Here is a 72,089-nt window from a genome sequence, read left to right on the forward strand (position 1 = left end):
ATACTCTAATCTAATTCTCATTCTAGCAATTTCAAAACCAAATCCGATTTAACGATTTTCCTTATTATAAATCTTAAAAGTATATTTAACCTATTCAAAATAAGTTTTTGTTAAAAAACGTTCCTTGTGGGATCGATATCTTTTATTACTACAAGCGTATACCGTGCACTTACGGAAATCGTTCAACATGCCCTACCACTGGTACGGGCATGTGGCTATCACGCCTGCACCACTGGTCGGGCGTGATACTCATACGCCCGAACCGCAGATCGGGCGTGATGTTCATACGCCCGACTGCGATTCCGGCGAATTTTTTCAAATAACCAACAGATTCAATTCGAGCTACAAATCAACGAAATAAAGCGGTATCTTACCATTTTATCTTTTCCTTTACGGTTTCTGTCACCATCCATGATTCGGTTCAGTAATTTGTCCGGATTTGAGCAAAAATCGTATAGGGTTCTTGAGAGGTTTTGAGTTTTTTGAAATTTAGTGCAAATGGTAGTTCGGTCTCTTCCAGAGGCTAGAAGTATAAATTAGTGGCTGAGTTTAGTAACCCACTAATTTATTGAGATCTTTTAAAAAAACAAAAAAATACAAAAATTTATTGAGATTTGACTTGGGAAATGCCAGCACAGACCGGGAAGGTAGGGTCTAAAAGGTCAAAGTCAAAATTAAGAATTCAAATTTATTTAAAAATAATAATAAAAATGAAGGATTATTATCTGGTGTGAAAATGAAATGTCCAAAGTTAGGATTCAAATGAAGTTTTGGAAATTTGACTGCTCCTCATATCATATTATATCCCATCTCAAAATCCATATTTTTTATTGAAATTACCTCATTATCTCAATATCATATATTACGTTCATCAAAAAAAAAAAAAAAAAAATCATATATTACGATTTTTTCACATAAAATAAGAAAATATTTAGAGATGAAATAAACGTTGCAATACATAATACTCTTTTCATTAATAAATAAAAAAATACAAATGTTAGTGAATAGTGTTTTTTCTAGAATTTTCGATTTTCATTTTTTAAATTCAACAACTAAATGAAAGTTTTGTAGAATTTATGTTCTATATTGTACCATTTGACATATGAGATTAAGACGCTCAATTTATATTTAGTAATCCTTTTTTCAAAGAAAAAAAAAAGAAAAAAAAAGTCATAAAAAATAATTAGAATCTTATTCATTTTGAATTTCATCTTCAAACAATCCTTAGGGCTTCAACTTTTCTTAATCAACCCATTAAACTTCATCCATTTGTAACTCTAAATTCCGGCTAAAATGAGAGTTTTAAAGTTTGAATTCATGTTTATTTATTTTTCTAAGTTAAACATTTAAAGTTTAATTTTCATATATTGAGTTTCTCACTACTCGTGAAAATTAAAAATGATGAGCTTAATAAAGAAAAGATGGGCTTATAAGTAGCTAGTATAAAAAAGATGATGTAGATTAAATCGATGTGAACGGTTTTAATCGTAAACCGATAAAGAACACGATCTTCTCAAGCAAAACTTCAAGGTTGAGTAAATCCAATGATGAAAATCCAAGCTCTAATGGAGGCTATAATTTTGATTCTATAAAGTTGTTATTTAATTCAAAATAAGAAGTATTTATACCCTCTCTAAATAAGGGAGTAAAGACAAGTAAACCCTCTCTAGGGTTATAATTAAAGAAGTATTTTTAAGGGTAAATTAGGAGTAAAAACAAGTAATGCCAGTAGTGTAAATATTGGACAGTGGCAAGACAGTAATTAAGTGAAGATCAGCCCTTGTCTCCTTCATCAAATACTTGAGGAAGAAGTTGGATCGCGACATCCATGCTCCGCGTGGATGACCTCCTGAGTTTGGTCCCCTTTGCGCAGGTCTCCTTCTCTCCCTCGAACTAGACATCCACGCTCCGCGTATTTTAGCTCACGCTCCACGTGAGTGGGGTCCTAGACTCGGTTCTTCTTGGCTTGGTTTTTCCCTCCTTCACGAGCATTGAGCCCATGCTCCGCGTGACTTGGTTCCTGATCCCTCGAACAAGATATGCCATCATTATTCTCTCATTCTTTGAAAGAGTTGGGCTCCATCTCGCCCCCCATGGTAGGCAACGTTCCCTCTAGCTTCCACAAGCTTAGATCATGCACATTAAAAGAGGATGAAATCTTTCCAAGCCAATTAGGAAGGGCTATGTGGTGTGCATTGGAGTTGATTTTCTTGACCACTTTATATGGCCCGTACTTTCTCGGTCTCAACTTGCTACTCAGGGCGTGCACAAGTCTCTCCTTCTCCAAATACACCATCACCTCATCACTAACCTCAAACTGATTATCTTTCCGGTGCTCATCAATTTTGGCCTTGATCTTACTATTTTTCTCCTCAATTCGATGCTTCACTTCTTGATGCATTTGGTGGTATTTATTAGACAAGTGTTGGGCCGCCACACTCTTCTTCTCCCCCTTTGGAACATCTCCCAAGTCGAGTGGGTGGTTAGGGGCTTTTGTGTATACGATCTCAAATGGGGTCTTCCCGGTAGTGGAGCTCACGGCTGAATTGTAAGCAAACTCGGCTTGCGCTATCACATAATCTCACATCTTCGGCTTGTCCCGAAACTTGCTTCTTAAGAGATCGCCCAAGGTCTGATTGACCGCTTCAGTTTGCCCATCCGTTTGGGGGTGAGCCGTGGTGCTAAATTTCAGTGTGGTGCCAAGAATAGCCCAAAGAGTTCACAAAAAATTACTAACGAACTTCGTGTCTCTATCTGACACAATGCTCTTCTGGACCCCATGTAACCTTACCACTTCCAGGAAGAATAGTTTGGCGATCGTGGTGCCATCATTGGTCTTACAACACGGTATGAAGTGTGCCATTTTTGAGAATCGGTCCACCGCCATTAAGATAGAGTCCATACCATGCTGAGTCCTTAGTAGCTCCAACACGAAGTCAATGGAGAGATCTTCCCAAATAGTTTTCGAAATCGGGAGGTGCATACACAAGTCGGCATTAATGGCGTGTCCCTTGGACGTTTGGCAACTTTCACATCTCTCCATAATATAAGCCATATCTCTCCTCAACTTAGGCCAATAGTAGCGGGAACTCACCGCCTCAAACATCTTGTCTCTACCAAAATCACCTCCCAACACTCCTCCATGTAACTCTCGGATCACTCTTTCTCATATTGACGTGCCCGGAAGGCATAATTGGATGCCTTGCATGAGGAACCCATCGGACCTGAGATATCATTACTAATAACAGTAATATTTTCCCAAAGGAGCTTACCTTGGTGGCCCTTTCTTTAGTGGTCGGGTTTCTAAAGATACCTTTCATAAAACTATCGATTTTGTGAGCAATAAGTTATCTGCTTGGAAGGTTTCTACTCTATCACTTGCGGGTCGTATGACTCTTGTCCAATCGGTCATTAGTTCTAATTCTACTCATGTTATGCAGTCCTCTTTTCTTCCTAATCCCGTCATGAAGGAGCTTGACAAACTTAATCGTCGTTTTTTATGAGGTGGTACTAATAGTAATCGAAAGATTCATCATATTCCTTGGAGTGATGTCTGTCGGCCTAAAGATGAAGGCGGAGCTGGTCTCAGAAAAGCTAAAGATAATAATAAGGCTCTTCTTATTAAGCTTGTTTGGCGTATGTGGAAAGAGCCTGATGCTTTGTGGGTATGGGTCCTTCTTGGTAAATATATGAAAGACGAGGTGTTTGGAGGGACTGGTCGTGTTAAAAATTGTTCCTTCCTTTAGAAGAGCTTCCACTCTGTATTCCAAGAATTTTGTAGTGGAGTTAAATGGAATGTTGGAAATGGGACTGATGTGAGGTTCTGGAGTAATGTTTGGGTGAACAATGTTAAACTGATTAATGTAGCTAATCCAAACCCTCATGCTTCTGCTTTTGGTTTGAGGGTGGCGGACTATGTCAATAGTAATGGAGATTGGGACTGGGATAGGATTGAACTGTTTCTTAACATGGATTGGCTTTTAAGGATTCGTAATGTTAAACTTAGCTGGAAGGGGGTGATTCTGATGTTCGCATCTGGGGTGGTTCCAATTCTTGGTGATTTACTTGCAAATCAGCATATAACCTTGTTCGCGAAGCTTTGGTAGGTATTGTTTCGGGCCATTGGAAAAAAAATCTGGGCCTTAAGAATTCCATAAAGATTGCACAGTTTCGCTTGGCTCACTGCTCGCCATAGGCTTTTAACGAACAAAGAGAGATTTCGCAGATACCGGCCACGCACCCCGACTTGAAAAACCGAAAGCCAGGGTGCGACACCTGGTTTCTACGGATCTTTGGTCTCGTTGTGTGCTTAGTTGTGAGAATATAACTCACACACTCCGTGACTGTCAGCAGAATGAGGATGTATAGCGATACCTTGTTTCGACTCGCCTAATGTATGTCTTCTTTGCAAAACCGGATCTAGACTGGTTTTTATGGCGCCTCTAGGATAAGGAGCTAAACTCAATTAATAATTGGCAAATTACTTTTATCCCTTGCTGCCGGCTATTGTGGCGGTGGCAGTGGCGTAATTATTTTGTGTTTAATAGAAAAGAGAAAATCCCCTCTAACTTTTTGTTGGTAATCCATTCGACTGTTAATGATTTTCATACGGCATGGAATAACTCGGGGAAGGCAGTTGTGGGCCTTCTCGTGTTGAGACTAATGTTCAATGGGTGAGACCTCCTATGGAGTGGCTCAAACTTAATACCGATGGCTCGAGGATGAGTGATGGATCCATTTCGGCCGGCGGAGTCATTCGTGACTATCATGGGGATTGGGTGGCTGGATTCGGTCAGAAGATTGGTAAAGGGTCCTCCCATGATGCGGAGCTTTGGGGGTTCTTCTCTGGTATCTCTCTTGCTTCAAATAAGGGCTACCGTTTGATTGAGATTGGATCGGATAATTCCGAGATTGTGGATGCTCTCAATGGAGATGGCGTTGCTGGTTGTATTTGTCGGAATCTCTTTAAAGGTATTAAGCATCTTATCAGGAATTTTGAGTGTGTTCAGTTCGTCATGTTTTCCGGAAGCAGAATCGGGTTGCTGATTTTTTGGCTGGTATGGCCCATGATTTTGACTTTGGAGTCTCTGTTCTTTCTTTCCCGCCACAGGAAGTCCGAAAGCTGCTGTTAGATGACCTTTTGAGTGTTAGCTTTCCGATGATGATTCTGCCATAGTCTTTTTTGTGTGTTTCATGTAAAAAAAAAAGTAAAATGACATGCGTTAACCTTAAATTTACCCTGAAAAAAAATAAAAAATAAAGTTTTTTTTGGAAGGAAAAAAAAATTCAACTTTTATCTCTGAAATAGATAGCTTTACCAAACATGTAATGTCCATTTCATCTTTTATGACTACGGCAACTACCTTCCTCTTTATCTCTCACCTCAACCGAAACGCGTAAAAAGACTTTCTCTTTCTACAAAAAGAAAAAGGCGCAGAATTTTCTCAGCCTATTCCTGCAATATGATTTCACTGAAGAGACATAATTTTGTGGTATCTAATACTAATACATGAATTCTCACATTCCATATTTTCAATTAAGTTAAGGGTAGACGACCTTAGTACGTGTTTACATTACATTCTTCTTTTCTAGTTTTAGGAAGAAAGTTGCCATTTTTTAATTTGTTTTCAGCCCAATTGTCCACGTGTATCCTTCCTTTTGACATTCTTAACTTCCCATTGGCAGAAAATTAAACTAAAATTAATTAATGGGTTTGAGTTGCCTATAAAAGGTTGGCTACCTTCTGTTATTCCCTTCACCAAATACAAACTTCCTGTCTTGTGTCTGTGTTGTTTGCAGAGAGATCTTCTGAGTAGAGGAGGAGGGAACAAGTTTTGGGCTTTAATGGAGACTACAATGATCGTCAACGGTGGTGATTCAATTGTTACCAATGGTGGTGGAGGTGTTGATGATGTGTATGGTGAGGATACTGCCACCGAGGATCAGCTTATCACCCCATGGACTGTCTCTGTAGCCAGGTCAGTAAAATAATGACTCTTAGCTTCTTCATCATTTTCATTTCTTAGACTGCATTATCTTTCCTGTCAGTAAAAAGTTATCATCTTTTTTAGATGTTCCCATTTCCCCCCATTTCTTTTGAATCTTTATTTCCTTTCAGGCCTCAATTTTGGTCATATTTTCTGTTAAATACACATATTTTACTGTATGGCATACATAAAATGCTTGATTTGTTTCATATTTTGGGTGCAGTGGTTATAGTTTGATGCGAGATCCACACCACAACAAAGGGCTTGCTTTCAGTGAGAAAGAAAGGGATGCTCATTACTTGCGTGGTCTTCTGCCCCCAGCAATTTCATCTCAGGAGCTCCAAGTGAGCTTCTCAATCACTCTTATTATATAAGTATATACTGTTTGTTTCTTGCTTGCTTACATCTAAATGTTTGTATTGTATTAGGAGAAAAAATTGATGCACAATCTTCGGCAGTACAAAGTTCCGCTACAACGATATGTTGCCATGATGGATCTTCAGGAGAGGAATGAAAGGCTATTCTATAAGCTTCTGATTGATAATGTTGAGGAGTTGCTTCCTGTTGTTTACACTCCCACAGTTGGTGAAGCTTGCCAAAAATATGGGAGTATCTTCAGGCGCCCTCAGGGCCTCTATATAAGCTTGAAAGAGAAGTAATGATATATACCATCTTCTACATTTCATTATAAATTGCCAAGGTACTGACTAGTTGGATATATTTTCAGGGGCAAGATTCTTGAAGTATTGAAGAACTGGCCAGAGAGAAATATACAGGTTATTGTTGTTACTGATGGTGAGCGCATTTTGGGACTTGGGGACCTTGGCTGCCAGGTAATATTCAGGACACCAATGCAGGAAACTTTTACCAGTCCTTTTGTAGCTGAGTTTACTAATTCATGTTCACTTGTTTTTCAGGGGATGGGAATTCCTGTAGGAAAGCTCTCTTTGTATACTGCACTAGGCGGAATTCGTCCCTCAGCTGTAAGCTTCCTAATACTCAATTACCATTGTTATATTCTAATTTTTCTTTATTGGAACTTGCTTTAAAATCATCTGGACTAGAATATATATATATTTACTGAGATATTCCTCTTCTTATTCAATATTGTCAGTGTTTGCCAGTCACAATTGATGTAGGCACAAATAACGACAAGTTGTTGAATGATGAGTTCTACATTGGTCTTAAACAGAAGAGGGAAACTGGACAGGTTTACCAATATTACATTGAGTTATTCTGATATTTCTTCCTAGTTCTTAGTGTTCATTTCTGAGATGTTCTCGGTTCTCTGCTGTGCATTAGGAATATTCTGAACTTCTAGAGGAGTTCATGACAGCCGTTAAGCGGAACTATGGGGAGAAAGTCCTTATTCAGGTAACTTCTTCTTAACAATATTATCTACTTTTTCTTCTGGGGTGTTTCAATCCGTTTTTTAAGTAATAAATATATTCTTTTCAGTTTGAAGATTTTGCAAATCACAATGCCTTCGAACTTCTGGAAAAGTACAGAAATTCTCATCTCGTTTTCAATGATGATATACAGGTAAGAAAATGTTACAGCTTCTTACTTTGTTAAGAATCCATTTTTATCATGATGGACTCTCTCTTATTGCAAAGTTTCTTATCTACTGCAGGGTACAGCATCTGTGGTGCTAGCAGGACTTCTTTCAGCACTGAAATTAGTTGGTGGAACCTTGGCGGACCATAGATTCTTATTCCTTGGTGCTGGAGAGGTAGACTTGACTATGCATATCTAGGTTCTTGTTCATCTATGCATATCTAGTTCTCTTGTTTCACACTTTGGTCACTTGGGAATTGCAGGCTGGAACTGGAATAGCTGAGCTTATTGCTCTTGAGATATCAAAACAGGTATGTAGTTACTATTTTATCTATTTAGTATCTTTTCATTCAATTTCATCTACCAATATCTATGATTAATCCCTTACTATTCCTTCAGACCCAAGTTGCAATTGAAGAAACCCGCAAGAAGATATGGCTTGTGGACTCGAAGGTGCTTATCATAGATATTCGTTCTCTAAAGTCGTTATGTTTTGAGAAATCATCCTGTTTTCCATATATTGACAAGTGTTGTATGGTGCAGGGACTGATTGTTAGGTCTCGTGTGGAGTCACTTCAACACTTCAAGAAGCCCTGGGCTCACGAGCATGAACCTGTCAAGGGGCTTTTGGATGCTGTTAAGGTGTGAAAACTGTCTTTTATTACTGAGTTACTCTTGCGTGACAATTCCTTCCTTCTGGCTAACCTTATATTGTGATTCTGCAGGCGATCAAACCAACAGTATTGATTGGATCGTCTGGAGTTGGAAGAACATTTACAAAGGAGGTCGTTGAGGCCATGACATCCTTTAACGAGGTTCATTTTCTCTTGCCCACCTTCACACACACACACACACACACTTGCAGCCACAATCCATAGACTCAGAATGTTATCTGGCATTTTGAATGCAGAAACCACTAATTCTTGCTCTCTCGAATCCTACTTCACAATCAGAGTGTACTGCTGAAGAAGCTTATACATGGAGTGAGGTAACATATATTTTTATCCTCTCAAATGTTGCTTTAGGTATCTCGGATCATACATAACGAAATAGCACACTTGATTGCAGGGGCGTGCTATTTATGCTAGTGGAAGCCCGTTTGATCCTGTTGAATACGATGGGAAAGTGTTCGTGCCTGGCCAGGTTTGACCTTCTCCTGAAATAAATTTGCTCCGCGAATTCAGTGTACCAGTGGCTTATTCATTCTTATATAAACACTTTTTCAGGCTAACAATGCTTACATATTCCCTGGATTTGGTTTGGGTTTGATAATGTCGGGTGCAATTCGAGTGCATGATGACATGCTTTTGGCAGCATGTAAGTAGACAGACAGACTTAACTGTCCATTAATAAGAAACATTAGAGTTTGATTTTGAGTGGTCTGATATGTTGTTGTTGCATCAGCTGAAGCTTTGGCAGCGCAATTAAAAGAAGAGAACTTCGAAAAGGGGCTGATATACCCTCCATTTTCGAACATCAGGAAGATATCAGCCAATATTGCTGCTGATGTTGCTGCTAAAGCATATGAACTTGGTGAGCTTGCTTCTTCTTTGTTTTGTTTATCAAGTTTCTTCCTTTCCTTTCTATATAAAATCATTTTATATATATATATATATAGGTCTGGCATCTAGTCTTCCACGTCCTAAGGATCTTGTGAAGTTTGCAGAGAGCTGCATGTACTCCCCAATCTACCAAAGCTATCGCTAAATCAGATGCCCATTTTGTTATGGCTTTATCTCAGTTCTCAGAAATTCATATTGTAGCTTAGCTTGTAATTTCCCTTCATTCAATACTATTCTTGTTATTCATTCCATAAATAAATTGCTATTTTTCTTAATTCTTTCTCTTGTGCCAATTTTAAGTTTTCTGCTCCAATTTCAATTTTATAATTTATAATATAATATATATTGATGTTTTATGGAAAATACGTATATTTAAGTTTTCTAAATGTTCAAACACGACAGAGCAGGAAATTGTAGAAGATAGAAGGCACATGGAATGGAATTGGAAACATCAATACATCAATTTTGCTTACTTCTCATCAAAAATAACACCTTATAATCATACATCATCATAATACCTTATTACTTCACATTTTGGTAGACATCACTTGACATAAAACACTTTATATTTAGTCAATTAACATACAATTAATAAGTTTTTACCTAACAACATAATTAATTCAATACTAATTATTACTACCATAAAAAATATTTATCCAGTACAATAATTAATTTAATACTTATTATTATTCCAATAAAATTAAATAAATAAATTAATATTATTAAATAAATTAAAATTATTTTGTGATTAATTATTTATCAATTGAAAAAAAAAACACTCTTAGAATAAATCTTATTAATTGATTAAAATACAGGTTACATACGACAAAATAACATAATATTTTGCAAGAACCGTGTATTAAGGTCGGTGACTCTGAAATGTTGCCATATATGTTCAACTTGTTTGAGATTCATATCCTTCTAGAGGACAGTTTCTATAATAGAGATGTTGCTCATCTTTGACAATCATGTTATGCAACATATACAAGCTTCCATAATATCATTAAATTTACTTTGGTCCCAACCTAGCTAGTCCACGAACAATTGCAAAACAGGCTTGTAGTACCTCAAATGCTCGTTCAACATCCTTCCTTGCATTCTCGTGCTTCTATTTGAAAGTGAATTTCTTAGGTTCAACCACATGTAGAAAGTTTTTCACAAATGCAGTTCAGTCGGGATATATACCATCTGTCAAGTAGTATCTCATCTTGTACACCGTGTTGTTGACAATGTATTGCTCTTCTGGGCTAGTTCTTGTAATTTGTCTTGAAACAAATGTCATAAGTTCAGCATATTGAGGTCATTGTTCAACACAGCAACACCAAAGAACGCATGTCAAATCCATAGATCATGTGTGATTGTAGAAACCCTATAATCTCTTCTAGTGTATTGTCCTTTCAACCCAAAAAGACAATTTTTCTAAACCCAACAAGACAATTCATTAACTATAATCATTTTAATATTTCATTTCTCCTTTAATGATTGAATATCAAACATACTGTTAGCGATATTTTGCGAGTAACGCTAATTTTCAACCTTGTCACGTGTGGTTAGGGTGCAGGCGTGCCAGAGAAGATTATTTCTCAATTAAAATGGTTAAGTTTATGGAGTTTGCGCGTCAAAACTCGAAATCTAAACAAGGCGATTGGCGAGGGACGCAAGGATTGAAAAAGTCCATCTTGGATCTCTAGCGCCGTTATAGAAACTTTGCTAGATAAATCGATTTTATTTAAGCTACCACGAATGAATTAAAGACAGAAGAATAAAGGAAATTAAAGTGCGAAATTGACACGAGATTTTGGAAAATTTGATATTTTATTGATATGATTAAGTGTTTGAATACATATGTTCAAAGTAAAATAAATAAAATAAAATTTTTTACAATCTATACTAAACATATAGATTAGTCAATTGAATTGGAAAACAAATCAATACATAATTGAAATGTAATAACAAATAAAATTGAAATTCAACGACAAACTCGGAGCCAGAATAGCTATCTCAGCTAGATGCTGAATTTTGGTGTCGGCGTGAAGTCCTCAGAGCACCGCGGTCGGTTGGCACGAGCGAAATTGATCTAGAAAATTTCTGACTTGTAGTATGCAAGAATGGGGCAGATTTGACCTTCAGTTTCGAGGGAACCGTATGACTGCTGACGAACACGGAATCAAAAGGCTAAATTTAATTTCAGGAAGTCAGGAACAAATTTGTTGAAGGGATTAAAGGTAAAAACGGACTCTAAATAGATGAAATTGGGCTTGAAAAATAATTGGACAAATCTGGAAAAATTAATTTAGAAAGCTAATGAATTGAAAACTTGAGACTTGGGAATCCTAAATTGATTTGAAAAACTTGAAAAGAGACTATTCGAACTTGAATTAAAGCTAAAGCAAGCTAAAAGAAGGAATTAAAACTAGAAAAAATGAAGAACAAAAGGAAGAACTTAAGAACTAAGTGTTAGAGCTTTGAGATGGGGTTTTGTGTGTTGAATGAGTGAATTGGAATGAAGACTTTGAGGGCTATTTATAGTATTTCTTAGTGGCATTTCAGGTAAATAATTCACCCACTAACCCATAAATTTCTCTTAGCCACTACCTTGCCACCTCACTAACTTCCTCCACTTCCATTAACCACCACTAACTTACTCCTAACTTTCCTCAACTTCCATGGTACATCAGCCCAATACCTTGTGGTTAGAGAGACTTTTAAGGCTTAGGCATAGGTGTGAGGATGGGCTAGGCATTGTAGGTTAGCTCGTGGTTGTGTTCGGGTGCATTTGGAGAAGTCGGATGGATCGAAACGGGTTCCGGTCGAGGACTGACCTCTAGCTCGCCGAGCTGGAGGTTGGTTTATATATATATATATTATTTATTTTTCATTTTTCTTATTTCTTTTATTTATAAAAATTGAAACTATACCCTAAAAATAAATATAAGCTTTTTATATAGATGAAAATAAAATTTATTTTATTTTGTACCATCACAGACCTACAAATTCAAAAAACAAACATGAATGCTCGATCTATCCCCATTTCACCATAAAAAAATACTCCATTGTCGTTGAACAATCCTCAGTGGATTTTTTTGCTCCAACATTTTCTCTTTGAAGGTACTAATTGTTGCTTAGGCTGTCATTTGTGAGTATGAATCTTTTATTTTTAACTTTATTCTATGTTTTGATTTACTGTCAAGCATAGAAGTACTTTAGTATGTCCAATGCCTTCCATATCTATCAACCATACTGACAGAAACAGAAAAGAGAGAAAAGCTGAACGATTTCATTAAATGTATGAGTATAATTTTCAATACTTTACACAAACATATGATTGTGTATTTATAACCGTAAAATAGCACTGTGACTAACGTGTGCCAGTTTTAACTAACTCAATCCAATCCTAACTGAATACTAACTAACCTTTAACTAACTTAATACACATAATCTAATATCCCCCCCCCCCCCCCTCAAGCTAGAATGACTAACCTTTAAGTAACTGAATACACATGTCAGTCAGCTTGCATTGTAGAACATAAATCAATATCTTTGTACAATATAATTGAAAACTGAAGTATGCAGAGGTTTTGTAAAAATATCTGCAGGTTGCTGTGAAGTATGAACTGAAAGAAGATGTATCATCCCTTTTTATAATCTTTCTCGAATGAAATGACGATCCAACTCTATGTGTTTTGTCCTTTCATGATAGATGGGATTTTGTGCTATGTAGATTGCTGACTTGTTATCACAAAAAATTGTTGTTGGACTCTTTTGTATAAAACCCAGGTATTCTAACAAGAAACGAGACCATTGAACTTCAACAGAAACATTTGCTAAAGCTCTATATTCAGCTTCACTAGAACTCCTTGAAACAGTATGTTGTTTCTTGCTTTTCCAGGAGACAAGAGATTTGCCCAAATAAATTGCCATTCCAGTGACCGATCTTCTTGAATATGGACAACTGGCCCAGTCTGAATCATTATAGGCTGTCAACTTTAACTCTGAATTGGATGGAAAGAATAGCCCCTTTGTTGGAGCTCCTTTTACATCTAACAATCCTTGTTGTTGCTTGCATATGAACGTCAGTGGGCTGTGCTAGAAAGTGACTGAGATTATTTACTGCATAGGAAATGTCTGGTCTAGTTGTTGTTAGGTATAACAATCTGGCTATTAGTCTTCTGTAAGCCTGTTTGTCCTCTAAAGGCTTCCCATGTTCTTTAGACATTCTTACTGTACTATCCATTGGAGTGACAACAGATTTACAAGCCAACAATCCAGTGTCTTGTATTAACTCTAGAGCATATTTCCGTTGAGAAACAGAAATACCCTTTGCTGATCTTGATACTTCCAATCCTAATAAAAAAATTAATGCTCCAAGATCTTTTATCTTAAATGAATCGTCTAGGAAATGTTTTACTTTCTTGACTTCCTCATCATCATTACCTGTTAAAATTATATCATCTACATACACTAGCAAACAGGTTATAGCAGTAGGAGTATTTTTAATGAATAAAGAAAAATCAAATGGACATTGTTGATATCCAAAACTAAGAAGAGATTCAGTAAGCTTATGATTCCATTGTCTACTTGCCTGCTTAAGGCCATACAAAGATTTTTTTAATTTACAAACCATGTTTAGATTCAAAACCTTTAGGCAATTCCATATATACATCTTCATACAAGTCTCCATGTAAAAAAAAGCATTATTTACATCTAATTGACTAATATTCCAATTTTTCATAGACGCTATAGCTAGTAACAATTTTACAGTAGTCATCTTAATTACAAGGCTAAAGGTTTCCAAATAGTCTAGACCTTCTGTTTGTGTATAGCCTTTGGCTACAAGCCTAGCTTTGTACCTTTCTAAGATACCATCAACTTTTAATTTTGTTTTGCAGATCCATCTCGAACCTACTTTTACCTTTCCTTCAGGTAGTTCGACTAACTCCCATGTCCCATTATCCTGTAAGGCTTTAATTTCTGCCTCCATAGCTATTCTCCAACATTCATATTGTTTAGCTTCTTCATAGGACTTAGGCTCTTCCATTATTTCTATGGCTAAAATATAAGCCTTTTGCTTTTCAGAAAACTTCTTATATGTTACTACAGAATCTAAAGGATACTTTTCTATATAATCTTTAACCTCAGTAGGTTGAGTTATAAGATTATTACAATGAAATTCTTTTAGATAAGATGGAGTTTTCTTAACCCTATCAGATTTTCTAATCGGAACAGTTTCTGACTGTCTTTGGTTTTGAGACTGACCTGGTGATTCTAAAGGCCCTACTTGAGTATCCTGAATAACAAGATTATCTTGCACAACTTGTGAGGAATCTGAAATAATATTTCTAGGTACAATTTCTATCCCCTGAAGAACATTATTTTATTATATCTCTAGCTGAGGTGCTTCGTACAAGCTACATAGACTATGATCATTGTTTGCGATTTCCCTTTGAATTGAAGCATGGAAATCTATAGTAGGTAAAGTCATAGAGTAATTATTTTCATTATCTGTCTGAGTGGCATATGGAAAAGTTAACTCATGAAAAATAACATCTCTACTTATTATGAATTTCCTATGCTTTAAATGAAATAATTTGTACCCTTTTGTGTTTGTTGAAAATCCAACAAAAATACACACATCAGCTTTGCTATCAAACTTAGACTATCTAGGTCATAGCTTAGCTGCAAAAGCAAGACAACCAAAAATTCTCAACCTAGATAAATCTGGTTGTTGTTCTTATAACATTTGGTAAGGATTTTGATTATTTAACAATGGTGTAGGATGCAAATTTATAAGATAAACTGCGTGTATAATACACTCATGCCAGAATTACATAGGTAACTTTGCTTGATGCTTCAAAGATCTAGCAACATTCAATATATGTTGATGGTTCCGCTCAACTATACTATTCTGTTGTGCTGTATAGGGAAAAGAAGTTTGGTGTACTATACCTTTTTCCCTATAGAAATCTACTAACTTCAACCCAGGTGCATTATCAATCCTTAATTTCTTAATCTTAGAACTAAACTGAACCTCAACATAATTATAAAATTGCACAATGACGTCTTTCATTTGAGATTTATTTTTCAACATATACACCCAAGTATACCTAGTATAATCATCCACAATCGTTGCAAAATACTTAAAACCAGAAATTGAAGCAACCGAAACTGGCCCCCATACATCAATATGAATCAATTCAAAACAATGTGATGTTTTAGAAACACTAATAGGAAATCTATTTCTCTTTTGTTTAGCTAAAGGACAGATAGAACATTGAAATTCTGGAAGTTTATCTTTAGACATTAATTGAAGTCTTACATGTGACAAATGACCTAGTCTAAAATGCCAAAGAGGAAATTTTGTGGATACATTTGAAACTAAGACATGAGATTTGCTTCTAGGAAATATTGTATCAAACTGATATAATCCTTCTTTCATTTTAACTGTACCAATCATCTTCTGAGTGATAGGTTCCTGAAAAATGCACACATTTCTAGCAAAAAGTAAAGAACATGCATTATCTGCTATTAATTTTCTTACAGATATGAGATTATGCTGACAACTAGGCATATATAAGACATTTTTAAGCACTAGCCTATCTGTCAAATGTACTTCTCCTAACTGTGAAACTAAAATAGTAGTTCCATTAGGTAAAAACACAGTAATAAGTCTAATTTTCTTAATAGAACTAGAAACAGCAAGTGAGTAAGATACATGGTCTGTAGCTCCAAATCAACAATCCAAAAGTAAGAACTAGAATTTGCAGAAAAAGAAGAGGTTGAGAGAATGAAAGATTTACCATCAAAGTTACTATAAAGAGTTTGTTGATCCTGCATTCCTTTAGCACTAGGACGAGTTGCAGAAATAGCATTAACTGAAGACATGTGGTTAGTACTATTATTTGTAATCTCAGAATGGTCTAATAGCCTAACCAATTTGTTGTATTGTTCTGTAGTAAAAGTCATATTAGGAGCAATTTGTGCAGAAGTTGGCATTGTATTTTCTTCCTCAGGAAAAGACTCTTCAAGATAACCTTATGATTGAACATTTGCTGCCATCTTCTTCTTTGTAAACTTGAAATTCTGAGGAAAACCATGTTTTCTGTAACACTCATCTACAGTATGGTTTTCTTTGTTACAAAAACTTCAAACCTTCTTAGATTTGTTGTTATATGTCCTCTTAGACCCTCCTCCTGCTGAAGTTCTAGACAGATTAACATTTGACTCTAAAGATACATTATTAAACCCAATAGCATGCTTTCCTTACAATTGTCTTTCATGCTATAACACAATACTAAAAACCTTAGTTATAAAGGGCAACAGATCCATCATAAGAATTTGTGACTTTATCCTAGAATAATTCCCATTCAAACCTCTCAAGAACTTGATAATGTAGTTTTGATCTTGATACTTCTTCATTTGCTTTACAGCTAGACAATTCTCATTGCTGTTTTGATCAAGATTACATTTACATACAGGGATGACCCTGAAATTTACAAATTCTTCCCAAAGAACTTGTAATTTGGTGAAATAATCTGTAATTGACAAATCACCTTGAACAGTTGTTGCAATTTCATCTTGTAACTCTCTAATTTTTAATGTATCTCCTTGAGAAAACGGTCCTTCAAGTTTTTCCACACTTCTGATGCATTCTCAAACCATAAAATACTCTGAGCAATAGAAGGTGAAATAGACTGAGATATCCATGAAAGTACCATTTCATTACAGCGCTTCCAGGCAAGAAGATTTGTTGCTTCTGCCTGTGAGTATGGAAGAGTTCCATCCACAAAAGAAAACTTATTCTTAACCACCAAAACTCTCTTCATAGAATGAGACCAAGAATGATAATTCTGAGCATTGAGAACAGGAGAAACCAAGCACAAGCCTAGATTTTCTCCAGGATGAATGTAATAGGGACTCATTACATCGGTAAAAGCACTTGGAGTTATAGATGAACTCTGATTTGGAACTGGAGGATTTTGAGATGTTGGCATGATCTAATCGCAAAGAAGAAAAATTGACCTAATCTGCAGGAAAAGAAAAGAAAAATTTGATTCCAAATTGATTTGGAAGAAAAAATTCCAGAAATCTGGAAGAAGAATGAAGAATTCCACAATCAGAATGAAAGATTGACTGAAAACTAAAAGAAAATAATTGATCTAAAAAAACTAAAGAACGATTCTTCTCTGTAATGCGGAACTATGAAGAATTCTCTGATACCATGATAGGATCACAAAAGAGAGAAAAGCTGAACGATTTCATTAAATGTATGAGTATAATTTTCAGTACTTTACACAAACATACGATTGTGTATTTATAACCATAAAATAGCACTGTGACTAACGTGTGCTAGTTTTAACTAACTCAATCCAATCCTAACTGAATACTAACTAACCTTTAACTAACTTAATGCATATAATCTAATACATATTGCCTTTTAGATAAGATATTCTTCACCGCAAAAGGCCCTTCCTACAAGATCCCCTTATTTTAATGGTCTTTTTTTGGGGCCTCACTTGCTTGTTATATGTATCCTCCAGCCTCTATTAGTACATCTGAAGGTGATCTATCCTCTTCTCACTAAGCAAAGCCAAGTTTTCATATATATCATGTACCCATTGAGCTTCTTTGATCTCTAATTCTAATGCCACTCTCAAAGATTGCCTCTCTATCTCTATCTCTATCTCGATCCGCCTCCATCCCATAGACTAAGGAATTAATAAGAAGTAGCTTTTGTCAATCGTTAGATATCTCTGCCTAGTTTGCGGCTTCGGTTGTTGCTTACATAACCTATTTGGGATTCCTTTGATTGACTGCTCTCTAGCCTCCCGCTTTTACTCAAAAAAATCGTTTGATATCTCCACAAATCATACGTAGCTTATTGTCCCATTACATGTATTATGTTAACAATTTGGTTAATGTTTGTTTCACTGTCTTCTTTTCTGCCCCCACTCCTATTAGCATGTGGTCTATGGGCTGAAGATATACGATGCTCCATCTTGTACCTAGCGAATAAATCATTCATTGCCCCTTAGAACTGTACCCCTATTTTCTATGATATAGCCGTGTGTAATATCTGGCGATGAGAATGACTTGACAATTCTAATTAGATTAGAATTTTAAAGTCAAGAACTACTTTCGGGACAAACCATTATGTTAGAGACACAAAAGAGCTTGAAGATTAATACTAAAAGACTTTAATGAAGATACTGAAACATAATTGTATAAGTTTCGATACACTTGGAAGTTATTCGATGATGTTAATTAAGATACTGAAACATAATTATATAAGTTTCCCAACTCATGCTATAGTTTATGCATATGGATTATCTCGCAAAATGCCCCATCTTATTTGGGAAGTCTTAATTCAAACCCTAAGTTCTGGCACTTGTTTTACAAGTTGTTACAAAGATATAGATATAGTTTTTTTAATAAAAGAATGGTTTTTATTAACTTAAATCAGAAGATAAAACATCAATAACAAATGGTGGTGGACAGGCCCACTCACCACGAACAGAACTGGAAGTAACAGCTTTAGCTAGGATATGAGCCGCTAAATTCACTGATTGTTTTATAAAAGAGATCGAACAGGAATTCAAATCTCGTAACAAATAACAACACTCGCGTATCACATCAGATAAGTAAGATAATTGGCAGTTTTGAAGTTGGATAGCCCGTACCACCACCAGACAGTCAGATTGAAATTCTACGTGGCTTAGATTGTAGTTCTTGGCCCATGATAACGCTTCACGGATTGTCAATGCCTCAGCCAAAGGAGGATCAGTTATCTCAGCAAGATGACCCATACTTGCCGCAAAGCATCGCCCCTGGCAGTCTCGTAAAAGAAAACCAAAATAGTAGAAATTGTTTAGCCCATCCACACCTGCATCAACATTACAGATGTAGCATCCGGCCTCAGGCTTCTTCCATTTACACAATGCACCTGTGTAAAGATTATGTTGAGCTGGATGATGTCTTTGTGCTGCCTCCCAAGCCGCTAGTTCCGATGTGGCTGTATAATATATTTCCTCAAGAGTTCGAATATTATCATTCCAAACTTTATCGTTTCGTGCCCTCCATAATTGCCAACAAATCATCGCAATAAGATTAAAATCCATCTTCACATCACCAAGGAGATTGGTAAACCAATGAATAAAATCCGTGATCAGATCCATCTGATTGTCTTTGAAAAATAATTTCCATACCTGAGCTGCTCGAGGACACCCGATGAACACGTGAAACTCGTTCTCCCCAAAAGCGTTGCAAACCGGACATCAGTTAGGCAGAGAGCTATGACGGATTGCAAGATTATTCAAGGTTGGCAGACAATTGGTAAAAATTCGCTATAGACAATTCTTAACTTTCGGAGCTACCTTCAAGTTCCAGATCAATTTCCAATTTATTTCATTTGGATTTATATGATACGACGGTATCAATCCCTGTTAAGCCCAAAATACACCTAAAATATCATCATTATTTACATCAGTTCTGCTACGAATTTGTGTTGTTTATATCTATTTAGAGTACTTTTACGTCCGAATATGTTTCTTTCATGCAAGGTACCTAAATATTTGGTAAAATCCAAATAGGAGCGAAAATGGTCAAAAACGAAGGAAAAATCCTACGAAAAGAAGTCAAAGACGAAGAAAGTCAAAACGCATCGAAATAAAGACAGGAACAAAGTCAAACGCCAGGAATAATCACCCGTGTCGCGACCGAGATTCCTTATTCTCGATCGCGACACGCGTCGCCCAGCCACTTCTCTCCTCCGTTCTGAAGACTGAAATCTACCCCCTTAATCTCGGCAGAGATTTTATTATCTCGGTAACTTCAGATTTTCAGGCAGCACATCTTACACATGTTCGATTTCAAAGATACGCGTCCGTTCGAGTGGATAGAAACGTCTCTTCGAAGCAGCAGACACGTCCCCTAGACATGACTCTTCAACATCTATAAGTAAAGAGTTGATTCAGAGTTGAAATATGATAATTGAGAGTTAAGATTTAGTACAGAATTTATGCAGAAATTCTGAGTCAAACGATTCAGAGTTAGAAGTTCGATTTTGTAAAAAGCGATATGATGTACACACATTGTTTATTAAATAATTACATACACAGTAGCATTTAGATTTAGATTAAGATATGTTCAAAGATTAGTTTACATTTTGGTAGTAGAAAAACCATCTCTATTCCGAAGATTCAGCGAGAAGATTAAGTAGCGGATTCGACCCCGGAGCCTGACAAACTCTAACGAGGTTTGAGGAAAGGATTGATGACCCGGAACTCTCATGTCGTTTTGAATGCTTCCATTCTTTTTATTCTCTATAAACTTGTATCAAATTCACACTTCATCTAATAAAGTTCATGCAATTCAATATATTTTTATGTAGCACTCTAACGAGGTTTAAAGTTGTTTTCTTTGCTTAATGCAAACGAATACAATTAATCTCTTATTTTAAACACTAAACGTTTCTGTTTTGTAATTCATTTTCAAAACAAAATTGATTTCTAACATTCTACATATTCTAACCTAATTCTTATTCTATCAATTTCAAAACCAATTTCAAATAACGATTATCTATTTTTATAAACCTTAAGTCGTATTTAATCTACACATAAATAAGTTTTTGTTGAAAAACGTTCCATGTGGGATCAATATCTTTTTATTACTACAAGCGAAACCGTGCACTTGCGGAAATCGCTCAACAGTCCCATTGCCCGGAAATATCCGCTCCTAATTGCGTATGCTCTAGATTTATCAAATGGCCAAAACCAACCATCATCAACACGCCTTCGTTTGACAGGTATGGAATAAGTGAGTTTGGCATCACGGGGATTAAAAGTACTGTTAATAACCTCCTGATTCCAGCCTCCTTGATCATCCATAAGGTCTTTGACAAGACCTGGAGGTAATGATGTTACAGTCGGGCTAGTGGGAAGTGGATTCTGATCGTCCGGCAGCCAGGGACTGTTCCAAATAGAGCTGGATTCCCCATTGCCTATTTTTCTCCTCAATCCATCGATCAAGATCCCCCGACCTGCTAGGATGTTGCGCCACACGAAAGAAGGGTTGTTCCCCAAGGGTGCCTGTAAAAAATCAACATTAGGGAAATATCTTGCTTTTAGTGTTCGCGCTACCAGTGAATCCGGATTCATAACAAGGCACCAACTTTGTTTTGCTAGAAGAGCGAGATTGAATCTGTGGATGTCGTGGAAGCCCAATCCTCCATTAGCTTTCGGCCAACATAGCTTATCCCATGCTTTTCAATGGATTCCATTTGAGGTTGAGGCGGATGATTTCCACCAGAACCTATTCATCATATTGTTAATATCATTGCAGAATTCCAAAGGCATGAGGAATATACTCATAACATAAGTGGGAATAGATTGCAGCACAGATTTGATGAGAATTTCCTTCCCAGCACGGGATAAATATTTCTCCTTCCAATTATTGATCCGCTTCCAGATTCTATCTTTTAAAAAACCGAATGCTTGCATCATGCTTCTTCCTACAACAATCGGTGCCCCCATATAGAATCCCATATCCTCGACTTCTACAACCCCAAGTTCATTACACACATCAGAACGATCTCCAATTGACGAATTCCCACTAAAAAATACCGAAGATTTTTGGAAGTTCACATACTGACCCGAGGCTTGTTCATAACACCTTAGACAATCTTAAATCTCCCTCGCCTCTCCCTTATTGGCTCGAAAGAACATGTAGCTGTCATCGGTAAAAAATAAGTGAGATTTTCGTGGCATTTCTAGAGACCTGAGCTCCATGAGTTAAGCCAGCCTATTCCTTAGCTGATAGCAATGCAGATAATCCTTCAGCACAAATCAAAAATAAGAAAGGTGATAAAGGGTCTCCCTCTCTCAGTCCCCGTTTAGGGATAATAGTCAAACCTACTTGTGGCATAGTTGATTGAGCCATATAAGTATGAAACGCATGTCTAAGTTACATATAGATGGACTCTTGGAACCCTTTGATTTTGAATCAATAGGAACATTTGAATATTGCTTAAAAGGCAAAATGATAAAGACACCCTTTAGCAAACGAAAGAGTTTCAAAAAATTTAGACTAATACATAGCGATGTATGTGGTCCTATATCTATACAAGTTATCTTGGATTATTGTAACCTAATAAATAATTGAATTTAAATATTTTGATGATCACGAAATTCCATTAAGAAGTATGATTATCATAACTAAATTGATATTTCTTCCATTTCAAGATAGACTTATAATAGTTTTGTACGTAGATATAATATTAAATTTTAATTTTTAATTTTTCATTATATTTTAATATATTTTTTAGTTAGTCTCCTATTTTATTATTATTATTTTCTAAAGAATTCCAATTAGAAGAAAAGAAAATAAAAACAGTATCATATTATTAAAAAAAATATATATATATTAAAATTACCAAAAAGTACAAATCATTGGCTTTTATAAAAATGAATAAATTATTTACCTTTAATTAAAATTCTATAAAAAAAATGAAGCAATTTTTATTTTCAAAATTAATTTAATTTGAATTATCAATAATATATATATATATATATATATATATATATATATATATATATATATATTTCAATTTGAAATATACATTATTAAAAAGTAAAAAGTTTAAATTTATTTATTTTTCAAAATTATAGAAAAATTTCTTAAATATCCAGTAGTGGTGGTAACATAGATTTTTTACTAGAGAAAAACAAAAAGGATGCATACAAGTACATGGGAATCATTGGTATTACAAAACAAAAACAACACGATACACATGTACAATTTATACTCTTTCTTTCTAAAACGCCAGAAAAGAAAAGTTAGAAGCTAGTGTTTGTCATCAGCAACCTGGCAACTACGGATCGCCCAAAACGATTGGGGTTTCAACTTCTTCTTTGTTGCTGTGAAAAGCCATCCCATTTGTGATTCACAATTACCGCACTCTGTTATTGTCCAAGCATACCTGCAAACCAAACATGACAAATTTTGTATTATAATCAATACTTGTACATACACACAAAAAATTCAGAAATAACAACACAAGTTAACCTCAAACACAAGCTAATCCTCGGTATCAACTTATCTAAAATGATTACTACTATCTGCTACAGCCTATACCTAAGAAAGAAAGAAAGGAGCTATATGTACAGTTGCAGAAACAAGTAACCTCAAAGGCAGAGAGAGAGGCTACAAACAATAGAAAACCCTCGCCCACACCATTATTATATAAGAAGACATCCTTCTATAGGCTTAAAAAGAAAAATGTTCATACCCCGGAAACCAGCTGTATTCTTTAACCGCTCTCCCTATGAGCGCTAAACCATTTGCTGTATAGAAAGTCATTATTTCATGCACAAAGCCATGAGAATTTACATAAGCTCCCAGAGGACCTTCACTAGACATCACCAACATATCACTCCGCCTTGCAATCACACTCTGCATTGAGAGAGGAAGTCAACATTACAAATACTGACCCAAGAACCAGAAGGTCAAGTGATGTCTGCATGGTTATTGGAAGCAAGAAGGTGGAAGAAGAAGATAAGTATGCATGCAAGAATATTGCAAGGACGTGCAGGAAAAGATACAGATGCATGTGCAAAAACAACAATAAAACTATGGATTGCTTTCTACCTGACACTTCTTACATCGAACAAGATCAAAATTTTTAAGTAAATCAATTTCCCGGTGCAGGCGATATGAAATGCCATCAATCTCCAGAAGCTCCTGCCTTGTGGACGCTGACACAGGAATTTTACTGGCAATATGAAATGATAAAAGATCAGGTTTATTTACAAGACTATCCATGCTTGGAGCCCCAATTATTTGTCTCCACATATCTGCAAAATATTACAGAAAAGGTGCTGTTAGAGATGAAAAGACAAATGGTTTTTTTGAAGGCTAAAGTGATTATGCCATAAGAAACTCTAGAAAGGAAGCAACTCTGTCAGACAGAAATAACTCAAAGCAGACTTAAGTTGCTCATCATAATCATTTGTAGTTTTGACTTGTATTCACAAGCATATTCACAAATTGAACTTAGACTTTATGTTGATAAATAGACCAATTACACAGCAGGTACTAGTGAAACAACATTATATCTACATATCATCAGACTACTTCCATATCATTTTTCTAACTTTCCATGGGCAAAGTTACAGTGATTCATGTCCAATACAGCAGTGGAATTAAACTAAAAGGTATGGCATGTGATAGGCCAACAATAAACTCGTCATTGAGTTATTGGGCACAAAGTACCTGCAGCCCTCTGAGCAAGACAAAAGGAGTCATACATTCGGTATACCCAATACGGCCAGAATGCCCTTGGGGCTGTACGAAACTGATTCAAATCAGATCTTTTCCAGCTAATTTCAGAACCTTCCCCTTTGTCAGATTTCTTTCCTGGCATGGCATTGGATGCAGTTTCTAAGGTCTTTTGTCTTTTCTTCTCATGGTCTGGATGCGATGGACCAATTGAGTCGCAATCAATTTTCTGGGATACCATAGATCTGATTTCTGACTCAAATCTATCATCATCACTGCTTGTTGATTGCTCCAACAGACCATAGCTATCAATAGCAGAATGATGGATTCTCCTTTCAGCTAGCGAAAGTCCGCTCTTAAAGCTTTCCTCTGAGTTTAGAGAATCATTGTCATGGTCATCATGTTCAGGTGATGAGACATTTGAAGGCACTGCTTTTGAGATGTTACAACCATAAGAGTTGCGTAATGATGGCAACTTTCCAAATGCATCCCGTGGTGCCCTTAGTGGTGTGTCTTCCTGGATAATTTGAACTTCCCCACATGGCTGAACAAGAAATTTGGAACCAAATTAGTTCTTAGTTAAAAGGAATAACTCTAGAAAATAAATATATTCGAACCACTCCTTCCGCATCAATCCAACGGCGTCTTAAACGAAACCGCTGCTGGCCTCGATTAACAACATTCAGTGACCCATCCTCCAAGCATCTATATTGTCGAATCTGTAAATGCAATGCTTCCATAAGTTATTATGTCCATATGACATAAAAAAGAATAAAGCCAAGTGCTGATCACCAGGAAAATATTAGAAATATGATGTCAAAATTAAAAGCAAAAACAACCAAGATCAATCGGTCCTCTAATTGGCAAATTACGAAACCAAGAACCAACCAGAAAATATTAAGCTATTTGAACAAAAGAAAACATATTGGCCAGACGTATATTTATAATGAAATAAAATTGTTATAATGTATCTTGTTCTTTTTTTTCACAATTTGAATCAAACAAGTAAAATTACTTGACAAGTTTGGGAAATCACAGGTAAAATCTCCAGTTCTTATATCAGGATTCTCTTGACATCTTATCATCCCAAGATAACCAATATAATACTAATAATCTGACCAATAAATATGCATGCATCCACCTTTCCACTTCTTCCACTTAGTCCATTAATACACAAAAGTTGCATGTGTTTGTCAAACAGTATATTCACTTATTTTACATTTAAATTTGACATGAAAAACCAAGAAATGTGTCCAACAAGTAAAACTTTATTCAACATTTAAAATTGTTGCAAAAAAGACAGTGAACACAAAATCCTAGTTATCCTATTCCATCCCAACCCAACTTGCTCAAAGAGATGTACAAATCTGAAACAAAATCTACATTCTCCTAACTACTAAGAGCATATGAATCTATGACTGTTGGACTTGCTGATTGTACCTCAGCAGTTGTCCCAATTGTTGCGAACCTTAGTCGACCAGTACCACGATCCCTGTAAGCACGAACCTGGACAAAGTTTTAAAAGTCTTTCTCAAGCTTAGAAGAAAAAAAAAATCTATTGAGAGAAATTCCACATACAAAAAAAAAATACTAAGTTTAATATTTCTTCACCGACCACACCAATAGTATAAGGAGCATCAACTTGGGTCAATGCCCTCTCGATGGCAGATATAAAGTTGCCCTGAACAACTCTAAGAGGAAGTGTGGCCCCTGGGAAAAGAACAACACCTGGCAAATAGCAAGAACCAATCAGGATACTCATCAAAAGAAAAAATGATTCAACAGAAGCAGCATTCCAAAGGACTTGCATGCAAAATATGTACGAAACACGAATTTTCTTACTGTTCCAGCCCACAAAGTAATCGGTTATTAAAAATTAACTATTTCCAAACTAAAAAATATGAACTATTTCCAAAAATTAATATTGCCTCTTTTGAAAAAAAGGGGTTAATTTCAAATAAATGCTCTATGGTTTCACGTTTTTGCAGATCAGTACCTGTGTTTTTTTTTGTTACAAACCGAACCCCGTGGTTTGCAAAATTTTCATTTTTTGTTGACTTTGCCAAATTTGGCTCATAACGACTTCAAAATGAAAATTTTCAAGAATTAAATGATATTTTAAGCAACTTTAATTCTTCAACTTTTTAGGTTTGAGGTCATTTATGTGTTGTTTTTTTATGAGAGAGAAAGTTAATGTTTAGAGAGAGAAAACCCCAACAATGATGATTTTGAAAAATAAAAAATGTGATTCCATAGTAAATATGATATTAAACAATTTTAATTTTTTAAAATTTTCATTTTAAGGTTGTTATCAGCCAAATTTGGCTAAGTCAATAAAAATGAAAATTTTGCAAAACACAGGTACCAATCTGCAAAAACGTGAAACCACAAGGCATTTATTAAGAAAAGGTACATAGTGCTTAAGCGCTGAACAGTCATGCGTCCACAAAACCAAATATAATAGCATATGTTACAAATTATGACAATCACCTATTGAGCCAGACTATGGCCCTGTTTGGTAAAAAGCATTTTGGGTTGAAATTAGAGATTTGAGCCAATTTAGAGGTTTTGACTAGTCAAACCTCTAATAGTGATATTTGGTGAAAAGAGGTTTGAAAGAGCTTATTGAGTCCAAAAAAAGCTAGTTTTAGGAGATTTTTCAATTAGCTTAATGCTCCATCTCTTTTGAAGGATATTTTTACCCCTAATTACTACCTTTTAACCCCAAATAAATGTTTTATCATGTCCTTATTTGTCACAATCAACTAACAATGGTCTCATGGATGCAACCATGCAAGTGCATAGGAAGGAAAATATAGACTTAATACATCATTTGCCTCCTAAACTTGTCAAAAAAGCTTGATTGGCCCTGAACTTTCGAAATGTCTCAATAGCCCCCTGGTCTTGCGTAAAATGTAATCAATTAATCACTCAGTTGTAAAAAAGTAAGTTAAATACCGAAGATGTTGCACGTGCCTTAGAATGTTATTACATAATTCACATAATAGAGTAAAAAGGAAGTTCTTACTTGCTCAACTGGACAGGGGGTGCTATTGGAACACTTCGAAGTCAATCAAGCTTTTTGGATAAGTTCAGGGGGCAAATAATGTATTAAGCCGAAAATATAAGAAACTAGTTCCATTTATACCTTCAAGGTAGAACAATGGGAGATTAAATATAGCACCACCATCTAAGAAAGCCAATCTATGGTGCGTATCCTCAACCTCTGGAATATGCAACAGGCATTCTAACTTGTAAGTCACACCACCAAAAATAAATAAATAAATCGGAAATATATTGAGATGCATGCTTACCGCCCAGATAAGTGTGCAAGGGAGCCAAGCAGGTGTTAAAAGTGTATTCATCTGATATAACAGTACCACTTTAGGTATGTGTCAAGAAAACAACAAAGTCAGGAAACTACCCAATGATTAATGTAGTACTAGTATAGCAAAAAAAAAATAAAAAAATCATGCAATGAAATTGACAAATAGATGAAGAAGCAATTTGAGAACTGAAATCATTTGATGAAAGAATTTGAATTTTTCAGTCACAAAAGTTCCCATCTTCTAAAAAAAATTAACTAGATCTAGAAGTTAACTTTTTTTCTTTTTGGGTTACAACTGGAAAGCAAGAAAAGAAAACAAAAATTAAACAAGTATCATCCTAGAAAGGAAGACACCAACCAGTTCATCAGTGATCAAAGTAGAGACTAGAAATTAACTTTTAAAACAATAAAAGACCTAGATTATTAATTAAAAAATCAATTTCAGCTGATAATTCAAAATAAACGAGAAGAGCTCAATAACCTAGTCCTTATCTATAACATAACATGTTTTCTAATTTTCACAAGACTGGAACTTAACTGAAAATATTTAAAACTAAAGGCAGGTATTTGTAGCATGAGTTGCTACTACAACATCCTGTTCCAAATTACACATCAACACCCTTAGAAACTGATTGTCAATAATTGGAATTACAAAACGTTATCTGCAGTATAAAAAATTCAATTCCTCAACCTTGACTAAATCAGCTGACAAAAATGTCAATGTTACAAAGGTTATCCTACACTCTAATCAAGTGAGTGAGACAAACGATTAAGTATGCCATTGCTATAGAAGAATTAACAAACACTAAACAACATTATGTTCATTTCTGCTATATATTTCAACAGAAAAATAAAATATTGGAAACAAAGACAACGAAAAGATCAGATAACTAACTGATAATCCCCAATACCAATTTAATGGTTCAATTTAAAAAAAAAAACATAGAAACAAATGAATAATTAAAAATCGCTCAAATACAGTGAGCTGAAGTGTCGAAATTCAAAAACCCTAATGCGTAAGTTACCCAGAAGCCAGTAAACAAAGTATGAAGTTGAAGGTGATCCCAAAATTGAGAGAGAGAGATGCGATAGTTATGAGTAGAATAATCAAGAAACGAGAATGAAGGTGAATTACCTGGCGCCACGGTCATCGTCCGACGAGCTGTCTTCATCCACTTCCTCGACTTGTAATTCCTCAAATTCAAGCTCTCGAATATGCGCGATCTGGTGCCTCTCTGCCTCGAGAAATCCTTCGTCGTCCATTCTTGCTTTTTCTTTTTAAGTTTTAAGTTGGGTAGTCTTTGATTTTGTTATTGTTAAGGCATAAAAATGTCTTCAGGCGTCCGTACCGCCATTGAATTCTTCTCCGCAGCAAAATTTCAGAAAAGTAATTTATCAGATTTTTCTAAAAATAATGTTTTTCCATATAAAATTCTTTTGGAAGTTGAGTTTAATGAAGGTAAAGTAAATGAAGACAACGGAAGAGTTTAATGAAAGTAAAACGAGAGATTCTTTGTCATAGGTCGTTAATGTTTTTCACTAAGAATAATATAAGGTTATGGGTACTAGGTTAGGTTATGGGTGCCCGCTATCCTCACTTCATTTAAAAACAAAGTAGGATTACTTTGTTTCAATAACAAATAATATTGCGATACGTGTCAAATTAGTTTAAAATAAAATAAATTATATTAAAAGTTGACCTGTTATTATAAGTTACCACTAAATAGGGAAAATTAAAGTTACACAATGTAGAATATAATTCTATCCACCAAACCACTTTACTTAAATTGACACTACTTTACGGAAAATCTATAAAACCTTTACAAATTTCCGTAACATTTCTATAATTTTACGTAAATCAATTATTTTTTGTTAAATTATTAATAAAAAAAATCATTTTAATTCTATCCACCAAACCACTTTACGAAAATTGACACTACTTTACGGAAAATCTATAAAAACCTTTACAAATTTCTGTAATATTTGTATAATTTTACGTAACTGAATTATTTTTGTTAAATTATTAATAAAAAAAAATTTAAATCTATCCTTCAAACGACTTTACGTAAATTGACACTACTTTACGAAAAATCTATAAAACCTTTACAAATTTCCGTAATATTTGTATAATTTTACGTAAATTAAATATTTTTTGTTAAATTATTAATAAAAAAATAATTTTAAATCTATCCACCAAATCACTTTACGTAAATTGACATTACATTACGGAAAATCTATAAAACCTTTACAAATTTCCGTAACATTTGTATAATTTTACGTAAATTAATATTTTTGTTAAATTATTAATAAAAAAATAATTTTAAATCTATCTACCAAACCACTTTACGTAAATTGACACTACTTTACGGAAAATCTATAAAACCTTTACAAATTTCTGTAACATTTGTATAATTTTACGTAAATTAATTATTTTTTGTTAAATTATCAATAAAAAAATAATTTTAAATCTATCCACCAAACCACTTTAGATAAATCGACACTACTTTACGGAAAATCTATAAAACATTTACAAATTTCCGTAACATTTGTATAATTTTACGTAAATTAATTATTTTTTGTTAAATTATTAGTAAAAAAATAATTTTAAATCTATCCACCAAACCACTTTAGGTAAATCGACACTACTTTACCGAAAATCTATAAAACCCTTACAAATTTCCGTAACATTTCTATAATTTTACGTAAATTAATTATTTTTTGTTAAATTATTAATAAAAAAATAATTTTAAATCTATCCATAAAACCACTTTACTTAAATTGACACTACTTTACGGAAAATCTATAAAACCTTTATAATTTTCCGTAACATTTGTATAATTTTACGTAAATTAATTATTTTTTGTTAAATTATTAATAAAAAATAATTTTAAATCTATCCACCAAACCACTTTACGTAAATTAACACTATTTTACGGAAAATCTATAAAACCTTTACAAATTTTCGTAACTTTTGTATAATTTTACGTAAATTAATTATTTTTTTGTTAAATTATTAATAAAAAATATTTTTAAATCTATCCACCAAACCACTTTACGTAAATTGACACTACTTTACGGAAAACCTATAAAACCTTTACAAATTTCCGTAACATTTCTATAATTTTACGTAAATCAATTATTTTTTTGTTAAATTATTAATAAAAAAATAATAATAATTCTATCCACCAAACCACTTTACGTAAATTGACACTACTTTACGGAAAATCTATAAAACCTTTACAAATTTCCGTAATATTTGTATAATTTTACGTAACTGAATTATTTTTGTTAAATTATTAATAAAAAAATAATTTTAAATCTATCCACCAAACCACTTTACGTAAATTGACACTACATTACGAAAAATCTATAAAACCTTTACAAATTTTCGTAATATTTGTATAATTTTACGTAAATTAAATATTTTTTGTTAAATTATTAATAAAAAAATAATTTTAAATCTATCCACCAAACCACTTTACGTAAATTGACATTACATTACGGAAAATCTATAAAACCTTTACAAATTTCTGTAACATTTGTATAATTTTACGTAAATTAATTATTTTTGTTAAATTATTAATAAAAAAATAATTTTAAATCTATCTACCGAATCACTTTACGTAAATTGACACTACATTACGGAAAATCTATAAAACCTTTACAAATTTCTGTAACATTTGTATAATTTTACGTAAATTAATTATTTTTTTGTTAAATTATCAATAAAAAAATAATTTTAAATCCATCCACCAAACCACTTTAGATAAATCGACACTACTTTACGGGAAATCTATAAAACATTTACAAATTTCCGTAACATTTGTATAATTTTACGTAAATTCATTATTTTTTGTTAAATTATTAGTAAAAAAATAATTTTAAATCTATCCACCAAACCACTTTAGGTAAATCGACACTACTTTACGGAAAATCTATAAAACCCTTACAAATTTCCGTAACATTTCTATAATTTTACGTAAATTAATTATTTTTTTGTTAAATAATTAATAAAAAAATAATTTTAAATCTATCCACCAAACCACTTTACTTAAATTGACACTACTTTACGAAAAATCTATAAAACCTTTATAATTTTCCGTAACATTTGTATAATTTTACGTAAATTAATTATTTTTTGTTAAATTATTAATAAAAAATAATTTTAAATCTATCCACCAAACCACTTTACGTAAATTGACACTATTTTACGGAAAATCTATAAAACCTTTACAAATTTTCGTAACTTTCGTATAATTTTACGTAAATTAATTATTTTTTTGTTAAATTATTAATAAAAAATATTTTTAAATCTATCCACCAAACCACTTTACGTAAATTGACACTACTTTACGGAAAACCTATAAAACCTTTACAAATTTCCGTAACATTTGTATAATTTTACGTAACTGAATTATTTTTTGTTAAATTATTAATAAAAAATAATTTTAAATCTATCTACCAAACCACTTTACGTAAATTGACACTACTTTACGGAAAATCTATAAAACCTTTACAAATTTTCGTAACATTTGTATAATTTTACGTAAATTAAATATTTTTTGTTAAATTATTAATAAAAAAATAATTTTAAATCTATCCACCAAACCACTTTACGTAAATTGACACTACATTACGAAAAATCTATAAAACCTTTACAAATTTCCGTAACATTTGTATAATTTTACGTAAATTAATTATTTTTGTTAAATTATTAATAAAAAAATAATTTTAAATCTATCTACCAAACCACTTTACGTAAATTGACACTACTTTACGGAAAATCTATAAAACCTTTACAAATTTCTGTAACATTTGTATAATTTTACGTAAATTAATTATTTTTTGTTAAATTATCAATAAAAAAATAATTTTAAATCTATCCACCAAACTACTTTAGGTAAATCGACACTACTTTACGGAAAATCTATAAAACATTTACAAATTTCCATAACATTTGTATAATTTTACGTAAATTAATTAGTTTTTGTTAAATTATTAATAAAAAAATAATTTTAAATTTATCCATCAAACCACTTTTGGTAAATCGACACTACTTCATGGAAAATCTATAAAACCCTTACAAATTTCCGTAACATTTCTATAATTTTACGTAAATTAATAATGTTTTTGTTAAATTATTAATAAAAAAATAATTTTAAATCTATCCACCAAACCACTTTACTTAAATTGACACTACTTTACGGAAAATCTATAAAACCTTTACAAATTTCCGTAACTTTTGTATAATTTTACGTAAATTAATTATTTTTTTGTTAAATTATTAATAAAAAATAATTTTAAATCTATCCACCAAACCACTTTACGTAAATTGACACTACTTTACGGAAAATCTATAAAACCTTTATAATTTTCCGTAACCTTTGTATAATTTTACGTAAATTAATTATTTTTTGTTAAATTATTAATAAAAATAATTTTAAATCTATCCACCAAACCACTTTACGTGAATTGACACTATTTTACGGAAAATCTATAAAACCTTTACAAATTTCCGTAACTTTTGTATAATTTTACGTAAATTAATTATTTTTTTGTTAAATTATTAATAAAAAATATTTTTAAATCTATCCACCAAACCACTTTACGTAAATTGACACTACTTTACGGAAAACCTATAAAACCTTTACAAATTTCCGTAACATTTGTATAATTTTACATAAATTAATTATTTTTTGTTAAATTATTAATAAAAAATAATTTTAAATCTATCTACCAAACCACTTTACGTAAATTGACACTATTTTACGAAAAATCTATAAAATCTTTACAAATTTCCGTAACATTTGTATAATTTTACGTAAATTAATTATTTTTTGTTAAATTACCAATAAAAAAATAATTTCAAATCTATCCACCAAACCCTTTTATGTAAATCGACACTACTTTACGGAAAATCTATAAAACCTTTACAAATTTCCGTAACATTTGTCTAATTTTACGTAAATCAATTATTTTTTGTTAAATTATTAATAAAAAAATAATTTTAAATCTATCCACCAAACCACTTTATGTAAATTGACATTAATTTACGGAAAATCTATAAAACCTTTATAAATTTTCGTAACATTTGTATAATTTTACGTAAATTAATTATTTTTTGTTAAATTATTAATAAAAAATAATTTTAAATCTATCCACCAAACCACTTTATGTAAATTGACACTACTTTACGGAAAATCTATAAAACCTTTACAAATTTCCGTAAGATTTGTATAATTTTACGTAAATTAATTATTTTTTGTTAAATTATTAATAAAAAAATAATTTTAAATCTATCCACCAAACCACTTTACTTAAATTGACACTACTTTACGGAAAATCTATAAAACATTTACAAATTTCCGTAACATTTGTATAATTTTACGTAAATTCATTATTTTTTGTTAAATTATTAGTAAAAAAATAATTTTAAATCTATCCACCAAACCACTTTAGGTAAATCGACACTACTTTACGGAAAATCTATAAAACCCTTACAAATTTCCGTAACATTTCTATAATTTTACGTAAATTAATTATTTTTTTGTTAAATAATTAATAAAAAAATAATTTTAAATCTATCCACCAAACCACTTTACTTAAATTGACACTACTTTACGAAAAATCTATAAAACCTTTATAATTTTCCGTAACATTTGTATAATTTTACGTAAATTAATTATTTTTTGTTAAATTATTAATAAAAAATAATTTTAAATCTATCCACCAAACCACTTTACGTAAATTGACACTATTTTACGGAAAATCTATAAAACCTTTACAAATTTTCGTAACTTTCGTATAATTTTACGTAAATTAATTATTTTTTTGTTAAATTATTAATAAAAAATATTTTTAAATCTATCCACCAAACCACTTTACGTAAATTGACACTACTTTACGGAAAACCTATAAAACCTTTACAAATTTCCGTAACATTTGTATAATTTTACGTAACTGAATTATTTTTTGTTAAATTATTAATAAAAAATAATTTTAAATCTATCTACCAAACCACTTTACGTAAATTGACACTACTTTACGGAAAATCTATAAAACCTTTACAAATTTTCGTAACATTTGTATAATTTTACGTAAATTAAATATTTTTTGTTAAATTATTAATAAAAAAATAATTTTAAATCTATCCACCAAACCACTTTACGTAAATTGACATTACATTACGAAAAATCTATAAAACCTTTACAAATTTCCGTAACATTTGTATAATTTTACGTAAATTAATTATTTTTGTTAAATTATTAATAAAAAAATAATTTTAAATCTATCTACCAAACCACTTTACGTAAATTGACACTACTTTACGGAAAATCTATAAAACCTTTACAAATTTCTGTAACATTTGTATAATTTTACGTAAATTAATTATTTTTTGTTAAATTATCAATAAAAAAATAATTTTAAATCTATCCACCAAACTACTTTAGGTAAATCGACACTACTTTACGGAAAATCTATAAAACATTTACAAATTTCCATAACATTTGTATAATTTTACGTAAATTAATTAGTTTTTGTTAAATTATTAATAAAAAAATAATTTTAAATTTATCCATCAAACCACTTTTGGTAAATCGACACTACTTCATGGAAAATCTATAAAACCCTTACAAATTTCCGTAACATTTCTATAATTTTACGTAAATTAATAATGTTTTTGTTAAATTATTAATAAAAAAATAATTTTAAATCTATCCACCAAACCACTTTACTTAAATTGACACTACTTTACGGAAAATCTATAAAACCTTTACAAATTTCCGTAACTTTTGTATAATTTTACGTAAATTAATTATTTTTTTGTTAAATTATTAATAAAAAATAATTTTAAATCTATCCACCAAACCACTTTACGTAAATTGACACTACTTTACGGAAAATCTATAAAACCTTTATAATTTTCCGTAACCTTTGTATAATTTTACGTAAATTAATTATTTTTTGTTAAATTATTAATAAAAATAATTTTAAATCTATCCACCAAACCACTTTACGTAAATTGACACTATTTTACGGAAAATCTATAAAACCTTTATAAATTTCCGTAACTTTTGTATAATTTTACGTAAATTAATTATTTTTTTGTTAAATTATTAATAAAAAATATTTTTAAATCTATCCACCAAACCACTTTACGTAAATTGACACTACTTTACGGAAAACCTATAAAACCTTTACAAATTTCCGTAACATTTGTATAATTTTACATAAATTAATTATTTTTTGTTAAATTATTAATAAAAAATAATTTTAAATCTATCTACCAAACCACTTTACGTAAATTGACACTATTTTACGAAAAATCTTTACAAATTTCCGTAATATTTGTATAATTTTACGTAAATTAATTATTTTTTGTTAAATTACCAATAAAAAAATAATTTTAAATCTATCCACCATACCCTTTTATGTAAATCGACACTACTTTACGGAAAATCTATAAAACCTTTACAAATTTCCGTAACATTTGTCTAATTTTACGTAAATCAATTATTTTTTGTTAAATTATTAATAAAAAAATAATTTTAAATCTATCCACCAAACCACTTTATGTAAATTGACATTAATTTACGGAAAATCTATAAAACCTTTATAAATTTTCGTAACATTTGTATAATTTTACGTAAATTAATTATTTTTTGTTAAATTATTAATAAAAAATAATTTTAAATCTATCCACCAAACCACTTTATGTAAATTGACACTACTTTACGGAAAATCTATAAAACCTTTACAAATTTCCGTAAGATTTGTATAATTTTACGTAAATTAATTATTTTTTGTTAAATTATTAATAAAAAATTAATTTTAAATCTATCCACCAAACCACTTTACTTAAATTGACACTACTTTACGGAAAATCTATAAAACCTTTACTAATTTTCGTAACTTTTGTATAATTTTACGTAAATTAATTATTTTTTTGTTAAATTATTAGTAAAAAATAAATTTAAATCTATCCACCAAACCACTTTACATAAATTGACACTACTTTACGAAAAATCTATAAAACCTTTACAAATTTTCGTAACATTTGTATAATTTTACGTAAATTAATTATTTGTTATTAAATTATTAATAAAAAATAATTTTAAATCTATCTACCAAACCACTTTATGTAAATTAACACTACTTTACGGAAAATCTATAAAACATTTACAAATTTCCGTAACATTTGTGTCATTTTACGTATATTAATTATTTTTTGTTAAATTATCAATAAAAAAATAATTTTAAATCTATCCACCAAACCACTTTACGTAAATTGACACTACTTTACGGAAAATCTATAAAACCTTTATAATTTTCCGTAACATTTGTATAATTTTACGTAAATTAATTCTTCATTTTTTGTTAAATTATTAATAAAAAAATAATTTCAAATCTATCTACCAAACCACTTTACGTAAATTGACACTAGTTTACGGAAAATCTATAAAACCTTTATAATTTTCCGTAACATTTGTATAATTTTACGTAAATTAGAATTATTTTTTGTTAAATTATTAATAAAAAAATAATTTTAAATCTATCCACCAAACAACTTTATGTAAATTGACACTACTTTACGGAAAATCTATAAAACCTTTACAAATTTTAGTAACATTTGTATAATTTTACGTAAATTAATATTTTTTAAAATTATTAATAAGAAAATAATTTTAAATCTATCCACCAAACCACTTTACGTAAATTGACACTACTTTACGGAAAATCTATAAAACCCTTATAAATTTCCGTAACATTTGTATAATTTTACGTAAATTAATTATTTTTTGTTAAATTATTAATAAAAAAAATAATTTTAAATCTATCCACCAAACCACTTTACGTAAATTGACACAACTTTACGGAAAATGTATAAAACCTTTACAAATTTTCGTAACATTTGTATAATTTTACGTATATTAATTATTTTTTAGTAAATTATTAATAAAAAATAATTTCAATTCTATCCACCAAATCACTTTACGTAAGTTGACACTACTTTACATAAAATCCATAAAACTTTTACAAATTTCTGTAACATTTGTACAATTTTATGCAACGTAATTATGTTTTGTTAAATTATTAATAAAAACTAATTTTTAATTCTATCCATCAAATCGCTTTACGTAAATTGACATTACTTTACATAAAATCCATAAAATCTTTATAAATTTTCGTAACATTTGTAAAGTTTACGTGAAGCAATTATTAAATATTAATAAAAATAATTTTAGTTATATCCACTAAACTATTTTAAGTAAATCGCAATACTTGAAGTAAAATCCATAAAACCTTTACAAATTTCCGTAGCATTTGTACAATTTTACGGAAAGTATTTTTTTTGTTAAATTATTTATAAAAAATAATTTTAATTTTATCCATCAAATCACTTTACATAAATTGACACCACTTTGCACTTTACGTAAAATCCATAAAATCTTTACAAATTTCCGTAACATTTGTACAATTTTATGTAAAGTGACTATTTTTTGTTAAATTATTAATAAAAAAAATTTAATTCTATCCACCAAATCATTTTATGTAAATTGACACTACTTTACGTAAAATCCGTAAAACCTTTACAAATTTTCGTAATATTTGTACAGTTTTACATAAAGTAATTATTTTTTATTAAATTTTTAATAAAAATAATATTATTTATTACTTAATTTATATTAATAAAATTGTGATTAACTTGTATGTGGCGGACTTAATTGTTAAAATTTTAATAGTTTTTTTTTTTGTAGCTGTCATAATAACACATTAAATATCTTAGGCATAGTTGATATTTGAAATGTTCGATGGTACAGTTAAATAACATTCGAACCAAAATTTTCCAAAATTTAGGTAATATAAAGCTATAATTGAGTTAGGGTTAAATTTGAATAATTAAAGCAAGCCAAAGATTCATCTCAAGGGTAGGTAGTGTTGTTTGTGATAATTTTGGACGGGTAACTCCATAAGTATTTAAGAGGTAAGATCACCTAGAATTTGTCTTTAAAAACGTATAATTTATATTCAAGCTCATTAAAACAGGCTGAGAAGTAAGGGTTCTGTATGGACAGGCCTGATTTGAAAATAGTTTGCTGAACTACTTCTGGTTTGAAAGAAGAATTAATTCTCTCCTTACAAATGTGAGAATTCATCTAATTTCTCAAAATTAAGGTTTATGATCAGTGTGTGGTCAGATATTCATCATAAGTGTTAGACATTCCACATTGCTAAACAAGGAAACTATATGACTCCTTAAATATGTGATGCAATCCTTACTCTTTGGGGTGAGTTAGGCCTTTATTTACAATATCTAGTAAATATATCATTTAAAGACGCTCCTTGCACTACAAAAAAATACCCTTTACCGATAGAATTTTTCTACTTTAGCGACGGTTTTAACCGCCTATGAATATTAGCGACGGTTATGATAACCATCGGTAAATTGTTGTAATTGCTACCATTGCTAATGTTAGCGACGGTTTTAGTGGGGCGGCAGGGTAAGGTTTTCTATTGGCGTTGTTTTTCTACACACGGTTTAAACCGCCTGTACTGTCGGTTTTCAAATGCTTACATGAAAGAAGATACTGACCAAAATCCGACGGCATTCCATCCTAAATGTTTATAGCTGATTTAAACTTCACCGAAGATCTCCGTCGGTAAATTCCTAATCTGTATTACAATTTTTACTGGTAAATTCTATCATAAATTCCTAATCACTATTACAATTTTACTTATTATTTGGGATTAGTAGCAAAAAGCTTATAAACATGTATCATTTCATTCAAAAAATATTACTACCTCCGTCCCATAATATAAGTCGTTTTAGAGGTTTTCACACAAATTAAGAAATACAATTAATATTGAGTAAAGTTAATAAATTTGCATTGGTTAACTTAAAAAAAATTCTCTCTCATGTCACTATTGGGCAATAAATATTGGAATGTTCAAAAGCACATAGATCAATACAAAATATTTAATGTTTGGACCAAAAAACTAAACTAAAAGTTCTTGGAAAACCAAAACGACTTATATTTTTGGAAAAAAATTTACTTTCTAAAACGACTTATATTATGGGACGGAGGGAGTAGTACAATAGCCTCGCTTAAAAGATACAGATTCACCCTGCAACAACTTCTTTCTTTACTAATTTCGATCTTGATACAATGAGGCAAAAAGGGGAAGTAGAAGAAGCATACAAATTGAGAAACAAAATCAAGTTCATGATTCCCAGCAGTCGAAATCCAAGGCTGGTAAGCAACATTCCTTTCAATAATTCAGCATCACTTACGTAATATGTGGTTGGTGCAAAAGCAAATCCACCGAAAAATCCGAGGCAGCATCCGAAGAAAGGAAATGTGATGGCAACAAACATTGTCAAAGCTGCATTTAATAAGAAGACTTTTAAACCTTTGTTTCATAATTCATATCAAAACTCAACCCCATTTTGATCATTGCTTACCAACATAAGTGTTGCAAACGAAGAAACGACGCATGGTAGTCGGTTGGAAGTTCATTTTCTTTACCACTATAGTTTCTATCATGTCAAACACTGGCATTGCATATATCTATATTGAAAATATATCAGAAAACAAAACCTGCAATTTTCACATATCATAGAAGCTGACGAAGCAATTGTGGAATAACTGCAATAACACATAAGAGTTAACATCAATTGTAATGCTGGAATTTCTGAGATAGGAGAACATAGGAGAATATATAATATACCTCAAGGACATGAGAACAAGTACCATTGCTCTAGCTTTTGCCAACAATGCCGCCATTGTAACACCCTTTGGTTTAACCTGATAATAATAATAGTAACAATGAACAAATAAAACAATGATAATCACATCTCATTACCAAAAAAAAATAGAAGGTTTTGGATCAAAATCATTACTTATTCATCACAAAGTTGTTAGAGCTACATCGTATGCACAATTCCCCTCCTCCCACGTTCTCAAAGTTCACCATTGATTCTGCACCTACATCGTATGCACAATTGCACAATCAGATCAGCTTAAATTGGTCTATGAAAAGGCCCAAAAAGGATTAGTTTCGTTTGGCTTTTTCTTTCGGAATTAACATCCATTAACAGATTAAAGTTACAAAAAGCACCCAATTGATGTAACAAAGTGAACCAAAAGAGAGAAACCCCAAAACAGAACTTGCATGAAAAGTGAGAATTAAAGCAAAAGTTCGGACCTTTTCATTGTAGTAAAACGTTTCCCCTGTTTATAAAAAACAGAGCATGTATTTTGTAGTGAATTGGGAAAAGAAAAGAGTGGAAGTTGAGGTGAATTACCATGAAGAGTGGCAGAAGAAGTTGGAATCCAAAGGGAGTTACAAGAGAGAGTGTTGTTTTGAAGCAAAACGGTCATGTTAGACCTGTCACGGACTTTATCAGCTACCATAGCTTTTTTTTTTTTGTGAAAAGATTATCTTTTTACCTTTGAATTACAAAAGATTGCAGAGAAAAGGAAGGGAAGGGAAGAAAAACAGCGTTAAAGGTCAGTAATGATTTAAAGGCTTATGACGAAAGATGAACGGACATCGGAGCTCTGCTTTTATTTCTTCGCTCTGACAACTATACATTTCAGCAAGCCACCCATTAGATGACTGATCCATATCTTCATAACTGGTGGCAAAACATCTGCTAGAATAATTGACATCAGGAGTACAACTTCAGGAGTAAACAAACAAGTTTGAATAAATCCTCCTAGTATAACCTAGTAAAGGACAAACTTGGATATCCAGAACCCAGTCTGATGCTTGAGGCAAAATTTCCTCAAGTGAGTCCGCCCCGTCCTAAGTGTCAAACAAAGACATAAATCAACTACTTTTAGTATAAGTGGCATTAAATGAAGTGTATGATACATTTTCCAGATTAAGAACCAAAGATGCATATTGAAGTATCAACATGTTATCTACTTTTCAAAACTGTATCTACTGTTGGTATAAGTGGTATGTATATATATATAATCATTCCTTCAATTTCTATAAAACAATAAATTATCCTAAATCATTCAACACACCAACTCAAATCTCTGCATTCTTCAATTCAGCCAAGTTCTAAGATCTCATTCACAGTCAATATTTAAGAAAATAATACATCAAAAGATGAACTGGAACAGCTGAATCCGTAAATACACCATTCAAAGTCTAATTTGAAGACTAGGCTTGAACTTGAATTGAATTAGGATCATTATTAACATAAAGTAAATTCCGGCGGTTTAAGTCTGAAATCATGCCAAAGACTAACATTGCACTGCACTATGATCCTAATTTGAGGTTGATTAGTCACTCTTTAAGCAACTACAGGCCCTATCCGGATGCCTAATCCATTAACAATGTGTAAATGTAAGTCATGTCAGGAAATTTATAGTTGAAATAGTGAAGATGTGATTTCAGATAGTATGGAGATGAGATTAACCTTGAATTGCAGCAGAATCCCCCTCAAGCCGAATGATTTCACCGATTAGGGTGTCATGGCCAACACGGACCAGTTCATACATAGCAGCGCCAGCCATGCCATCCGCAACCACGACTCGTCCAGATACCTATCAAATCAAGTTGTCTTAGTGAAAGAAAATGAATGAAAATGAAACAAAATATAGAGCTGATAGACTAAGCGAGAAACCGTCTCCAATGACCTTTAGCGTCAGTTGTAGACAGAAACCATCGCTAATAAAGCAAAACTAAAGCCCATTTCTGTACTAGTGTTAATATCCGAGCAATTTTGTGCCGCATCTTGCTCAGCTTCAACCCTTGCAGCAGCAACCTCAAGGTCATATTGCTTACAGCTATCAGTTGCATTTCTGAAAAGAGCATTATAAAGGAAAATCAATCTTAGAGAAAATATATTCTCGTGCTATGAGAGATAAAGGATGAACTAAGAGATGACTTGACAATACACGAAGTGGTGCAACAGGTTCCTAGGGATGAAAAAATGGTACTAGGGGGTGATCTCAATGGACACGTGGGTTCTAGGCGAGATGGGTTTGAGAGTGTTCATGGAGGGTATGGCTTTGGAGATAAGAATGAAGCAGGAAATGATATTTTGGAATTCGCATCAGCCTATGACTTGAGTATCATGAACACATGGTTTATGAAGAGAACATCCCACTTAGTGACTTATCGGAGTGGCGGTAATGCGAGCCAAATTGACTTCTTCTTAGTAAGGAGTGCTTGGAGAAAGAGTTATATTGATTGTAAGGTGATCCCTGGTGAGAGTACGACAACCCAACATAGAGTAGTGGTGCTAGATTTTCGAAGTAGGAAATGTATAAGAAAACAAACACCTCAAGTAGAGACTAAGATTAAGTGGTGGAAATTGCAAGGGGAGAATCAACAAAAATTTGTGGATGAGATGACCAAAAAAGATATTTGGACTTGCAATATGGATTCAGATATAGATTCGATATGGAATAAGATGGAGCATAGTATAAGGGAAGTAGCGAAGGAAGTTCTAGGGGAATCTAAAGGTAGCATGCCACCGGGTAAGGACACATCTTGGTGGACAGAAGAAGTACGACAAGCAGTAAAGAGTAAGAGAGAATCCTATAAACTATTGGGGAAATGTAGGAGTGACGAGAACTACGAAAAATACAAAGAGGCTAAAAGGGAAGTAAAGAAGGTCATACGAGATGCTAGAGCAAAGGTGAATCGGGATCTGTATACAAGATTGGATACGAAAGAAGGGGAAAGAGACATATATAGAATTGCTCGGATGAGAGATAGGAAGACGCGAGATCTCGGAAAAGTTAAATGTGTGAAGGATGTGGACCAGAAAGTCCTAGTTGGAGATAAGGATATCAAGGAACGATGGAGGTCCTATTTTGATGACTTATTTAATGGAGATCGCCAACAAGATGTTGGAGATATAAGTATCCATCACGATATGATAAATCATGAATGCCTGCGGAGAATTCAAAAGGGTGAAGTCAAAATGACATTAAGTAAGATGAAGTTGAAGAAAGCAGTAGGACCTGATGGCATCCCTATTGAGATTTGGAGATGTTTGGGAGAAAGAGGAATCGAATGGTTGACGACGTTCTTCAACAAAATTTGGAGAAACAATAAGATGCCATCAGAATGGAGGAAAAGTACCTTAATCCCTTTGTATAAGAACAAAGGCGATGTCCAAGATTGTGCCAACTATCGGGGAATCAAATTAATGAGTCACACTATGAAACTTTGGGAGCGAGTGATTGAACAAAGGCTAAGGAGGACGGTGAAGATCTCGGAAAACCAGTTTGGCTTTATGCCGGGAAGATCAACTATGGAAGCCATCCATCTAATGAGACAATTAATGGAGCACTATCGAAATAAGAAGAAAGACTTGCATATGGTTTTCATTGACTTGGAGAAAGCATATGATAAGGTACCAAGGGAAGTACTTTGGTGGGCCTTGACAAGGAAAGGCATTTCGCGGAAATATATTGACATCATAAAGGACATGTATGAGGGAGTATGCACGAGTGTACGTACTAGTGTTGGGAAGACTGAAGAGTTTCCTATTACGATTGGAGTGCATCAAGGTTCCGCACTAAGCCCATTTCTTTTTGCCATCGTTATGGATGAACTAACAAGTTCACTTCAAGATGGTATACCATGGTGCATGCTGTTTGCAGATGATATTGTGTTGGTTGATGAGACGAAAGAAGGAGTGGAGATGAAGTTGGAACTATGGAGGCAAACTCTAGAATCTAGAGGCTTTAAGTTGAGTCGAAGTAAGACAGAATATTTGGAGTGTAAGTTTAGCGGCCGTAGGAGTAGGGAGGTAGGGACAATCACCCTAGATGGGAGAGTTGTTCAGGCCTCGGATTGCTTCCGGTATTTAGGATCTATTATCCAAACGGATGGAGAAGTAGATGGAGATGTTGCTCATAGGATTAAAGCTGGTTGGTCGAAGTGGAAGAGTGCTACGGGTTTCCTTTGTGATCCCGGCATGCCTAATAGATTGAAGGGAAAATTCTACCGGACGGCAATTAGACCAGCATTGTTATATGGTACGGAGTGTTGGGCAGTGAAACACTGCCACATCCATAAGATGTCGGTGGCGGAGATGCGTATGTTGAGATGGATGTGTGGTCACACGAGAAAGGACCGGGTGCGTAATGAAATAATTAGGACAAAAGTAGGGGTCACATCTATTGAGAATAAAATGAGAGAAAACCGACTAAGGTGGTTTGGCCATGTGAGACGTAGAGCGCTTGATGCGCCGGTTAGGAGAACCGAAGAGTGGCAAAGGGATGTAGTGGTGAGGGGTAGGGGAAGACCTAAGCAAACTTGGAGGAGGGTGATCGAGAGTGATATGAGTTTATTGGGAATTGAGGAAAATATGGTAGTGGATAGGACGGAGTGGAGGGAGCGAATCTGTGTCGCTGACACGACTTGATTTTCACGGTTTTATATGATGGTTCATGTTAGCCGACCCCGAATCATTTCGGGACTAAGGCTTTGTTGTTGTTGTTGTTGTTGTTGATACTTTGTAACAAAATGAATGGCTAAATTGACTAGTGTTGATATAGGAAATTCACAATGGAAGTACATTCTAAATTTGGTTCTAAGACTGAGTTCTACAAGAAAAAGAGGAAAGCCAGGACTACTTATACATACATGAAGCAAATGTTTTTGAGCTCTAGCAAAGGAGTGCTCTGTTTTTCGTTAGTATCAGCTATTTTCTCAGTTGTCCAGGACTCACGGGTTAATGAGGACTGACTGTTCAAAGAGCAGGATGTCATAATGTGCTCCATAATAGGCTCTTCATGGAAACAAAGGCATGACACGAAGGAATCTATAAAATAAGATCAAGAAAAAGATACACTATATGGAGATTCTATACCTTACAAGCAAGTGTTTTGAAGATAATAGTCTCACATCGCCTGGGAAAAGATCCCCTGACTCAAAGATGACAATATCCCCTAGAACAACATCTCTTTGGTCAATTTGAAACTATTAACTCTATCTGAACAACTTTACCAGCACACCTTTGTACTTTTACCGGACACTATACAAACTCATAGAGTTTCATGGCAGCTTTTGAACTATTGTATTCCTGAAATGTTAATGAAAAATAGCAAAGGGCATTGATGAGGTACACAAAGCTCAAGGAAAACTTCTGATAATCTGCATATATATTATGAAGTTGGATTAGTGTCTATTTTAAAGTGTACTTGTAGAGAGCATGTTGAAAGTTCTCTAATATCTTCTCGCTTGGCCTGCAGAGATGCTCTTGATGCTTTTGAATCATTAACCAACAACTGTAATGATAAAGAAATGTCTCAAATTAGTTATTTAGCATCATCAACCCGTACACCTATTATTACTTATAAAAGGAATTTAGACAAACAACACATGCTGCTCTCAATTTTAATATCTTTGCTACTATAGAAACTAATTTTACATTCTACATATAACAATATTCATATGTATTAGCTTAGAAAATTGGTTGCAAACCATGGCACATGTCATCTTCAGCTCAACCTGCCTTGGGTTAAGTTGAGCATTCTATTGCATCATTTATGCTTACTCAAATAAAGGAAAATTAGCACTTCAATTAGATCTAAACATCATCTAACAACATCAACAAACATCCAAAAGGACCTCAGCCGTTTCTCACAATATAATGCATAACAGTTTAGCTAATATCTGAAAATGACATGTGCCATGGTTTGCAAAGGGCAGAGCACCTCTAATAGGAAGTTCTAGCAATGAAAAAGGAGGATATAATAAGGCAATGACCATACATTGACTTTATTTTGAGGTTAGGTTAGGTGTCTTAAATACTACACTCTCTTGTGTTATTATAATGGGAATAGGTGATGAAACTCTTCTTTCTCCTCTCACTTTTTCAGTTTTAAGCTAGTTATGATGATCCCCCCATTACAAGCATTACACGTGTATTGTCAAGAAATATATCAAACAAGTACATCCCAATTTCCACAAGTTGAGTCACATCTTCCATACTTCACTCTTGGCCTTCACAAAAGGAGAGTTAAATTATACAATATTAAGGTGTTATGCTCATTCAGGTATTTGTATTTTTGAAAATTGGTATGCTGCTGCTTTGTATGATTTGCTAGTCTGCTACATATTCCATTATTCCCTTGTTGCTTATTTGCACCATATCTAGTTGCTATTTAGATTTTCACTACACTGTGGTGGACACTATTTTTTTTTATTTAATTCTATCGTACATCTTGTGTTTGCTAACACGCCCTTTCCCCCTTTTCTATGTTAGTGCAGGAAACCGGGTTCTCAATATGCCTAGGACAATTACTTGCCATGTTATGTCGGTTGACACATTTAGTGTGTTGAGGACGGGCCAGATGCAGAAGAGCAACAACTAGGAGTATGAAAGCTTTTATTTGATGAAAATGATCAAAATTTCTTCTATACCAAGTTCCAGAAATGGAGCAATTTAATATCAAGGATGCATCCACACTGTTTGAAGCCCCTATTGAACCTACTGAACCTTCAATTTCAATCTAAATGAAGTCCTATGGAACCTACTAAGTCTGTTCTCCCACCAAATTAAAGACTTTCAATTTCAATGTAAATGAATCCCATAGGATTAAAATCAATTGCTCAAATTTCTCACCTTTTTTTGGAGTACAGGATGGGCCTTTTCTAGCTGAAACTTCGATTTACACCTCCATTGTTGAAATCATGAACGCAATCCTTCTTTTCTCTTCTTCCTTCAAGCCTTAAAATTGGTAACTTGAGAATTACTGAAATTGGCAATAGAATCTAAATGTAAACGATGGGGTTTAGGTGTTGAAGTAGAAGATGGATGTGCAGAGGAGAAGAAGAAAGATAAGCCCAATCCTCTTCTTCCTTCAAGCCTTCAGACTAGTGTCCAAACTTGATAATTATTGCAATTGGGGATGAAATCTAGTTGTGAAAGATGGAGGTTTAAGTATGTTGAGGTTGAAGATGGATGTATAGAGAGAAGAAGAAAGAGAAGCCCCTGAATAGAGGTGGATGAGAGAGACGCAAAAAGAAAAGCAGAAGTCGTACAACAATCGAGAGAAGAAAGGGAGAAATAGGGAGTGACCGGTACAGAGAGTAGCAGGTAGAACGTATAAAATTCTAGCCTAACCCCTTTCCAGCCCCTTAAATTTGTAACTTTTTTTCATTTAGCAACTTTAACTTTAGGTCTTCCCATTTAGCCACTTAAATTCAAGACCTAATCCCTTCCCAACCCCTTAAACTTGTAACTTTTTTTCATTTAGCCACTTTAACTTTAGGTCTTCCCATTTAGCCACTTAAACTCAAATATTGTAACTCTTTTGGCCTCTTTTTTCAAATCAAAATTTAAAAAATTAGCAATTCGTCAAATGCAGTTATTAATTTATCATAACCAATTAAGTTATTAAACAACTAACCCCATAATTTGGACATCCATAAAACAATCTTCCCGGATTTGAGGGTTTTCGTGATACTTTAAGTGATGAAATTTTACCGTTATAGTGGCTAAATGAAAAAAAGTTACAAGTTTAAGGGGTTGAGAAGGCAACAAGTGACACGTAAGTGCCATGTAGGCTTATAAGAGCTAAAGGTGTCTCATTTGTTGAGTTTAAGTGGCTAAATGAGAACACTCTAAGTTTAGGTGGCTAATTGAAAAAAAGTTACAAGTTTAAGGGGCTGGGAAGGGGTTAGGCCAAAATTCTAAAACAATGGGATGTGATTTGTCTATTTATCATTGGTTTAGAAAAATAAAGTAATTTTACTTTTGTTTTTAAAGGAAGTGAGGATAACGGGCACCCTAGATTATGAGAAATTATAGAATACGCCAGGCATACCACGTCAATGATATGATGTGGTATGCCTGACCAATAAGTTTAAGACATCTGTTAAAAAAAACTTAAAGATTACTACTGTTGCTTCCTCTCCCTTCTTTTCTTTCCACTCGTTTCAACTTCTGCCCCTTCTCCTCCGCCAACCGCCTGTCTCCTCCATCAATGGCCAACACTGGTTTTTTTTTCATTTGAAGCTACAACATGTAGATCGACATAACCCATAATTTCTCTGAGGAATACAAAGTCACAATGGAATTTATTGGGAAATTGGAATTTAATGAAAAATTACAAGCACTGGTTTCAAATTCAGAGAACTGCAAAACTCTGATCACTGTAAATATAAATATATATACATATTAACTTTCATGTGCCAATTGGATTTGATTTTACACACTGTTGAATTATTATTTTTTGTGCAATCCAAGAGCAGACGTTGCCTTACACCAAATGCGTGTTTTTACAGAGTTTCTTATGTTTGGCCAGTACTGGAATTATAGATTATTTATTATCTTTAGCTTAATTAAAATTTAAGATTTTAACAACTTTCACATAATCTGGTGTTGCCTGAAATTACAAACATCAGTCATACCACATCCTATTGTTCAATTGGAAAGGGGAGAGGCGGCAGCAGGGAAACCAGCGGAAAGAAAGAAGAGGAAGGAGCCGTATTAAATATTTAGGGTTTTTTTTACAGATGTCTATTTTTTATTGGTCAGGCATACCACATCCTATTGTTCACGTGGTATGCCTGGCATATTCTAAAATTTCTCCTAGATTATGTATTAATTATTTATATGTTTCCTATATTTTCAATAAAAAATAAAATTTTAATTTTAAAATAAATATTTATTTGTATTAAAAATATAACAATATATTATGATTTTTGTCAAAAAAAAACAATATATTATGATAAATATATTTAAATATTTAAATATTAAGTATCAATAAATTTTATGAATTGAAAAACAAAATTAACACTTATATTATTATGTAGGTTTTTATTTACAGTCCTTAGGACGATAAATATCAGAACCCATAATATAATTATTAATTAGATTACTAAAACAATTAATAAATTTCTACTTTTTATTTAAAATTATTTCTTTTTAATTTTTATACTTATTTGAGATTATTTACATTATTTCGAAGTTCTTCGTAGAGATCTCGTGGATGAGAATAGATCCTATGAGTTCGTCATATTTATAGGTGGTTAGATTCTAAGCATTTTCAATAGTCGTTTCTTAGCTTGCCAAGTTTTCAAAAGGTGTCTAAGGATCTCGAACAACTCATACAATCTCATGTCTTGGTTGATTTTGGACTCTTTCACCTTGTTGGTTCCTTTAGGTAACTTCTAGCTTGTTTCAGATTTATTGAGCAGTTTCACAATCTGAGATTTTATTGTACTATGCAGCATACAAAGCACAATGAAGCATATTGATAGCCGAAACATTTATTCAGAGCTTTTTTAGATCTTCTTCTATCCATTTGTCTTTCCGAATTTACAATCTTTGATCCCAACTACTATTTCAGTAAGTACATGCGGGCCTTTGATTATTGCTAACTAGATACTCATGCTGTTTTTCCAAAATGTGTAGTTAGACCCGAAGAGTATAGGGGTATGGTAATAGACAGACCTTTTAGAAGGATTCGTGTTGTCTCATTACCAAACAGGTGACATATGGATCTTTTACTCAAGATAGTTATATCTTTAGTTTGAGCACTCGTTCTGATACCACTTGTTGGTTCATAATATGGTAGATTAGTTCTAAAGGGTGGGCGAATAGAACTAATGGCTAATTTAAAACCTTTAGAAACTTTTCTCTTTTAAGTCGATTTCAACATAGGGGCAATTCTCGGTATTAGAGGCAACTTCAGTCTACTGAGATTGATTATACTTCTAATACATGCACTTAGTGGACAACTCCTTTAGTAGAGCTTTTGGAGATCTTTTAGATGAATGATATACGATATGCAAATAATATCCAGATTGATGAATGTGAGATAAATACTTAGAGCATGTAATGTTCAAAAGCATTAAAAGGCAATATAAGTTACTCGACAGATTTACACTGGTTCGACCTTCTACCTATGTCAAGTCCTCATAATTCTTTCTTCTGAGCTTTAATCCACTAAAGAACTCTTTCACATGTAGAACGTAAACCTTTTACACAATAGACTAAGCTTGGGTAAAGTATTGTTCTTTATTACAATACTCAACTATCACACTCGTTGATGCATACAACTGAAGCAACAACAGAGCTTCTGATTTTACAATAGAAAGGGTTCCGATAGAAAATTGATATGAACCAATCTCTCTCTATATGATTACAAGAATATGAAATTGTTTTGTATATTTTATATTTGCTATTGTTTTCCACTTTTGCAATGTATCTCTATTTCGTGTCTTTTGTGTGGATTGGACCAGACTGCGAGTGTGTCAGTAGCTTTGTCAAAAAACTACAAAAAGAGCTAAGAGCTAAGATCTAACTTCTAATCAAACGAAAGTGTAAAAAGCTTAAAGGACATAAAATGCTTAAAGTTCGTAGTGGAATCTAGAAAACTGATTATGACTACACTAAGATGTTGCAAAAGAGAGAATTCAAAGAGAGAAACATTGTTTGGATTGTATTGAAATGGCTTTGTTGATAAAAACTGAAAGACTAGAGCTAGAGCTTATAAGTTGAAAGTTAAACTCGAATAAACAAACTAAGGCTGCATAATAGCTAGAGTCCGTAATGTGAGAATTGTTTTAATTCCATTAGGATTTGGTTTGATTTGATTTCATTTTGTTGAATTGGTTTGAGTTGGATCCCTTTCTCTGCCTTTTCTCTTCTTTAAATAGGATGGCTCGTTAGTGCTGGCAACTGTCGTGCCCATGTTCCTGTTCCACTATCCCACGTTTCTCTAGTTAGCTCTCTTTGTGCGGAGAGCTCTATTTCTTTGCGAAATTGCCCACGTTCTCATTCTACATTCTTCTAGCTTTGGTTCATGGAGCGAGCTGCTGCTCATTAAAATTCTACTTCTTCTATCGTTTTTTGTCAGCCTGCCCTGCCTCTTGCGGATGGTACTGATTGGGAAGTGTTCTCTGGCTCTTTCTCTATCTGGCACTTTCTCTACGTTGATCCCTTTCAATTAGTTCCCGCGTAATTGCAGGGGAGACAATCTCATTTTCGTTTAATGTTCAGTTTTGAAAATGGAGCTTGGACTTGACTTTTATAAGAAGAGAGCCATTGTGAAGAAGCATTTATGTTCTTCTCTAGAGCTGTTGACCGCTGCGCCCATATTGTCAATTAAGGAAATAACCGGTTCTGAATTTAGAGGAATGTTGACAGTTGAGAAGTGCGTCCAATGATCTGCTTCTGAATTTTGAACTCGCAGACTACACATTTCCTGATTTGTGATAGTATAGAGATATGGGTTTCTGACAGAGTATTATCTTTTGATATTTTTGAGAAAGGGAAAGTCTTCTGTTGACTTTCGACATGGGCTTCTACTTCTGGGTTATAGGCTTCTTTCAGCTCGGCCTTTATTTTCAGTAAGGCCTTTTTGGCTTATTTATGTATATTGCTTCTAATCATTTTAAACACTTAGAATAAATTGTTAGCACATAAACATAATTAACTAATTCTGAATTTTAATATCTTAGGGATCTAATTATTTAATTGTAATTTTTGTCATAGTAAAAAACTTCATCAAAATTTGGTTTTAACATTATGGATGTAGTTTGGAAGTAATTGTATGTTTTTAAGAATAATTATAAGTTTAGAGTAAGTTTTAAAAGACGTTAAATTTTATGGACTAAAAGGGATATTTTTCAAATTATTAGAGTGCCTATAAGACATATTTTCTAAAATAAATTCATTTACAAGCAAGAAAAAACCACTATCACCAATATTCTTCCACATCATTCTCTTTTCCGTATCTTCTTCATTCCACCACTAAATTAAGTGCAACTCCACCGTTTTGGCTGCTGCAACGATCTAATTGTTTAAATATCTTCAAAATTTAACTGTGGCTTCTAGAGACATATGACTAACTTTTGACGAGAGAGATTTTGATTTTGAAGTTTATAAAGGGAATACGACCTAGACATAATTAGATGCAGATTCGAGGTTTTGAGGTGTTTTCTCTCAATTTTTAGCCAAGATAAGTAACTATCAACTATACTTTTGCATAAATTTGCTTTTTAGGGGCTTCTTAAAATGATTTGGGTTAATTGAGAGTTTTCCATAACTAGTTATTGATTATGATTTGTGTTTAAAAATTGAAGAAGTTAAGCATATTACTTGTGTTTTTAGCTTATTTTGATGTTCATACTTTTGGGTTTGGTTCCTGATGAATTCATAATGAATTTTTTTATTGAATTGATATTTTAATGTAATGATTTATGGAAATTAAAGTTAGGCTTGAGTTGAGTTTGATGATTTTTGGTGAAATTTTGGATTTAATTATTATTTTGATGGAATGATTTATAGGAATTGAAGTTTAATTTGATTCTTGAGAAAATTATGGTGAATTTTTGGTTTAATAGGTATTGTAATGGAAGGATTTATATAAATTGAAGTTGGTTTTGATTTTTGGTGAATTTTTGATTTAATTCGTATTTTAACGGGAGGATGTATACATAATTGATATTCATATCTTAAATGTGTATTATGGAAAAAAAGGTCTAGTATCCATCGAGAGTAGTCCGAACGAGTGTTTTGATATTAAAAGACCATGTTCAGTGAGAAACATGACATATGTACACAGTGTAAAGACCTATCAGGTATGACAACGAAGTGTTTAAGACCGTACGAGATTAGGCAATGTTAAATAGATGTCTCAAATATGTTGATGTGTTATGGATTGATATATGAGGGGATATACTCGGTGATGGATCAGTTAGGACTCGAGGATGCACACAACAGTAAATCAAAGCTTTAATGTAAGTTTAATGAATGAATGAAGTAGTATAACTTGAGTTGAGCTTACTCTATTTATACTGTGATCAAACTGTAGAAGACGATTATGAGAAGAGCGTAGCACGCTACGTGTCACCACTGTTAAAAAAACAAGGCCGTCTGGACTGCCTAATCGCTTGAAATCGAGAATCCGCCTCTATTTTATGCGATTAGATGTTTTGTTTTATTCCTAGACGATTTTTAACAGTATGGGCACTGCCGAAGCCGTCTAGACCGCTTAGGCACCGCCTAAGCGACGATTAGGAAACATTATTTATCATGAATTTTTTTGCTTTATTATAATTCACTTTTTAGTTGTTTTAATGATATTTTTTTGTTGAAATATTGATATTTATACAATTTTAAAGATATCTGATGTAAATATACATGTTTTTCTACATTAAATAATTTTATATTATTATTTTTAGATAGTATAATACATATTTTAATTGAATTTATATAACAAATTATTGATTAATGAATAAAAAATACAAAAAATATAAATCCGATTAATCCCCGATTAATCCTCAAAGCCCTATCCGCTCGACTAACGCTTAACGTTTTTACAACCTCGCTATTGATAGGTGAATATGTACCCAAATACCGAGATCTGATATTCTTCAAGCTCACTAGACCCGAAATTCATGAGATTAGACGTGTTCTCTTTTTTCGGGTGCTGGTTCGGAAGTATCACATGACGAGTTGCATAATATCAAGAGATAAAGAAAATGATTTAAATTTTTAATCCACTCTCCTACTTTAAAAAAATATACATTTTAATTTTTATTATTAAAAATGATATATTTATACGTGAGTTTATTTGGAGTGAATTTTGAATTTAATTTTTAAATTCAAGGTGAGCCCCTGAGATAGGGGCAGACGTGCTGAGTCCAGACTTAAAATTTTAGAAAAATTACATAGAAATTCATTTTTAAAAATATTTACAACTATATTAAGTCATAATTTTATATTATATCAAACTAATAAAATCAGTACTTTTAATATATTTTAAAGATTAGAATTTATAAATTAGAAATTTAGAATATATTTTTTAGGGTTTATGATTTATAAATTGGAGTCTAACATTTTTAAATTATGATGTAAAATCATAATATATAGATAATAATAATATATTAAGAATTAAATTTAGTAATATAATTTAATTATAATTTTATATTTAATTATGATATTAATGTATTTGACCCTAAATTTTTTTTGTGGGTTACTAAACCCAGCCCCACTTTCACACTTCCAGTCCCGAAAAAAGACGTAACCGCCCTTTAACCAAAAACTGAAAATTTCAATCCCTTCCAAACTCTCTCAAAGTCTCCCAAATACATTTTCATCCGAATCAAAGACAACACGTTTGATGGAAGGCAATCCGTTATCACCGGGAGGAGACGGGAGTGATGCAGTGTCTGAATTTGAGGTATTTTTCCGATTGAACTTCCTTGCATTTCTGTAATTTGAATTAAAAAAAATCTGGTTCGGCACTCGGGCGTGTGAGCATCACACGCCCCACCACATGGTGAGGTGTGATAGCAACACGCCCCACCATGAGGTGAGACGTGATGTTCATACGCCCCACCGCATGGTGAGGCGTGATACTCATACGCCCACCACATGGTGAGGCGTGATGCTCACACGTCCGAGCATATTTGTGGCTGTTTTTCGGGTTTAGACATCGAAACGCTGTACAAATGTCACGTTTTGGAATGTAATGTTCGTTATTTATCATTTACAGGAGCTTTCGTGGGAAGAATTTGACGGAAACGGCATAGATTACAGTTCGCAGTTTTTTCCCAAACAAACGTTTCAAACATATCATGAAGCTGTTAACTGGGCAAAACAGACGGCAATTGGGATCGGGTTCGAGTTAACCACAGCGTCGCACAAGACGAGGCGCAAGTCAAAGTGGATATTGGTTAAATGTGCTTGTGGTGTTAAGAATTATAAAAGGAAAAAGGATATGGATACAGATGTTATACTACGGAAGAATACAAAAATAAAGTACTGTGGTTGCAAATTCCAGATAAAGGTTATGTAAATCGCTGAATTGGGCGGTTGGGTGGTGAATGGGATTCCTGGAGATAGAGGACAACACTGCCATCAGTTGGCTGTATATCGTCAGGGCTACAGCAGATGAGCGGACTAAGCCCGGCTTCCAAAAAACTTGTTCGTGAAATGAGTTCAGCTCAAGCTAAGCCTTGTGCTATTTTTGCTGCAATCAAAGAAAAACATCTGGAGGATTGCCCGACACAAAGACATATCTATAATTACAGAGAGAAAATCAGGACTGAGAGCTTTGAGGGTCGGGATGTAATCGGTCAGTTTTATCGGCTTGCTATAGATAAGGACTACATACATTAGACGCAAGCGGTGCCGGGCAGCAATGTCGTGACTCACTTATTTATGGCACATCCAACATCGATCACACTGTTCCGATCTTATTACTTGTTTGTTGGTATGGATTCAACATATAAAACAAACAAGTATAAGATGCCATTCTTTGAAATCATTGGAATGACGCTTTCAAACAAAAACTTATTGATCGCCTATGCAATCATGAAGGATGAAACTGAGGGTAGTTATATGTGGGTGTTACAAAAATTGAAGCTTTTGCTCCAACCTGATGTGCATCCGACAGCCATTGCTACAGACCGGGAGTTAGGACTGATGCGGCCGGTTCGTGAGGTATTTCCTCATAGTCATCATTTATTGTGCACGTGGCATATTAATAAAGATGTGGAGGATAGAGTAGGCAAGTTGTGTGGAATGAAGAGGTTTGGTGAAATTTTTAAGAATTCCAAATGGAAACGTATAATTGAAGCCCCGAAAGTAGCCGAATATGAGGCGGCAGTGGTAGCCATGAAGAATACTACTGCCAACTGGCCTCATGTGATAGAGCACGTGGAGACCACATGGCTAGTGCATAAAGAGAAGTTTTGTCGAGCATGGACGAACAAGGTGTTGCACTTAGGAAACACCACAACCTGTCGAGTGGAGAGTTCACATGCACAGTTGAAACAGTGGTTGAATTCATCTACTGGTGCACTCGATACAGTGTGGGCGAAGGTGCACAATGACATTGAGGCTCAGATCGAGGCGATCAAGTAAGACATTTATTCTGTTATTTGCTTTAATCTTTTAAAATTTAATACATTAGTTTTGTAATCCTTCACTGTATATAATCAAATACTCACTCGATGACTCGAGAAGAAGATCTGCGGTGAATCACTATGGAGCACCTTTCATGTATCTCGACTTACTAGTTTCACATTACTGTTTGGCTGTACTAAATGCTGAGCTCAAGCGGATGCACGGATTGAGTATGGATGTGGTAAGTGAATGCGGATGCGTGTTGCCCATGACTCATGGCATTCAGTGTGCATGTGAGCTTAAAACATATATTGACACAGATGAATCGGTCCGTGTTGACCGCATCCATCCTTTTTGGAGATCTTTTGCATTTGAAGGGTTGAGTGACATACCAGTTACTGCTCCAGTATATGCTGACGGGTCTGAGGATCACCGATTTTTTCAATCTCTTGTGGAAAAGGTTGAAAAATTAGATCCTTCAATGGTGCGTAGCATATCGATGTACATTCATGATCAGATAAACCCGGAACAGAGTGGCTTCAAAGAACCTGAGGTCAAAGACACTGTTAGGGGTAGACCAAAGGGAAATTCATTGACGAAACGAAATCCGAGTGCATGGGAGTATAGTCAGGCACCACGAGGTCGAGCACAGTCCGCAGGTTCGAGGAGTAGTCGTAGTCGAGGCTGTTCATCATCCTCATCTGTGCATAACAGCCAGATGCCAGGTATATTTTATTTCATTTATATATATGTTGAAGTTAAAGTAAATATATTTTTATTGATAAATTTCATATATTAATATTTTCAGTCGGATTTGATGCGGATATCGCCGGTTACCACCATTTACATCGGGTTCAAGGTCTCATCGTACCATTTATTACTGGATTCCATGATGTTTTAGCAGATGGTAACTGTGGATTTCGTGTTTTAGCCAATGCCATCATTTATAACCAAGAGGAGTGGAAGCTGATGAGAGTGCTCATAGAGAATGAGATGCGGGCAAACCGTGATCTGTATGCGCCAGTGTACGGGAACGGATTTGATGCTGCCCTCACACGTATTAAATGGACAGGAGCGGGTTGTGGTGAGTCCCACTGGATGGTGAGTCCGGATGACTTATTTGCTGCTGCATCTGTATTGAACGTAGTAATTTTCCTCTTTACTACACAACAGTTAGGATGTTGCACTATATTGCCGATGCGTTCGGATGATGGAAGACCACCAGAGCGAGAGATTGTGATTTGTCATTTGGGGAGTTATCATCACTACATACGTCTTTATTTACATCCTACGTTTCCAGTGCCTCCCATTGCCACCCAATGACGTTTATTTTGACATCCAAGTGTTCGTCACTTGGAGAATCTATACGCTGAAAGGAGAGAGGCTTGGACTAGATTATATTAGTTTTATATGTTGTGCTTAATAATATTTATTAATTAACTTATATTATTTTTACTGATTTTAGGACTAAATTGTATGGAATTTTTAGGTTTTAAGTACAATTCTGTAGTTACGGTTTTAACGGCCTATTTGCGGGTTTAACGGCCTATTTACGGGTTTAACGAACTATTTACGGGGTTAAAAAGCTATTTTTTTTGCCAATCCGACACGCGGACGTGTGGCTATCACGCCTCACCGTGTGGTCGGACGTGATAGACACACGCCTCACCGCGTGGTCGGACGTGACAGCCAACTGCCCGACCTTGCGATGAGGCGTGGGGTTATCACGCCCGACCACACGGTGAGGCGTGATATCTATACGCCCGACCACGCGGTGAGGCGTGATATCCACACGCCCGCGTGTCGGATTGGAAAAAAAACAGGAATTCCCCTCCCCAAAACCCATGAAAGAGCATTTTCGTCCTTTCACGAGGCTATGGGTGGGAATTTGGTACTGGGTTTAACAACACCCATTTTTTTTGGGTCAATTACATGAATATCATAATTAAGTACAAAATTACAACTAAGTCATATCACCAAACTTAATTCGTCATTATTTTCTATATATTATGATTTTACATCATAATTTAAAAATTCTAGACTCCAATTCATAAATCCTAAATCGTATAAAATATATTCTAGACTTCTAATTTATAAATTCTAATCTTTAAATATATTAAAAGTACTGATTTTAACTAGTTTAACATAATCTAAAATTATGACTTGACATGGTTGTAAATAGTTTCTAAAACATGAATTTCTGTGTAATTTTCCCTTTTTTTTTTTTTGGTGAAAGTCCGCTGCACCAGCCCGACCCATAAACATGGATACTCTTTACCCTCTTCGCTAACCTTATGTCCAAGCAGAAGCTTAATCGGATAAAAAATAAAACCTCTGAACAGAAATTGGCTCCTCGGAGTCAGCGATAATGGGGCGTGCAATTCTCTCTCACTTTCTCCTTCCCTCCACCTATCCTACTCGTTTCGTCACTTCGTTGTACTATCTCTCAGCGCTTAACTCCTGAATACTCTATTTACATATTCAAATCGATGCTTCTTTTCAACATAATTCACATTCTACTATAATCTCAACCAGGTCGCTCAATGGGTTTCGAAGAGAATACGTGCCAAGTTCGGAGTCAATTCATCAAAATTCAAGATGCCGAGCTAGTTTCCGCTGCCACTGCAGCGTCTCCCTTGCGCAACCCGCTGCTGCAGAGGCTTCTTCAAGTTCTGTAAAGTAATTAATTTTATTTAATAATGTGTACCAAATGTTTACTTGTTAATTATAGTTTTTGAAACAAATGGAATCACTGTCTCAGCTATACTTTAGCAGCTGAAGTGAAGACTATTCTGTTTTATAATATTTATGATGGTTATATTTGACAATGAGGTTGGATTTTTGTGCCTTGTAATATGATGGATATATTTGAGAATGAGGTTGGATTTTTATGCCTTGAATTGAAACTGAATTTATAGATTTTTTGCAATGCGATTTTTGATTCAATGGATGATTCGTTTTACAGGAAGAGGATAGTGTCTGGTGTCCAGCCTACGGGATCTATTCATCTTGGGAATTATCTTGGTGCAATAAAAAATTGGATAGCTCTTCAGGTTGTCATGTGCTATTTGAGGACAAGCATTATTGTTGAATGAAACAATTGTTTCTCTCTATTCAACCCCGTCGTTAATTATTATCATTAGGTTCAGCAAATTTTTTTTTTTGGAATGAAGAAGTTTGATTAATGGACCTGCAAAATGAATAGCATTTTTTTTCAATTATTGTTTCTTTAAATAATTTGTTGATGCTATGCTGCTTTTTCATTTTTTTTGCAGAATACATATGAGACTCTTTTCTTCATTGTCGACCTCCATGCGGTACCTTTTAATAAACCGTCAATGCTTCCATATTTTTCTTCTGCTGGTTTTGATATTTATCTGAGCTTTGTGAGCGTCATGAATAAATAGGTTGACATTGTTTTTACTTCATAAGGCCTTGTCCTGGAATTTCAATTTCACTTGTTAGCCCTGCAGTGTGAACTTGCATTTATTTATATCTGGCAGACCGGCAGTCAAATGTTTTATTTTATTAAATGTCTGAAATGTTTCAATAGCAGATTACCTGTATCTGTCTTAGCCAGTCTTAAACGCAGGGTAGGTGCCATAATGCGTTTATGTGGTAGTAGGCGGATCTTGTTAGCAAGGCAATGAAGGATGGCTTGAGGAAACTAAATTAAAAAGTGGGGAAGGGTGAAGCTTGCAATTTGTGCTTCAATGTACAAAAAGTGGAAGATTCAACCTTTTTGTAAGGGTTGCCTGTTTAATGACAAATGGATAGATAACGCTGCCTACCTCAAACCTAGGAAGCACCAACACTTCTAGGAGATTAACCTACGAGTGTTGGATACACCAGGCACTCAGACACTTCGGGGACATGCATCCGACATGCCAAAATAAGTGTCCTTTTCTTTATATGGGGTCACTTTTGTGACACTTTGGGACACGGCTTCTGCGTTAATTAAGTAGAATATAGGGGTTTTTTTTTAATAATTTTACAAAAAAGGGTTTGATATGTACAAAAATAAATAAAATCCCAATAAAAAAAAGAAGTCAAAATCTAAAGAAAAGGATATAGCAACCACCCCTTTTTTGGCAGTTTAAATAGTTTGAAGTATTAAATATTTCTTTTTGATGAATTAATGACTTATTATGGATGTTATTTATGGTTTATAATGCCTTATGAATTTTATTTATGATATATATATAATTTTTGCGCGTCCCCTCCATACCTATGTCTCATATTTTTTGAAAATGTCGTTTGACGCACCCACACCCATACGAGTGCCCATGCTGGTGCTCTGTAGCCTCAAACTTTTTTTTGGCTAAATTTGGGAAGTTCGCCAACTTTTGGAGATTGTAGGGATTGAACCCACAACCCCACACTCCATTTTGGAGTGTGGTAACCGCCATGCCATTCCTTGATGGTTTTGCCTACCTTAAACTTGATTGTTGGGTGCCTTCAATTTCGTATCCAAGTTTTAGAAATGCTGTTTGATCTATAATAATTGTACAGAAATATACTTCTTGTTGAAAGGGACGATGCATTGGGTATGGGGATGATGTTCCTTCATCCTGGTTAATGCATTAGTGCATATTTATTCCCAAGGAAATTGCATTCAACCTCCGATGTAAACGAGTACCATGTTTTCAGCTAAGTGAGAACTTCTGTTATGAAACTGCCTTACATGCCACTTCCGATACAAATTTAAAAACACTTGTTTTGCTTAGCAATATCAACTGAAAGTTTCAGTTACGTAATTGTATATTAAAAGAGATGAGGTTAGAGCAACCTGGTGTGTCTATAATCTAGTTAGAAGGTGTATGACAAGTGTAGCAGTAATTTGTATTGTTGTCATAGTTGAGAATCTTTTGACTGAAAGATGATAAGTATATTTTATTAAGGGGGTGGAATTGATGCAAGTTTCAGATAAGTTTTCTTCTTAATTATTCTTTATTAAGGGAGTGGAGACTGTATTTTCTCGTATATGTATGACAGTACTGAGTACTGACTTCCTCATCTGCTTCATATCTTCTTGTTAAATTTACAGATTACTTTACCATATGAAACACAACAATTATCTAGGGCTACGAGGGATACAGCAGCAATTTATTTGGCATGTGGTGTTGACACTTCCAAGGTTATTCAACTTTATTCCTTGGTGTCATTGCTACTTAGGATCCCCCATCTATATGAGCATTGCTGTTATTTAATTTTAGCTTTTATTACTATATCCAGGCTTCAGTATTTGTGCAGTCCCATGTACGTGCTCATGTGGAACTAATGTGGCTTTTAAGCTCTGCCACACCAATTGGTCGGCTGAACAGAATGATTCAGTTCAAAGAGAAATCTCGCAAGACAGTAAGTCTATGTTTATATGTCATTTCAATGTCCAACTATTTATGCCTATTTTTCAAATTTACAGTTAGACATTATGACTTGTCTCTCGTATTAATGATTTTGAGAGTTTCATATATATGACAGTTTGGTTAAGGTTGCGCTGACTTCTCATCAATTCTTCATACATTGGTTTTTCACCTCTCCAGGAGGATGAAAATGTTGGAGTTGCTCTTTTAACTTATCCTGTCCTGATGGCTTCTGATATTCTTCTGTACCAGGTAGCTCTTGAAACACTTTTCTAGCTAATTAGATGAATTCCGGGTAAATTAGAAAAAAAAAACCTTGTGGTTACAGGTTTCACAAATTCCTTGTGATTCTTTTAGTTGCAAAGAGAGGACTATGGTCCTCGCCGTTAGCAAAATTGCGGAAATGCCATTGACACCTTCAGTACATGGCAAGATGCATTTTTGTCCAAATTTTCTCTCCTTTGACTTGTCCAACGACAACAACAACAACAACAAAGCCTTAGTCCCGAAATGATTCGGGGTCGGCTAACATGAACCATTATATAAAACCGTGCAATCAAGTCGTGTCAGCGACACAAATTCTCTCCCTCCACCCTGTCCTATCCATTACCATATTCTCCTCAATTCCTAATAAACTCATATCACTCTCGATCACCCTCCTCCAAGTTTGCTTAGGTCTTCCCCTACCCCACCACTACATCTCTTTGCCACTCTTCAGTCCTCCTAACCGGCGCATCAAGCGCTCTTCCTCCTGAATTTTTTTTTGAAATATTTTTTAATGTACTTAACAAACGAATACCAAATTTAAACTCCAAAAAACCAATGTTTTTAAAATTGAACCAAACCAACCGGTCTAACCGTGAATCAGCCAGACTCCCGGTATGGCTATAAATATTTCAAGTTCATAATATTAACACACTTTCTTAAAAAATATATATATATATTAACACACTAAAGACCGGAGCAAACCGGTGAACCGGTAACAAACCAGTAAACCGGAATGACTCCGGCTACTTTATATCATTTATGATTAAGTGCACAACCAATTTATAAGAGACTTTTTCTTTTCTCTTTCTTCAGCTTTTCGATGTGGGATTGGTATTCTAACTATATTCACACGCCGAACCAGTCTATGAAATGTACTTGAAGGATTTTTTGAATAGCTGTAAACAAATTATCTTTTGGACTTGGGCCTAATTTTGCATCTGTTTCTTTTTGAAGGATTTTTTAAACTGTTTTTATTTTTTATTTTTTTTTGAATCTGATTATTTTAGTCAAACAATTTAATATTCTTTTTTATCATTTTATTGTCTATTCTTTTATTTTATTTTTGGAAGAAATTATCTATTATTTTGATAACATAAAAATAACAATTGAAAAAAAACATTTATATATACTTTAAATATAAAATATATTAATATTATACACATAACAATGTATTTTTAATAATTGGATTTGATTGAAATGTTTTTTGTAATTTAGTAAAATTATTTATTTGATTGTTTTATTTAATTTAGCGCTGATAGATTTGATTTATTGACAAATTGATATATTATAATTATAAATTTGTGATTAATAATTTGATTATATACCTTTTCAAAAAATAATTTGACTATATATATTATGACGTCATCCGGTTCAATCAATCCGAATCAACCAGTTGAACTTATTGACACCTAACCTAGTTGTCATATCTCCAACATCTTGTCCTCGATCTCCATTAAATAAGTTATCAAAATATGACCTCCATCGTTCGTTGATATCCTTATCTCCAACCAGGACTCTTTGATCCACATCCTTCACACATTTAACTTTCCCGAGGTCTCGTGTCTTCCTATCCCTCATACGGGCAATTCTGTACATGTCTCTTTCCCCTTCCTTTGTATCCAATCTTGCATACAAATCCCGATTCACCTTTGCTCTGGCATCTCGTATGACCTTCTCTACTTCCCTTTTAGCCTCTTTATACTTTTTGTAGTTCTCATCGCTCCTACATTTCGCTAATATTTTATATTATTCTCGCTTACTCTTTATTGCTTGTCGCACTTCTTCGGCCCACCAAGATGTGTCCTTACCTGGTGGCATGCTACCTTTAGATTCCCCTAGAACTTCCTTTGCTACTTCCTTTATACTATGCTCAATTTTAGACCACACTCAGTCTATATCTAAATCCATGTTACAAGACCAAATATCTTTTGTGACCATCTTATCCACAAATTTTTGTTGGTTCTCCCCTTGCAGTTTCCATCACTTAATCTTAGTCTCCACTTGTGGTATTCGTTTTCTTATACATCTACTTCGAAAATCAAGCACCACTACTCTATGTTGAGTTGTCGTATTCTCACTAGGGATCACCTTACAATCAATACAACTTTTTCTCTAAGCACTCCTTACTAGGAAGAAGTCAATTTGGCTCGCATTACCGCCACTCCGATAAGTCACTAAGTGGGAGGTTCTTTTCATAAACCAAGGTGTTCATGATAACTGCTACTACATTACACTTCAAATCCTTCTCCACTATAATACTAATACCGTTCCTACTCTTTTTCGCAACCCAAATTATACCATAACTTATATTATACCTAGACTTTAACAATTCCCATAGCTTTCTCATTTGTTCACCGTGTTTCGTGAAGACAAGCCACATTCACTCTCCTCCTTCCTTCTCATAGAATCCACTATCTCTATTGCTTTCTATTTAGAGACCCCCTATACTCGAAACTCCCAAATCTTGAGATGTTTTTGGACTATCGTCTTTACCTGCTCTCATTTGAAAAAACGCAAGAACCCTTGCTCGTTTGACTCCTCATCTGAGTGCCTATGCACGGTTCGCTTTTGAGGATCTTCTAACATACTCGGATAATAGTACATGTGAACTCAAATGCGGGTGTCGCATGTAAAGAACTCCCCAATTGATATCTGAAGAATCTATATACAAGATGTGACAGAATTTTCTGCATTGGGAGCCAATCTGTACTTAAAATTCATTATAAGTTTTTTGAAGTATCAAAATGATTACAAAATGTAATTTGTTAGTTACACACACATGCAGGGTATGCATTGTGAACATTGAGCACATAATTCATTAATAAGTGTAACAATGAAATGCAATTCACATTTAATGCATTAGCATATATTGTTAGATAGAGAAGAGAGAGAGAGAGAGAGGGGGGGGGGGGGGGGGGGGGAGTGAGGTGTTTAATTACAACTTTTACCTGTCTACTTCCTAGTTGTGTTAATGAATAACAATAAATTGGTAATCAAATAAGCACAATCCTTACAATTTGCAGCATGCCTCTGTAGTCTGACTTTGTCCCAGTTGGCGAGGATCAAAAACAACATGTGGAATTGACTCGTGACCTGGCTGAGCGCATTAATTATTTATATGGGGGAAGAAAGTGGAAAAAATTAGGAGGGTAAGAAACTATCAATCTTCATAGGCGTGATTTGTATTCCCTTGAAAAGTTTTATTATGTTATTAACTTGTTAAATTTTTGGGTTTTGCATTGAGATTTTTGTAATCTGGCTGCAGAAGAGGAGGTGCCATCTTTAAGGTGGGTTCTTTATATTTGGTTGAAAATCTTCGGATGGTATGATTAAGTAACAAGTGATAAAAGTAATACTGGCTTGATGTTTTTCCTGTTGTAGGTTCCTGAGTCTCTTATACCACCAGCTGGAGCCCGAGTGATGTCTCTCACTGATGGTCTTGCTAAGGTGATCATCATAATTATTCTTAGTATATCATTTGCAATTTCTGGTTTTCTAACTTCTTAATAGTGATCACACTATTGATTTAAGGTTGTGTTTTTCTGGGATTTAATCTTATATAGATGTCCAAGTCTGCACCTTCTGACCAATCTCGTATCAACCTTCTTGACTCGAAGGATGTGAGTTTTCACCATTGTCCTTTACATACATTTCACTTTGAGAATTAGTCATAGACATTAAGTAACAGTGGCTTCTTTGTCTGGTTGGGTAAATTGAGTCATCAACAGAATATCTCCAGTGCTGCTTTGCAATTTCCTTCCCATCCTTAATTTGATACAGTTTTCTTTTATGTCTTGTAGGTGATAGCAAACAAGATAAAGCGATGCAAAACCGATGCATTTTCAGGGTTAAGTCTCAGTCTTCATGCAAATTGAAAGAACTGTTCCTCTTTTTCTTTTGTTCTTCCCAATGATACTTCTTATGCATAGTATCTTACTATGTTTTTGTGATGTGTGCATTTCTTGTAATTCTTACAGCCTGGAATATGATAACCCCGAAAGACCTGAATGCAATAATCTTCTTTCAGTGTATCAACTTATTTCAGGCAAAACAAAAGAGGTAGTGCAATTCATATCTAGTTTGTTTTGGTCATTGGGAGCCTGATTTTGGTACCGTTTTAACAGCTTTGAGATGTCCCACAGTGAATCTCTGTTGATTATATTCTCCATGCAGGAAGTTGTTCAAGAATGCCAAGATATGAATTGGGGAGTGTTCAAAACTCTCTTAACAGATGCCTTGATTGATCATTTGCATCCCATCCAGGTTTGCACCTCTGTAGCTCTATTTCACTACGGGATATAATGTTTACTTGGAATGCTTAACCACATTGCTATTGTATTAGTTAGGTTCTTGATAAACTATCCTTGTCTAACTGCTGGATTGATTGTGTGTTGTGTCGGTGTAACTCAGTTTAATGACTTGCTGTCTTATGAGAACTTGATTTCTGCTTTTTTTTTTTTTTCCATATACAAGTTAGGAATTGGACTGACTAATGAGTTCTATCTCAAAATTTATGAGACTTCCTATAAAAGTACAAACTCTGTGTGGAGCTAGTACAGTACTTATAAACCTGGACTTCCCAAGCTCTATGATTCTGGTAATTGGGGTGAGAGGACCATCTTGTTTGCAGTTCAATATTGTGCCGTAAAAGGAATAGTTTCTTGTAGCCGAATTTGTGTTGTGCCATGGTTGGAGGCATGCCATTTTAACCACCTAGCCAAGTGTGGCTTCTAATGAGCATTCTTCCATGTTTATATACAAAGTAATATCTGCATTTGTAAATTTTTTGCTTATGGGTGTAGTGGCTGCTGGGTAACTTCCTGCACTGCTATGTATCTGATCAAGATTATAAATTTGCCCGGCCTATTACATTATTAAATAGGTGGCCTTTTCATTCATTGATTCCAGGTTCGCTATGAGGAAATAATATCCGACTCATCTTATTTGGATGAAGTCTTGAAAGATGGTGCTACTAAAGCCTCAGAAATAGCAGATGCCAGTCTGAATAATGTGTACCAGGCAATGGGATTTTTGCGGAGATGAGCAGAGTAAATGCTTCGAGAACAATTATATTAAAAGATCTGTAAGACAAAAGCCTTAAAGCTAAGCTTTGAAGGATCAATCATTGCGTACAATTATTTGGCACACACCAATGAGCATATAGTTGGTGAGTGAATGGGAATTTAAATTTATTAGAAATGTTCCCCCTCCCAATTTTTTTTTGATGCAGCTGTCTCTACTTCTTATCATTAAGACACATATCGTTTTATTCTCCATTGATTCTTTAAGCTGTTAACATTATATAATGTATCTAGACACCATATGCGAAGCAATTGGTACATTAATAATATAATGTTGATTTATAATCTTTGAATTTGTTTTACTAACGACGAGTGATCATTCAAAAGAAAAGTACATGATAGGATTATACTTTGAAGCATTAAATCTTCAATCTCATAAGGATTTCAAGGCTCTGAGTTTGTCCTCTGTTAAGCAGAAACTGGATGTGTTTTTTTTCATTATTATTAAATTTTATGAGGAGGTGAAGATGATATTTGATGTAGCATCTGTGCTGTTTCTGGTGGGATTGTTATTGGGCATAGGAGAGTGATGGAAAGGGAGAATATTGATGTTGTAATCAAACCATATTCTCATCCTATTCCACGCACTCACAGCTTATCCTTTTTGCAAAGGAGGAGATATAGAGACAGAAATTGCAATGGTTTTTGCAAAACCTCTTCTCTCTCATGTGTGGGTGGCAAGGGAATAAAGGGACCATAACTTGCTCTTTTCTAACTCTTCCTTTTTGCAAAACACTATTTTTTTTTTTTTCCGGTTTGGTTGGGAAAGCTGCTTTTGGAGTGCGGGAAAACAATGCTTAACGCGCATTAAGACATCGTCAGAGAAATTAACGTTTTATTCATGGTAATTGGGTGATGGCTCTGTTAGTTTAGTCATGATTGAGGAATCTGATGTGCTGGGGGTATATACATTATCAAAAGTAAGAGGTACGTAAAAACCAACTTTTGAGTAATGTAAATCCACCCTATAGGAGAATTTACCTTGATTCAATTATTATATGGGGAAAAAAAGGAAAGGGGATGCCTTAAATATTTCAAATACGTGTTAGAAATGGAAAGCGTATCAATCAAGGCAAAGATGGAATTTAGATTCACTGGAGCTATACCTGCTGTGGTGTGTATGCCTTAATTGGGTTGTTGTCTGCCACACGCGGGCAGCTGCCTGATTGAAGTGCAAGTAACCTCCCCTCAGAATCATTTTACTTTAGCTGAGTCATGGTATTTTAGGTTGATCTTCATATCCAGAAAAAAAGTGTATGATTGATAAGACGCAGAGAAACATAAATACCCGGCACCACACCACATCCTCAACTCAACTAACGATGATAATTAAACAAGCACTATAAGGAGAATGATTCTCATACATCAGATCAATGTGAAGCTTAACTGCAATCTGAAATTCACCTAGAATATATATGAGACTACTGCATTTAAATGTACTTTTAGGACATGTAATCTTGCTTCCATATGAAGTTTTGTAGGGGCATTTATATACTGACTTGGTTGTTGGGTCATATGGGCAACATAAGGCCCTCCAGATATAAAAGTCTGCCAATCAATCTCCTGTACTGGTTTGGTTGCTCGTGAGTTTTTGAAACATTATCCAACTCAACGCCACATTGGAAAGGACTTGAAACTATTGTAAAAAAACTAGACACTAGCTGGGCGGATATAGTTCTCGGGGATTATTAGAGATTAGTCGGGAGTTAATCGGAATTTTACTTTTGTATTTTATTTTTCATTAATAAATAAATTATTATATAAATGCAATTAAAATATATATTATACTATCTAAAATAATTGTATGAAAATATTTTATTAAAGTATAAAAATAAATTTTGTGGTTGATCGATTTGCAGAAATAGTCTTCATGGTTTAAAAGTTTGCAAATATGGGTTGTGTTTTGTGAAATTTGCAGTTAAAAGATATTTGAGTAATTTTTTTGGTTAAACAATACTTGTACTTTAGTTAATTTGCAAAGTTAGCCATTGTATTTTGGTAGTTTATAAAGTCAGTATTAGAATAAAGTCAGTATTTTTAATTGCTCCAAATCGCTTTTTTTTTAAGTAGATAGTCATGGCAACAAATTTTTACGGATTATTTGAGTTTACAAATTGCATAAAATATAGATCATTGCTTGCGAACTTTTAAACCACAAAGACTCTTTGCAAATCCGCCAAATCATAGGGTTTATTTTTATACATTTTTCAATTATTTTATGTATATATATTTGTAACATACATCTTTAAAAATTACAAACAACATTTCAACAATAATATCATTAAAACAACTCAAACAAGTAAAAAATAATGCCAATAAGTAATATAATTCACCTATGAAACAATGTCCTTAAAGTCTTAAACCACATTATGGAAATAGGTAAAGAACGAAATTAAACAAAAATATCTGAAAATAATAAATACAGTTCACAAAAAACCATGCGACAATGTCCAAAAGTGGTTATAATAAAGCAAATAAATAGTAAATAATAAATGTTTTTGTTCCGATTTGTTTAGGCAATGTCCAGGCGTCTAGGTGTCATCTAGGCGTTACCCAAGCGGACAAAAAATGCATAGTGTGCCAAAAAGCACCTAGAGAGATTAATGGGGGAAATCAGAACATATTCTCGATTTTGAATACTTAGGCACGGTCTAGACGGTGCAGGCAATTTTCTTCTTGAACATTGCTTGAAACACATGAGCATCAACCATGTTGCACCAGCTTGCACTTCAGTTAAATTATCTCAACTTATTGGAGAGCCATTTGATAACCTAAGTTTATATCATGGGAGGTTTGCAATATGCTACCATTACTCGTCTTGACATTGCTTATGCAGTAAACAAGGTCAGTCAGTTTATGCATCGACCAAATCTTGAACATTGGAAAATTGTAAAATGAATTCTTCATTATCATCACACAACACCCTTACATGGTCTACATTTTTATATAAGCATGAATTTATGCATCACGTGATTCAGGGAAGGTGACATTGATGATCGAAAATCCACTTCGGTTTATGCAGTTTATGTGGGTACTAACTTGATTTCTTAGCGCTTTCGTAAGCAATGCACTATCTCTCGATCTTCAACGGAAGCGGAATATCGTGCCTTGGCAGCCCTAGCTTCTGAAATCATTTGGCTCAAAATGCTAATGTCTGATATTGAATACCTCGTTTCACTACCACCTACCATTTGGTGTGACAATCTTGGTACTACCTATCTCACACCCAATCCAACCTTTCACGAACGTTGGAAACACCTTGAGCTTGACTTTCACTTTGTTCGTGATAAAGTTGCCAAGAAAGGAATATGAATGTCCTATCTTTCAACCTTAGACTAGATAGCAGATATTTTCACCTAACCAATATCCAAATCTCGCTTTTAACTTCTTCATGACAAGTTAAAGATTTACCCATACCTTTAACTTGAAAGGGCCTTATAAAGATATTATTGTTATCATATTGTTTAGTTTAAATTTGAATTGTAACCACTTTATTTAAGTTATCCTTGTACAACTATATAATAACTTAACACTATTAATAATATTGAAGGAGAATTTAGATGGTAACATGGTATCGAGTACAGATTTGGTCGGGCAGAAAAGACAGGGCTCTACGATGTTGCAAGGGATGGGTGAAAATGTGAAACCAACGCACAAGAAAGGAATGATAAACCATGACCAGAGGGTGACAGCCGTTGATGTTCCTTACCCTATATAACGAAAATATTAAGCTGGAATGTTTAGGGTCTAGGCAATCCCTGGACTTTCTGAGCCCTCAAGAAGGTTGTGAGGTAAAGTTGCACGAATGTGTTTATTGTCGAGGATGAGAAAAAAACATTGCCAAAGCTTGATCCAGTGGTTTAGGGAATACAATATGTTCATTGTTAATGTCATTGGGAAAAGTGGAGGACTTATCTTAGGTTGGAAAAAAGACGTGGAGATTGAAATTGTCGGATATTCCAGGAATTGTGTCTAGTTCCACGTCCGTCAAAATAATATTGTGACTTGGAGATCCATGAGAATTTATGGGTGCTGGGAGAAACCAAATAAGAAGCTAACTTGCGACTTGATTAATTTTCTAAGCAAATTGGATCCATCTCCCTTTTTATGTTTTGGTGACTTCAACGAGATCCTCTAGAGATCAGAAAAGAAAGGTGGTTGGGTATGTGATAGTGATGATATGTTGGCATTTCAAAATTGTTTAGAAGGAAATAAACTCTCGGACATTGGGCATGATGGCTCCAGTTTTACTTGGTGCAATCGACGACCAAGTTCAATAACGATTTAGGAAGTTTTAGATCAGTTTCGATCTGACTCGGAATGGAGGGCTATGCACCCGGCTACAAACGTCTCCATCTTACCCTGTCTTTATTCAGATTATAACCCGTTTCTACTTAATACCAATAGTTTAAGCGGCTTTAAGGCCAAATGCTAGAAAAACTTCAGATTTGAAGCTATGTGGTACCGAGATCTGAGGTGTAAGAAAGTGATTCTCTCTTCGTGGAATAATTCTTGTACTCACGGGACTGATGTGCTGGGAAAAATAGGATCAGTGGGACAAGCTTCGCAACAATGAAATTCCATATCCTTTAGCAACATTAAGCAACGAATTACCCAACTATCAAGAGAGCTTAATAAGGTTTAGAAACTGGCTGATCCACATTGAAATTAAAAGAAGTAGACCCTATAAAACAATTCAGTGAACTCCTCCAACATGAAGAACTGTTGTGGCATCAACGGGCTAAGTCAGATTGGCTGAAGTCGGAGGATAGAAATACAACCTTCTTCCATGGAAAATATACTATAGGACGACGTAATAACA

The 72,089-nt window shown here is 33.8% G+C and overlaps 3 protein-coding genes and 1 long non-coding RNA gene across 16 annotated transcripts; 2 read left to right on the plus strand and 2 right to left on the minus strand.

Annotated features, from left to right (window-relative positions):
- The first annotated feature begins 5,517 nt into the window (after positions 1-5,517).
- LOC136203014 (NADP-dependent malic enzyme) lies at positions 5,518-9,384 on the plus strand. The gene is made up of 18 exons (XM_065994044.1): positions 5,518-5,978; positions 6,211-6,331; positions 6,416-6,642; positions 6,715-6,820; positions 6,905-6,970; positions 7,102-7,197; positions 7,290-7,361; positions 7,446-7,529; positions 7,621-7,719; positions 7,808-7,855; positions 7,944-7,997; positions 8,088-8,186; positions 8,270-8,359; positions 8,455-8,532; positions 8,613-8,687; positions 8,771-8,861; positions 8,949-9,077; positions 9,163-9,384. Exons 1-18 carry the CDS (start codon positions 5,845-5,847, stop codon positions 9,249-9,251), a joined length of 1,758 nt encoding a protein of 585 aa, XP_065850116.1. The 5' UTR covers positions 5,518-5,844; the 3' UTR covers positions 9,252-9,384.
- A 13,407-nt stretch (positions 9,385-22,791) lies between these two features.
- On the minus strand, positions 22,792-29,191 carry LOC136202792 (uncharacterized). The gene is made up of 10 exons (XM_065993668.1): positions 28,840-29,191; positions 27,691-27,758; positions 27,525-27,602; positions 25,992-26,104; positions 25,817-25,882; positions 24,994-25,095; positions 24,371-24,920; positions 23,747-23,952; positions 23,388-23,551; positions 22,792-23,078 (listed from the first exon to the last, which is right to left on the minus strand). The coding sequence occupies exons 1-10, from the start codon at positions 28,965-28,967 to the stop codon at positions 22,943-22,945; spliced, it is 1,611 nt and encodes a 536-aa protein (XP_065849740.1). The 5' UTR covers positions 28,968-29,191; the 3' UTR covers positions 22,792-22,942.
- Positions 29,192-39,827: 10,636 nt separating this feature from the next.
- On the minus strand, positions 39,828-47,745 carry LOC136202931 (uncharacterized). 13 transcript variants are annotated; one of them, XR_010674664.1, is made up of 11 exons: positions 47,314-47,745; positions 45,887-45,973; positions 45,715-45,768; positions 45,556-45,634; positions 42,362-42,526; positions 42,142-42,268; positions 41,014-41,516; positions 40,609-40,693; positions 40,437-40,513; positions 40,171-40,354; positions 39,828-40,091 (listed from the first exon to the last, which is right to left on the minus strand). It is a non-coding gene; the product is annotated as an uncharacterized lncRNA (long non-coding RNA). The 13 variants fall into 13 exon arrangements; XR_010674663.1 differs by having other exon boundaries at positions 45,701-45,768; XR_010674656.1 differs by having other exon boundaries at positions 45,556-45,768.
- An 11,108-nt stretch (positions 47,746-58,853) lies between these two features.
- Positions 58,854-67,554, plus strand: LOC136203465 (tryptophan--tRNA ligase, chloroplastic/mitochondrial). Its single transcript, XM_065994625.1, has 15 exons — positions 58,854-58,992; positions 59,092-59,235; positions 59,522-59,609; positions 59,832-59,873; positions 61,604-61,693; positions 61,792-61,914; positions 62,100-62,171; positions 65,223-65,335; positions 65,452-65,473; positions 65,568-65,633; positions 65,750-65,806; positions 65,987-66,033; positions 66,164-66,245; positions 66,360-66,449; positions 67,095-67,554. Exons 1-15 carry the CDS (start codon positions 58,925-58,927, stop codon positions 67,227-67,229), a joined length of 1,239 nt encoding a protein of 412 aa, XP_065850697.1. The 5' UTR covers positions 58,854-58,924; the 3' UTR covers positions 67,230-67,554.
- Positions 67,555-72,089: the final 4,535 nt, after the last annotated feature.

The sequence above is a fragment of the Euphorbia lathyris genome, chromosome 8 (genome assembly GCF_963576675.1).
Source record: "Euphorbia lathyris chromosome 8, ddEupLath1.1, whole genome shotgun sequence".
Lineage (NCBI taxonomy): Eukaryota > Viridiplantae > Streptophyta > Magnoliopsida > Malpighiales > Euphorbiaceae > Euphorbia > Euphorbia lathyris.

What these genes read in the sequence shown, in the direction of transcription:
- LOC136203465 (XM_065994625.1), top strand. Translation starts at nt 58,925, where the DNA reads ATGGGGCGTGCAATTCTCTCTCACTTTCTCCTTCCCTCCACCTATCCT. An exon ending in GCTTCTTCAAGTTCTGTAAA is followed by an intron (nt 59,236 to 59,521) that starts GTAATTAATTTT and finishes TTCGTTTTACAG; the next exon opens with GAAGAGGATAGTGTCTGGTG. An exon ending in ACCTTCTTGACTCGAAGGAT is followed by an intron (nt 65,807 to 65,986) that starts GTGAGTTTTCAC and finishes TATGTCTTGTAG; the next exon opens with GTGATAGCAAACAAGATAAA.
- LOC136203014 (XM_065994044.1), top strand. Translation starts at nt 5,845, where the DNA reads ATGGAGACTACAATGATCGTCAACGGTGGTGATTCAATTGTTACCAAT. An exon ending in AAGTGTTCGTGCCTGGCCAG is followed by an intron (nt 8,688 to 8,770) that starts GTTTGACCTTCT and finishes ACACTTTTTCAG; the next exon opens with GCTAACAATGCTTACATATT. An exon ending in TGACATGCTTTTGGCAGCAT is followed by an intron (nt 8,862 to 8,948) that starts GTAAGTAGACAG and finishes TTGTTGCATCAG; the next exon opens with CTGAAGCTTTGGCAGCGCAA.
- LOC136202792 (XM_065993668.1), bottom strand. Translation starts at nt 28,967, where the DNA reads ATGGACGACGAAGGATTTCTCGAGGCAGAGAGGCACCAGATCGCGCAT. An exon ending in GACGATGACCGTGGCGCCAG is followed by an intron (nt 27,759 to 28,839) that starts GTAATTCACCTT and finishes ACATACCTAAAG; the next exon opens with TGGTACTGTTATATCAGATG. An exon ending in TCTTGCTCAGAGGGCTGCAG is followed by an intron (nt 23,953 to 24,370) that starts GTACTTTGTGCC and finishes AATATTTTGCAG; the next exon opens with ATATGTGGAGACAAATAATT.